Here is a 72,089-nt window from a genome sequence, read left to right on the forward strand (position 1 = left end):
TTTTCCAAAAAAGAAAATACTATTAGATTGAATTAGATCACAATGATTGGAATTGGAATTGGAATTTTTGTTAGGCCTAAGATTCGAACTAGATTAAATGATGATTGACAAAACTAGAGTCAATAATTTGGGCTAAGCCTGATAAGCCAACCCAAACTCACTCGAAAATTTTAAAGCTGTGCCAAATAAAAAATATTTTTTAATGTTTAGGCTTATTCAGGAAGCCCAAATAAGCTTGAACAAGTTTAAGCTTAGCCTAAATACTCACATTATTATTAGTTTTTTTAGTTACTTCACTTACTTGCTTTGTCACTCAGGTGAGTACTCACATAGTCACATATAAGGGGAAACTAAAAAGCACGCATATTGTCATGCACTTGTCACTCGCATTGTCGCACACATGCAATAAGCGAAGATGAGAGACCACACCAGACTAGAGTAAAGCAATAAAGCTCAACCCACCACCACCAAGCCTCTCACTCTATGCCTCAAACACTCAGAGATGACGCAAACAAGAGACGACACAGATCCGTCGATTGTGAGTCTGTGACTGTCCTCCTCTCATCTTAGACAACTTATCTCAACCTCTAGTGAGTTTAGTGAGTATGATCTTCTCTTAGCCTATCCAGATTTCCTCCTCTTTGCCTCACATTATTGCAGTCTCGTAGACGAGAGACCATACTAGACCAAAGTAAAGCACTTAAGCTCAAGCTGCTATCGTCAAGCCTCTCACTCTGTGACTTAGACACTCAAAGATGACATAGACAAGATACATCATAGATCCATTAACCATGAGTTTGTGACTGTCCTCTTCTCATCTCAGACGAGAGACTACACTAGACCAGAGTAAAGCACTTAAGCTTAATCTACCACTACCAAGCCTCTTATTCTATAACTCAAATACTCGGAGATGACACAGACAAGAGACAATGCAAATCCATCAATTGTGAGTCTGTGATAGTCCTCCTCTCATCTCATACAACTCATCTCAACCTCCAATGAGTTTAGTGAGTCTGCTTTTCTCTTGGCCTATCCAGATCTCCTTCTCCTTGCCTCACACTATCGCAGTCTCACAGATCTCCTTGCCTTGCCATCGCCCTCTTTCCTTCTTATTCTAGCTTTATACTCTACAAACCTATTTGGCTTGCATCATCGCCAACTATCCCTAGGAGCATAAGTGAGCTTTCATTCTCTGATTTTCCAAGTTCTTTTTCAGTTTTCATCTCAACGGGTTGATTGGTCTGTGATTGTCAATAGTATTCAAACAACATCAAGTTTGATTTTGGGATGAAACTCGAACTTGTTATTTATTGTATGCCTATCATTTTGTTTCTTTCTTGAATAATTTTTTATGACTTTAATTAGATGGAAGTGTTACATTTAGTAGAATTTTTTTCCTATTTTTGTTCTTCTTATTTATGTCATGTTTGACTCATTTAAATGGGGAAGTGGGTGCTGTGGCTGTTTGGCTGAATGAGATATATCTAAGTGTGTGAATGATTTAGACTAAGTTTACTCTAACTCGTAAGGTGATTTAGACTAAGTAGCAAGTGGTTCTTTGTTCTCTTTTATTCATGCCCAGGCAACTAGAATTTGCAGGAAGTTATTTAGTGAAATAATCTTGTGATGAAAGGAAATATTCTCCTAAAAAAACTAAATTTAGAAGAGTAAATAAATAATATAAATGTGTTCAAAATTTCACTCTGTTGATTTACGCTATGCTTAGTAATTGGAAATTTGTAACTTTATTACTAATGTCAATCTTTACATCAAATAGTATAATGAAAGCTAAGAGTGTGGTAATAGCATCTTAGTACCAGCTTGTTATGCATTATTTGGTGATCATTACACCCACTTAACTAAGTAGTCACAGTTGAAAAGGGTATGGATTTCTTCTTTTCTTTTTGAATGAAATGTTTTCTTTTCATGCACTCTCTTTAACTTGTTTAGTAGACTAGTGATGGCTAATTGATTTTATTTAATTGCCTTGTATGTCCTATTATATGCAATAAACAATGTCTTATAGTCAAAAGAAACATATTGAAATTGGTGGTTCTGCTAGTAATGAAAATGTAGGTGCTAGTGGTAGTAAGGTGGGATGATAATTTGCATGCTAGTAAGGTGAGTAATGCTATGATTGTGTCTGCATCCTAGAATAAGAAGGAAAAATCTATTTGTTTTGGTAAAAGAGTCATTTTTGAATAGGGGGAAGCTTTCTGGAAGTAAAATAGTTAAAACTTGCACATATGATGTTTGGAATTCCTTTTCTAAAGTTATAATTAATGAAAAAATAAAGGCTAGTTATAATTGACAATGCCTCTATAAATCATAATATGTAAAAGAAATTGAAAGAGAGGCTAGCTTTACAAGACAGTGTAAGCTTGATTTGTGAAGGGAAATTTTTTTCATATAAGGTACTGTGCCTATAGCTTAAACATGATAGTTCAAGAGGGTTTTAAAGTGACAAGTATTACTTTAAACAAGACTAGGGACATCATTAAGTATGTGAGAGAATCAGTGTAATGTCCACTCTGATATTACTAGGACAACACTCTTACATACTATTATGATAACTTAGATTAGATAAAATCATAAGTAAAAGTTATCACAACCTAAGGGTTTAAAAGATACTGAGTTAAAATAATGGAATCCTAAGAAAAATCCTTTTTAAAATAGTGTTTGAGCTCACACCATAGTTGAAAATCAATTAAATACAAATATGGAAGCATGAAAAACAAATAGCACTTCAAAACAAGCTGAAACAAACCCTTTTTTCAAAATCTAGTTCATTCACCGTGGCGCAAGCCATATTTGTCACTGCGGATAGCACAAAGGGATGAATCCCTCAGAAGGCATTTGCTTTGAAATTCTAAAGCACGTTGTTTCGCCATCCAACATCCAATTTGAGCGGTTCAAGTGTCTACACGAAGCTCTTCGAGCCTTCTAGCTAATAGCACTGGTCTCACACTTAAATGGTCATCCATTAAAAGGATAGATATGAAAATCCAAAATGATTCATTTTCACCTTGAAACACATTCAAAGGTGTCAACTCATAATACCAAATGCCATTAGTCCTGAGAACACTTTGACCACCTCTAATGGACCACACACAATATGACAAAACAATCATATCACATAATTAAGCATTCATACTCAAAATGACTACCTAACCCCAAATTGATAACGACATAAAGGGTGGTTTAAACTTAACACACATATCAATATGGTCATTTTGATGCATAAATCACTTTAAATATATCACTTGTAATAGTATCTCAGCCAAGCACACTCATGTAATTACAATAGCATCAACCTTAGGTCAAGATACGCACACATATCTCAAATTCATACAAGTGATAACAAAACAATATCATGTTCCTAAGTTGGTATTATAACATAGCATATTCGTTAAAACCCAAAAAGGAAAGGAAAGAGCTATACAACTATTGCTCTTCAGTGTTTAGTTGTCCCTTCCTTCCCTTTGCCCCTATCGAAGCCCTCACCTGTAAAATATAACCACATGGTGAGATAAACATCTAAGTAGTAGAATAACTTACTACTAATATGCACAACCATAAGGAAGTAAAGCTATTAAGCACTAAAATATACTTTTAGTATATTAAAACATACTCTTTTCCATAAACACAAATCATTTACCTCTAGCATAATTAGTCTACCATTCAAACCTCCATATCACTCCAATTGAAACCATAGGCTCCCGACCTAAGTGCACATTCAAAATGGTTTGAGCTTAGCTTCATTGGTAGGATCACCCAGCCAAAGGTGTCTTATCCTACATTTGAACTATGGTCTTCCTCTATTACACATGAATCGGAGTGTCATTACTCTAACACTGCATCATTAATGCTAAGAAGCATCACTGTCTAACACCGTATCCCGCATGGATACTAAGGAGACTTTCTCCAATATCGTGCCTCACTAAAAACTAAGGAGATACAAGCCATATGGACTTCCACTACTCCTTCTTACGGGTGAACTCCTACCCTCTAACATGATTATGCTCATTCTTGCCACACATTTTACGCTTATGAAAAATCATTGCTTTTGACATAAGGATTAAAAATTCTTTACCATTTCAAAAGTAGCTTCTAATGCACAAGAAAATAATCTTTCGCAACATGCCAAGGTTTCAAAATACATATAAACAAATATATTTATTTATTCACAAATAGTTAAGCAATATAATCAATCAGTGTAAATTATTCTGTTACCTTAACCTTTTGTCACACAAAAGGGTTACCATAGCTTAACGTTAGCTCCAAACGTTCTATATGCACGATATAGCTTGAGCAACACTCAATCTATACAATCAAGTGACAATTGTCAATTATCACTCTAAATATACCCTGAATTCACTGGGTTCTAAGTACCTATAACACCTAAATTCCTTCTTTACCCACACCAATCATTTTTAAACATTCTAACCATCCTATCAAATATCCCAACATACCAAAATCATCATCTAATTCCTTGTATTGTCTCAAAACCTCCAGATTATGTCTAGGGTTTGTCTAAACCCTCAACTAAAATTTTAAATCACTATAGAACTCATAAACCTAGGGTTAGAGACTTGATTTAACTCCTAAGATGTTAAATAAGCCAATAGGTTCAGACTAAACCTAAGGAAACCGAGATCAAAGCCTCTAATGCCCTAAAAGTCAAAAATTTCATATAAAGAGGTAAGGAAAGGGAATATGGAACTTACCCAATGATTATTTAAGCTCCAAATGCTCCCAATATGGCCTAATGATCGTGCCCTAGCAGTATATAAGCTCTCTCTAACTCTCTCTCATTTTTCCTTCTTTCTTCCTTTTGTTTCTGGTTTGTTTTTCGTGACTGATAAGTGTTGATTTTGCACGTGCGCCACGATGTATTGACACGCCCACCATAGCGTATGGCATAAACAGTCCTATTAAAATTTAAACTTTCCTCCGTGCTATGGTATACTCAAACTTTGACCTAGCCTTCTTTTAATGTTGACTAAGGATTTGAAATTATATTAGTTTCCTATAAACATCCTTAATCAAAAATTTATCTAAATTGACCAAAATACTCTTGGAAACATTGCTAATTCCTAACTTGAAAATTTAAGATGTTACAATCAGAGGCAGGGATGATTGTTATCAAGCAATGTGTTGAAGAAGTGGTGGTATTGATAGTTTAATAGGTTTGCAGATGGATGTACCCATTAGATGGAATTCAACTTTCGCAATGCTTGAAAGTTTATTAAAATATCATCGTGCTTTTACCAGCTTATCTTGCCATGATATAGGTTTCACATTTTACCCAACACATGAAGAGTGGAGGAGAAGGGAGGAGATGTGCAATTTCTTGAGGCTATTTGATGTTATGACAAGGTTGATGTCTATGTCATCTTATCCTACTTCAAATTTATATTTCTCTCAAGTGTCAAAAATTCGACTCTTGTTAGATGAAAATATGTTCAATAGTGATCTTGTAATTTGTAAAATGGCTAAAAGAATGAAAGAAAAGTTTAATAAGTATTGGAATGATCATAGCACTATCCTTGCAATTGCAGTTGTGCTTGATCCACGAACGAAGCTTCAAATGATACAATATATATATGCCAAAATTGATCCTAGAAGTTACCATGTTAGGATTGGGAATATTCAAAGCAAATTAAAATATATTTTTAATCAGTATAAAGAGATGACTTTTATTTCTGATGCTGGGGTTGGATCAAGTTCAACAATGCCAACACATGGATATCAAGCTCAATCCTCTATTACTTCTAGTGTTTTAATAAAAACAAGCAATATTCAAGGAATTTTAGATGTAAGTTTTTTCTTCATATTTTTAATCTTATTTTAATTTTTTAAGAGATATATTACTTCAAATTTTTGCATAATGCAGGATTGGATTAGTTATACAAGTATGGATTTTATGTCTATTGGCAAGTCTGAGCTTGAACTTTAAATGAAGCAATATTTCAGTCTCATGTATATCAAGAGTTGGATATCCTTATTAATGGAATACTAATAAGGGTAGATTTCCAATTCTTTCAAAGATAGTAACTGATGTACTTAGCATTCTAATTACTATAATGGCAAGTGAATCTGCATTCAATATTGTTTCACATGTTTTTATAAAATACCGGAGTACTCTTATTCTTGATAACTTTTAGGCTCTTATTTGCATCGGTAATTGGTTACGTGGTTTTCAAGATAATGGTAATATGTGATTATATATATATATATATATATATTTCTTTCTTGATTAGAAGCAAATTTCATTAATTTATATTATAAAACTTGTTCATTCATTGCAGATAATGAAATAGTAATTGAAAATGAGAGGAAATCATTTGAAGAAATTTCACCCATTGATATGCCCACTGAGAGTTCAAATGTAGCTTTGGATGATAATGACAATGCCAATCAAGAGAGTTAAGAGAAATAGGGAATTAGATAAAATTGATAGTATGGTGTTATGAACTTTATTGTGAAATTTTCATGTTTCATGAAGGAATTATGCAATTATGTATTATTAAACTTTTACTTTCAAGTTGTTTGAACTTTAAACCCTTACAAGCTTTATTGATAGCATGCTTTTGTTGTTAAATTAAGCAATTCGCTTTCAAAATTTTGTTATTAATATTAATATTAATGTATTTTTTATGATTTATTTCATGTATTTTATCTAATTTAGAATGCATTGTCATGTTTATATTGTTTGAAAAAAATTAACTTTTAAATTACAAATTGAAATCAGTTCAAAGATGGAAATTTTTTTTTTCAAGTTTTAGGTATTCGAGCCAGCCCAAATAAGTCTGAAACTCGAAGACATTAGGATCGAGCTTGATATGGATTTTTTTTAAAGGATATGATACTTAAAACTCGATTCGAGTGAGTTCAACCCGAATTCAGCTTGACTTACCTGAATTACCAGCTGTAGATGAAACAAAGTGTCGGGTGAAGACATCTTGTGATCCGAGATGACAGTCTAGGTTTTTCTTTGTTCCGTTTGTCCTTTTTTTTTTCCCTGGGTTACTGTTGTCTTGAGCCAGTTTGTACTTTGTGTGCTCTGGGCTAACGTTTTCTTGGGCTGTTTGATTGCAAAGCCTTGGGCCTCTTACGTTGCGTAATAAACAAAAAAGCGTCGGCCCGATACGAAGCAAGGAAAACCTAGATTTTCAATTTCATCGGCACACGTGACCCTACTCTATAATTTTTGCCGTAAATAGTCAGGTTTTTCCATTCCCAACCTTCACCTGGCGCGAGAATGCTTATGGGAGTTAAATACATTTGAATTTGTATTACAAATGTCGAGGCTTCTCGCAAGAATTGCTGGGTTTTTCAGCAATCGAGCGCAAGTTGGAGTCGACAAAGCGGGGAACAGATACTTCACCAGAAAAGAAGAGATCGATGGTGTCAGTAAGTGGGTTTCTATTCTTTCTCTCGTACCATCCCTATCTTTTCTCCGGCTATGGCTATTATTGTGAATTTGTAGTGATGCATTCGCACTTGCGAATTGTATTGCCTAAAACTTACGGATTCTTGTCCAGCGATTGAGCTGTACTCTGTGGTTTACTTGAAAGCACGATTTTATTTATTTATTTATTTTTGAATTTTCGGATTTTGATTTCCAACATGTTTCTGGTATAAAAGCTATCAGTTCACAAGAAATAGATATTATAAGTTGTAATAGCATAAGTTGTGTCCCTTGTATGTCTCCAACTGGTAGAGCTTGCAGTTGCAGTTGGCATTGCCTCTTATAATGGTAAAAACTGACGTTTTATATTACAAGGTCACTCCTTTGAACTTTCAAAGAGGAGATATTTACGAAATCTCTTATGTGGGGATTATTTATCAAAATTAAAAAACAACAAAAAAAAAGTTTAAAATTAGCACATTTGTCTCTGGCATGGAAAACTGACCAAAAATTACTTATCTCTTCTATGTAGCATGTGTGCATGATGTTGGAATTTTAAAATTCTTGTCCTCTGCAAATTGTGTTGTTTTCATTGCGTCATAAATGAAGTATAGTTTACCGAAAATCTGTCTCATTCTGTTTTTCTTTTCCATCCTTTTGTTGTCTTGGTTTACTAGTTAAAGAGAAAAGATGGGTGGTGTTTAAGGGAGAGGTGGATTCTACTACTCTTCCAGGTGAATCTCTTGAAGTATATTTATTGGAATAACTATTGGATTAAATATGTAACTTATAAGACACGAAGTAGGTTGAATAATTTTTTCTTTTTCCAACTTATTTTCATAGTCTTTTGTTGCAAAGGCTGATTGCTTTACCCTCAAGGTCTCAGCATCAGATAGGCATGACATTCATGTAGAAATTATACATGACTTTGGCAGCCTTATGTTATTTCTATTGTGATGAATGGTTATTGCTCAATTTTTATAGTTGAATGGATATGTTGGTTGAATGGGCAGCGTAAACAGGCTCCAACCACAGAGGTAAATTAAAAAAAAAACAATTTGTTCTTCTACTACTTTTATTTTGTTCTCTTCCAGCACAGTAAAGTGTTCTACAGAAAATGCTGTCGATGTTTCTTTAACTTCCAATTTCATTCTTTGCTAATTGACACTATTGTATAAAGTAATTAACAATTATATTGATAATTGGATTATCTAAAATCAAAAATTCCATTGACATTACTTCACCGAAGCTACTTACAACCTCTTCAATGGATAATGGAGGAGGATAAAGTGATAGAGTAACTAACATAACTGTTACAAAGGAAAATAACTGATAATAAACACTGGAATAAGAGAATGAAACAGCAAGGAACCACTTCCCTGACATTTGGGAGGTCAGGGGCTCTCCCACTAGCCAACCATTGTCTGGATACCCTCTCCCTAGGGCGCACAACCCTAGATAATAGTCTTTGCCTTGTCCTTCTTGGATCTTGGGGTCGCATTACGGTCTGCCCCCCCCATTCCTGCTCTCTTGCTGGTTCATTAGTGGACTAATGGCCTTCTTCCTTTTTCAAACATGGCCCATCTAAGTTCTGGGGGCCCATTAGGTACTTACATATGTGGCAGGATCAAGCCAGAACTTGTAGAACCAATTTGTCTCTTCAATCCAAGAACAATGCAAGAAGCTAGAAGTCTTGCAATATTGCGAGAAATCATGCTAATGCGTTAAGCAGAAAAGAAGGTGAATTTTTTTTTTGGAATAATTCATATGTATTTCATGGACTAAAAGGCCGATACATATGTAGATGAAATTAGGAGAGAAAGAATCTAATTAGATCCCTAAACTCTACTGAAATCTCTAATATATAAAAGCTAATTAAAACCCTGAAAATAGTAACGTTACAATGCAATAAGAAAAAAGGAAAATAGGTCTAGAAGTCATAGTGGTCCTGAAGCCCAAAGACTGAAGGGCCTCATCTATCACTCCCCCTTAAGTTGGTGAGTAGTGTTGATCATTTTTAACTTGCTTCAAACTTTTCTCGGGTTAATGGTTTGGTCATTGCATCTGCAATTTGCTCCCTTGAAGGAATATATGATAGATCGATGGCTTTCATATCTAATTTCTCTTTGATAAAATGCCGATCAATCTCCATATGTTAGGTACGATCATGGTGCATTGGGTTGTTGGCAATCTTGATTGCAGACATGTTATTGCACCATGCTTCAATAGGTCCAATCATATCAACCTTAAGTTCCTTTAGAAGTCTAACAATCCACATTCCCTCACAAGTTCCTAGAGCAAGTGCCCTATATTCATACTCAACAGAGCTTCTTGAAACCACTGGTTACTTCTTACTTCTCTGGGTCACTGGGTTACCTCACACATAAGAGCGATAGCTAGTAGTAAATTGTCTATCAACCTTTGAACAAGCCCAATCAGCATCTATGAACAATTCTATACCCCAAGTGTCACGTTATGCAAAGAACAAACCTAGTCCTTTAGTCTTCTTTAGATGCCAAAGTATCATAAAAATAGTAGCCATGTGTTCCTTTTGAGGACAACTTGAAAATTGACTAACTACACTCACATGAAAACAAATGTCAGGTTTGGTATGAGATAAATAAATTAGCTTGGTCACCAATCTCTGATATCTTTCTTTATTTACTACAGTCTCATCAAATTTGATGGTTAGTTTTTGATTCAATTCCATTGAAGTATTTGTAGGCTTTGCTCCCAACATCCCTGTTTTAGTCAATAGATCTAGGGTGTATATTCGGTGTGACACACTAATTCCCTTGTGTGTTTGCATCACTTCCATACCCAAGAAATATCTCAAGGGTCCAAGATCCTTTGACCTCAAATTGCATTGCTAGGTTGATCTTTAGTTTGGGAATTTCTACACCATCATTTATTATCAATACTATATCATTGACATACACAATGAGTCTTGTTATCTTATCACCACAATGTTTAACAAATAAAGTATCATCAGCCTGGTAGTGTTGTATCCCCAGCACTTGATAGAGCATGTAAAATTTACGAACCACACCCTTGGTGATTGTTTCAGGCCATATAGAGAGTTGATCAACCTACAAATTTTGTGAGAATTGCTAGAATTTTGTAGTCCCAATGGAATCTTCATATAAACTTCTTCCTCAAGGTTGCCATTTAGGAATGCAGTTTTTAACATCAAGTTGATATAGAGTCCAATCTACATTTGCAGCATGAGACAACAAAACTTTTATAGAGTTAAGTTTAGCAACTAGGGTGAAAGATTCTTGGTAATCAATACCATAGGTTTGAGTAAACATTCAAGCAACTAATCATGCCTCATATTTGTTCACACTTCTATTGGGATTGTACTTTACTGTAAAGACCTACTTAGTACTCATAATTGACTTCCCTTCAGGCAATTCTGTAATTTCCTATGTCTTGTTTTTATAAAGGGCCCTTAGTTCTTCATCTACCCCATTCTCTCTTTTGTTAGAATTATATACTTATGACAATGTGTTTACATTGGAATAATCTGGGCAAAAGCTATTATTCTATTTGGACATAAATTATTTTAAGTGAATCTAAATTAATCAATTTATTATAGGAGTCGGGCATTCTCCTCGAAAGAACAAAGGCATAACATTTTTCTACCCTCTAGGTTGGTCATGCTTTCTTGGTGGATGGGTTGTTTTGTTCGACTAGGTGATTAACTGTGCGACTTTGGCTACTTCTTTTGACTTTAGACTTTAGAGCTGCAGCTTTGGGATTAGTTCTTTTCAAAGGTTCTTGTTATTTAAGAAGTGAATATTTTATAAAAGCTTGTTAATAGAGTAATTGTTGTTATTACTTGACAATGTTCCTTTTCAATTCCTCCTAGGAAATGATGGAGTTGGAAGCTAGGCGTGAACGTCTTAGACAGAATGTTGCTCGTATGTGGCATACTTCTTCCCTTAGCTGATATTTTTTCCCCCAATGCTGTGCTTTGTTTTATTGTTGTCATTTTTTTTTTTGCATGATAATTCTATTGTGATGAAATTTGTCAATATATATTATGATGTGGCCATATATTCTTCATATGTGATTGCAGGAAAGAGGTGTCAAAAAAGAAAAAAAGAAAAAGAAAAGCAGAGAGAGAAGAGAGACAATTAGAAATTGAGATTTATCATGAACTTTGTTATGTAATTATTATTTAGTTAAGATTTAATTAGGCTTAGATTATTTATGATCTATGATAGGGTTTAGATAGGATTTGATATTTAATTATATTAATATATTAGTAGTGTGAATAAGATTAGGGTAGATCCAATGCGTATAAATAAGAGGCAATATGGTAATTAATTTCCAGACTTGATTTATAGAATTCATATTCAGCTAAACTTTTTCTCTATTTCCTTTCTCTCTTTTCTCTGTCTACCACTGCACATCAGTGGTATAAGAGCTGAACTATTCTTGGCCTACTTCATGCTTGAAACTCATTCTCAAACCAGTCAATGAAACATGGCAGAACAATCTGTTGATCGATTTTGTGCTGGGGGATAGTTTTTATGTTGCTTATGTTAGAAGGTGTTGAAAGACTACAAAGCATGGTTTTAAAACCTGGATACGGTTGGATCAGTTTGGCTGTACCTTCAACATTGCTGTTCAGCTTGCAGATTTAGACTGCTTGGATGTTGACCTGGATTGAAATGCCTGAAATTGGATGTTGAGCCAGAACCCAGTGTGTTAAACCAGAACAGGGAGCTGGTTTATGTGAACTGGACGGGTCAAATTTTCTTCCTTTATTGAGAATAAGGACAAGAAAAAGAAGAAAGGAGGGAAGAGCAAGAGAAAGGCAATAACTGGCTTAGAAAAAGACAATAAATCAAGATGAAACAAGTGAAAAAATTTGAGAAAGAGCTGACCTACTTTTTCTTCCTTGGCAACGGCAAAAAGGTAGAGGAGAGATCTACAAGAATACAACACATGAAAAAAGGGTGGAGGAGGACAAACAGTAGGAGATAGATTGATTAGAAATAATGGAGGATTTGTAATCTTTAAGAGCTATTGTTGATTATAAACTAGCGTTGTAGAGCTATTCAAAACATGCAAAATCAGTGTTGCCTTGCGGAACTATCAGAAATATGTGAAGAGAGGGAAATGTTGCTGTGGATAGTGTAGATCATCAATGCTAAAATTGTGGGAATTGTGATTACATTAGTTAAGATTTATTTATTTTATCAAAATATATGTTAAGATTTAATAGAAAATAAAAATCTACCTTTCCATTAGGTGAAATTGCCCAAATCAAATCACAAGCCTGAGGTTTGAGACCATTTAGATATCTAGCAGCTAAAAAAAAAAATCTTTTAAGGGTATCGTGAAGGAATTGTTTCAATCAAAAGTTACACAAGAAAGCTTTTCACCATTTGCATCAGCAATTGTATTGTTGAAGAAAGATGGGTCATGTTGCATGTGCATCGATTACTGTGAACTTGACAGGAGGACAGTGAAGAACATGTATCCTATTCCTCTTGTGGAAGAACTTTTCAATGAATTAAGAGAGGCAAGATGGTTCACCAAGCTTGATTTGCATGACGGTTATCATCAAGTTAGAATGGAGCCTAGTGACATCTATAAAATAACTTTTAGAACTCATTTGACAAGCACAACATGACGAGTACAAGTTCAAAGAGAGAGCCCATCTAAAATGACTAGCTTGGTAGGAGTGCCCCCTAAACTTATAACCTTGGTGACTCCCTCTCCACGACACTTTACTTGGTTGCGGTCGGTTAGAACCTTCTGTAGGAAGTCCTTTTTGAGACCACAGGCTCAAAGGATGTGGTATCACTACCCAACAAACTAGCTTATTAGGTGAGAGAGCCCTTCACACTTATAAATCCCATATCATTTGTGAGGCTCCTCGATGTGGGACTCGTGACAATGTCACCTCGTTGAGAGCCAATGTCCCCGGCGGCTCCCTTTCATGGCACTTCACTCGGCCTCATGCTTATCAGAACCTTCTGTGGGTAGCCCTTTCTGTGACACCGGTGCTATGAACAGCATTTTCAGAGAGCAATTGAGGAAGTTTGTTTTTTTTTTTTTAAATGATATCTTGGTATACAGCCCTTGTATGGAGTCTCATGTGCAACACTTGCTTTTAGTTCTAAAAATTTTGAGGAAAAATAGCTATATCATGGAGAGTAAGTGTACTTTTGCTGCAACTCAAGTGGCATTGATAGAAAATATGGCAAATATTACTTTAGGAGGAAATAATTTATTATTTCTTATTGCCTTTCATTAGTTTATTGGTTTTGTTGTTTTTCATTTAACTTTTGTAAGTTTCCTTATTGTGAAGGAAACCAAGCAGCAAGTGGATTCTTATTTTATTAACTTTTGTAAGTTTCCTTCTTGTGAAGGAAACTAGGCAGCAAGTGGATGTTTCCTTGTTAGGAAGGAAACCTCATATGCTTATAAATAGCATGACTTGTATTGAGGAAGGGGAATGAATGTTTGAAGCATTATGATTTTCTAAAAGCTCCCTCTCTCTTCAGTTCTGCATCACTCTTTTGTTCTTCCTCTCATATTTCAATCACTTTTCTCTCTTTTCACCTTCTCTGTTTTCACTTCCCCTCCACCTCCCACTCTCTGTTTCTGTTTCTTCTCCCTTATCCTATTCTGTTCAAATCAGTGTGAGCGTGAGTGTTTGTGTTTTACATCAGGCATGCTTGGGTCATATTGGTAAAGGAGGGGTTTCAACTAATCCAAAGAAGATTAAAGCATTACTGGAATGGTTACGGTGATGCAATTGAGGTCATTTTTGGGGTGTGCAGGATACTACAGAAGGTTTATTAGAGGCTATGGGTCATTGACAAGGCCTTTGATGGATTTATTGAAGAAAAATAATTTCCATTGGTAAGTGAATGCTGTTGTCACGTTCAAAAAATTGAAAGGAACTTTGGTTGCAGCCCCGGTTCTCGCACTTCCAGGATTTTCTAATCTGAAATTGAAGACTTCATTCCAGATGTATTAGGTGGTGAAACCCATGAGTTATGATTATCAAAATTTTCTGTAAGAAAGGCAATGAAACTAGTTTAGTGGATGCTCTCTCTAGCGTGCCTAGATATGAGATTTTTCATATGGCTCTTCAAACATGTTCTTCTTCTTGTTTTTTTTTATGGCTCTTCAAACATGTTCTGATGCTCTCTTTCTAGAAAGTTAGAAGAGTTGGGAAGATGATGTGGATTTGAGAGCTCAGAGAAGTGATTTGCCACAAGGAAGTGTGGATGGTAAATGTTCATTAGATTGGTAGTATTTGAGAAAAAGTGGCATATTAGTGGTGGGACATGTCTGTGGTGCATGGCACAAAATTCTGAAATGGCTTCATGCTCGCTCTCAAGGCAGGCATTCAGGTGTGCAAGCAACATATTGACAGGTTAAAATGCTGATTTGGTGGCAGAAATTATTTGAAGATGTGAAAGAGTTTGTCAAGCCTTGTGATACTTGTGGAAGGTGCAAGTTTGATTCAGTGGCATATCCCAGGCTGTTACAACCACTTCCTATTCCTTGTAGTATTTGGGAGAGTGCGACCATGAATTTCATTAAAGGGCTACCCAAGTCCAATGGTAAGGATGCAATATAGAGCCCTGCTAGAAATCATAAGTTATAGGGATTCTATTTTTATAAGCAAATTTTGGAAGGAGTTTTTGAAGGTTTTTGTGGTTGAACAAAAACTAACTTCTTCATACCATCCTCAAATGGATGATCAATCTGAAGTACTTAATAGATGTTTTGAGACTTATTTGCGCTGTATGTGTTGGGAAAAGCCAAAAGAATGGAGTAAGTGGTTGTCTTGGGCTGAATGGTGGTACAATATTTCTTTCCATACTTTTCAACTAAGGGTACTCCCTATGAATTGTTGCATGGGCAACCACCACCAATGCATGTGCCTTATTTACCTTGAAATGTGGTGGTGGAGGCTATTGACAGGACATCATCTCAATAGGGCTGTGTAGATAATCAAGCAGAAGGCAGGTTTGCTGTGGATGAGCAATTTGAAGTGGGCCAATGGGTGTTTCTCAAGCTGCAACCTTATAGGCAAATTTCTGCAGCCTCTAGAAGTTCTCAAAAGCTAGCTTTGAGGTATTTTGGTCCCTATAGAATCTGCCAAAAGGTGGGACCAATTGCTTACAGATTGGGATTACCCTAAGCATAAAGGGTTAATCCTACTTTTCATGTTTTCTTGTTGAAGTTATGTCCTGATCCTTTAGTCAAATATAGGCATCCTCCTTTAGATTGGCCTGTTTTCCAACTAGTCTCAGACTCTCAAGTATCTTTCTGGGCTTACAAGCGGCTCCTTTTATGTTAGGAGCTTGACATTTGGATCCATATGAGTATTAACCAGTGGGCAATCTAGCATCCTTGTCTCTTTTAGAATATCAAGAGCATACTTCTGTTGTGATAAAGCAACTCTAGTTGATGATCGAGCTACCTCAATATCTAAGAAGTACTTGCTTGAGCTGGCCCAAATCTTTTTTGTTTGAAAGGATGTCATCAAATGGTGTTGAGTTTAAAGATCTCATCCTCATTATTGCCTGTGATAACAATGTTGTCCAAATAAACAACCAAATAAATGCATTGACCAAACAATGAGTGATTGATATGACCCTATGTAGCAACCCTTTTGGCAATCAAAGTGACATGCAAGATGGCATCTTATTTGACAGTCAACTCCCACATTGTAGCATGTGTAATAACCAAGTTTTAGGTGGCATTGCATGTCATCAAATCACCCATAGCCTAGTCATCCAAGTGGAGGAAAACCTGAGTGAAGATATTTATACTCAGGCTATAATATGTATTGGGAGTTCAAATCACTATATTAAAGGCTTAATACATAAGTATAAACTTGGAGGAGACAAATTGGGCCATGGTCTTACCTTAAGCCCTAATGCATATTCTACGTTTTATTCTCCTTTGGAGGTGAAGGTTTCAATTGAAGGGGGAGAAATGAGCAGCATGATAACCAAGCTAACAAAGGGTGCAGGAAAGTTGTCTTCGAACTTGGAGATTGGGTTTAGGTACATCTCAAGCCTGGAGAAATGAGTAGTATGATAAGTAAGCTAACAATGGGCCTTTTCAAGTGCTGGAACAAATTAATGAAAATGCCTACAAGATAGACCTTCCTAGCTCCTATGGGAATGTATTTGGCTACATTTAATGTTGTATACCTTTCTTTATTTAATACATGTGATTTCAGGATGAATCCTCTTTAGGAGGGAGGGAATGATGGGAATCAATGGATGAGTTAGAATCCAATATTTAGTACTTTTGATTTGTTGCAGGGCATTGGATGACCAATGACTAGATCTAGAATCAAGAGGATGAAAGAATCCTTGAATTCATTAATTAATGATGTTCTAAATGATTAAGGAGTCCTGAAGGCAAATAGAGTTCTAGAAGCCCTGAATTCATTAAGACATGGGCAGCCCAGCTTGTATTTTATTTGGGGCTGTATAGGGGATAAGTGTTAATGTTTAGATGCATGGTGGTTTTCTTTCTTTCTTTTTTCTTTGCTTTTTTTTTTTTTTTCCGGGTTGGGGGGGGGAGAATGTTAATATTGAGGGGTAGAGTTCATGGTCTCCTGAACACCAGATTTGGCTATGGAGAAAGGTCATCCTGCGTCATTTTCTTCTGTTCTCTGTGTTCTGTTGTTAGTGGGTCTTGTGCGTTAGAGTGGGTATCCCTTTGTATTTCCAGGAGCCTATTGTTGTTAGTGAGATTTGGTGTTTGTGGATTCTGTTGTAATTGTCTCTTCTTAGTGAAGTAGAGCGGGTGCATAAACACGTTGTGTACATTATTCCATAATCCTTTTGGAATACTTGCACACACACACTGACTGTAAGTCTTGCAATCCTCGCATAAAGCCAGAATTACTCTATTCCACTCTTTGGCATTTGTGCTTTGATTTTGAATTATAGTTTCTATTGGTAGTATGTGTTAATGTATTTTTTTTGTTTTGTTATACAATCCTTTGTGTCTTAATTATATTCAGAGACCTTGACAAACATTTTCTTTTTTAAATTTCACATAGTACTTAAAAAGGAAGAGGAGGAAAGGAAAGCCAAAGAAGGAAGTCCAGGGAAAGGCTTAACCACCGGTAGATGCTTAAAGTATTATTGGTTTGCAATCTTCTTCATTGCTTACATTTGGCATTTATTGACAGATTTGTATTTCATACAGGAAAAGTTGGTGGTCCAGACTTAAAAAGTTTTATTCGCCAATTTCCTTCTGAAGGTTATCTTCCTTTTCCTTTATTTTTTCCAAAATACTGAAATAATACGGGGTTCCATCATGCATTCTTTTTAAAGCAACCTATATCAAGCATACAGTTGGAAAAGCTTCATTCTATTCTCAATGAGAATGTTGCTCTCCCCCTTCTTGAAAACAAATGAAGATGTCTGTTCTATGTACATGTGTTATGGTATATTTGCTTGTTCATTGCTCAAAGTATTTAACACGTTCTCTGCGTTAGGTGATGGGGTTGAAGAATCATCTGCCACGATTAGTGACTTGAGGTGAGACTTTGGAGGATGCATGTATATTCATGCCATTTGGTGTCTGTATAACTAAGAATTTTATAATGCGCAAATTACAGAATTTAGGTATAAAATTTTTCCTTTTTCCCTCTTTGCCTTTTTCTAGAACCTATTAGAAAGATTATGTCTCTAAATTGAGAAAGTTTACATCTCCAAATTGATTCAGGGAACCGTGTTTAATCCACAAAACTCCTGAATTAGGTGAGAGACTGCATGATCTTGAGCATAAACCTGAGGACAGAACAAAATTAAATAGTTTGAAGTGATTAATGAATGACTTTGTCATCTATATTAATTCCAAGATTTATCCTACAAATCATCACTTGATTAATTATCCTTTGTTTGTAAATCTTATTTCAGGTCATCAGAACCAAGAGGATCTGGTGCAACATTTAAACCAGGAACCTGGCAGCCTCCAACTTGAATTTTTTCTTTTAAATAAACCTGGCAACACCAGCATTCGTTTCTGCTCAGTTTTAAAGTGAAAATGTATGGTACTTTAATCTAAAAAGTAACTTATTACTTGGTTAAGAAATCTTGCGTGGGGGATTCTAGTGAGCGCACTATAGCATTGTTTTTTTTTTTTTTTTTTTGTTTTGCCATTTTATTTACATTCAAAATATGTGCAGCACCATTATACTGCTTACAGAAACTTATATTTTAGCATGGTGGGGTAAAAATGTACGCCATTGTCTTGCCAATTCTATGAAATGAGTCTGGTGAAAATTATATTATTTTATTTAGGGTGTATTTGATTTAATGTCTAGTATTTATTTTTATTTGAGTATTATATCAAATAAACCTTGAATCGAGTCGTATATAATTTTCATCATCCATTTCACGTCAATTTGATACTATGGCCTGGTTCTCGTTTCTCTTCCATGCGTATTGATTATCGCTTTCCTAAATGAGATCCATCTTCACCCTAGGCTTTCACGGTTTTATATGGGTTGTTACCGAGAATGCTCATGCAAGAAATGTTGAAATCATATGTCACTCCACCCGAGTATGTTCAGCATCCACGAGATTACGGTGGCCATGGACGGAAGGCGTTTAAAGAAAGTTGCCAAAATGAAGCCAGAAGTTGAAATGGAGTGTCATTCAAGAAAGGGCTTAAAAAGTCTTAAAAAGATGAATTAATGACGGTTGAATTTTTGACAAAATTTTTTATAAAATAAATTGTAAATATTAATTCTAATAGTTATAAATAGGAATTTAAATTATAAACTAATTATTATATTTTGAATTTAAATATTGTATTTATAATTGAAGCTTTTAAATTTATAACTGTTTAAATTAATATTTATAATTGATTTTTTTAAAAAAATTTATCAGTGATCTAATTATCATTATTTTTTTTTTTTCGGGACTTGACTTTCATTCTCCCAAGAATCATTGAAGCAACAAAATCAAGCAATGGAGCAGAAAGAAGTTGAAATATGAAAAAGCTAAAGCGTACACAGCTGTTTCTCTCTCTTGGCAGCAAAATGTCATGTGCAGGGGGCAATTGTTTGGACTAAATTTGGTGCATTAGGTAGCCTGAGAAGTAAATGGAATCAACGAACAGAGATAACCCATCTTTGTAGAGTTAAATGGAATGCTGCATTTAGGAAGGAAGTGATGCAGTTTTTCCCACATCCCCCACTTCTCAAGTATTTCGACGCACTCACTCTCCCCACTTCGCACAACGTGGATCGCTCTCAGCCACAAAATGGCACGAATAATTACTTGCAGGTGGTGGTGCTAAACTTGAATTCAAAAGAAGTGCGTTTTTGTTATTTTTTTTATTTTATAAATAAGCAATAAGTACATGATTGAAGGACTCTCTCGACATTGCCAAATTTATACAAGACCTGCCAAGTGCAAAACAGCAATCCTAACCCTATATCACCCAATCTCGCCCAGTACAAGCCACTTTTTCTATGCAAACTTCATCTTCCTAAGCTAGTTTTGCATATATTTTTTTCTCTATCTTCATGGAGCACCCAGTTGTACTTATTTTGTCAATGATACCATCGAGCTTTACAGTCAACGCAACACATTTTTTATTGTTCTTGCACATACTTGACTCTTCAAGAAAATTGGGGTAAAGGATCTTAAAAACCTACTTGATCGTCTGATTTAACTCACATTTTTTAAAACCTACTCCTTTAACATGCTTGGCACACACCCTAAAAATTGCAACATTGCAATCTCTTTCCCAAAAATCGAACCAACACTTTTCAATGGTTGTGATTTAATTTTTAATAAATTATTATTATTTTACATAAAAATATACAAGTAAAATATTATAGTCTTGAATTGTTTAGGTCAAATTTTAATAGTTCAAATTTATTTATATATTTTTATGTAAAATTATGATAACAATTTTATCAAATATTAAATTAAATTCATTTAAAGTTTGATCTAACGATAATGAAGAGAAAATGAAGGGAAAGGAGAGTAAAGGAAAAGGCGAGGCCCTCTCCTATCATTAATCGATCTTCATATTAATTTTCTAGCTTTTTGAATTGGAAAATCATATATTAAAATTTTGTAATCAAGTAAAATTCTTATATTTTACTTTCAATAGATAATATAGCTAATATATTTAATTTATTTTATAACATAATTGTTCTTAAATAAGGTTTAAGTAATTTTAAATTCAAAAAATAAATCAAGACCATCAATGTCAGAATGATCATTAAAATTTAGGAATTTTTCAAGATTAATACAAACAATTTTCAATTCATCCTCATTTTAAGCTTTGAATTTGTTTGCCAACATATAGCGATTGATGATTGAGGTATCTCCTCTTTGTTTTTCTTTGTCTTATGTACTATTCCAGTGTAGTTAATGATAGTTTCCAGGTTATATTGAAAAAAACTTTAAATTGTTAGTGAAAATATGTAATTAACATTATTAATGCTCAATGAGAAAAATAATGACCAATAATATAAGACATAAGCAAACATATTTTGAGGCATAAAGCGGTAGCCTTAATGGCCTACCACTCTACATGGCCTCGGCAGTTGTAAATTCAGTTAGTAAGTTTATACTTTGTTACACATCCGTTGTATTTGTTAGAGACTTACGGCTTATATATACATATATATTTAAATAATTATAATTCTTTTTATTAATCTGTATAGACCAATTTTAACAAAGTTACCTCCTCTTTAAACAATAAGGACTCCATTAATAACTGATGCATACTTAAATGATCAAATCATTAAAAAAATAAATAAATTAGAAGATAAAATCGATAACTAATATAAATTTGAGGAATTAATAAAATTTCATTATATTCCAGATATAAACTATTGAATCAAATTTAAATAGCTAAAACATCACAATAAAACTATAGCAAGTGTATATAACTCGAGAGTTCATTGAATGCCAAACAGATCAAAAACTCACAAGCAATTCCGACAACAATATAATTGCTATTGTTCATGAAGTCATACATACATACATACATATATAGTGGCACGGACCCAGTCGTATGGCTGAGGCACCATGGCCCCCAACACCTAGGTCCCCCTGGGTCCTTTTAATATATACTCCATATATTTTTTTGACCATGATATATACTCTATGTATGAGAAGTTTTTTTTTTGGTCCTTGGGAATAAATATGAAAAACTCTAATCACCCATGTCATCATACTACTTTTTTCTAGCAACTCTACATTTTTCACATATAATTTAATATTAGACTATTAGCATATTAGTTGATATTTTATTTATTCACTATTAACATATTAAATAAAATAAATAGATATTGTTAGTTTATTGAAAAATTATATATCCTTTCTTTAAATGATGTAATGCATTTTTAATGGAATCTTAGCTCCCAATAAATTAGTTATTTGTCGTTAAGCTTACACCATCCCAACGCTAGATGACATGTTGTGAACTTGTGCTTTAGAGTTGAGAGCTAGTTGGGACACTCTTCTACCATTGGCAGAGTTCGCCCATAATGATAGCTACCACTCTAACATTGAGGTGACTCCATATAAGGATTTGCACGGGAGAAAATGTCAATCGCTTCTATGTTGGATGGAGTTGAGTGAGAGAAGTTTGTTGGGTTTGGATTTAATTGACTAAACTACTCAGAAGATACAAAAGATTAAGCAAAAGTTATTCACAGCCCAAATTTGACAGAAGAGCTATGTGGATAGGCGTAGAAGACCATTGAAATTCCTTGTGAGCGATCATGTGTTCTTGAGAGCCACACCAATGAATGGTATTGAGAGATCAATAAAAGCCAATAATTTGACTTCTAGGTTTATTGATCCTTTTGATATTTTGGAGAAATTAGGACTTGCAGCCTATGGGATTGCATTATTGCCGTGTTTGTGAGTCAACTTAAGAAGTATCAATTGGATCCTTCTCATGTCATTGAGTTGGAAGATGTAGAACTTCAAGAGAAGTTGACTTATAAAGAAGAACTAGAGCAGATTGTTAATGTGAAAGACCGGTAATTGAGAAATAAGACCATTTGTTTAGTTAACTTATTTTGGAAGGACATGACTCTCGATGATACAACATGGGAGACTGAGGATAAGATGAGACAATTATACTCTCACTTGTTCTCATAGGTACGCGATTGTATGAGATTTCAAATTTTGAGGGTAAAATTCCTAAAAGAAGGAGAGAATTGTAATATCCTCAATTTTTAACTTTGGAATTTTAAGTGTTTAATAGGGGTAAATTAGCAAAATTGAGTGATTAATGAGTTAATAATGTTTTCGGGCTACTAATGAAGTTTTTAAACCTTCAGATAGTTTTATAATTAGACTAGTGTAAACAATTATGGAATTGGATGTCATTTGAAAAGTTAGAAAAGTGTTATGTGATTAATCATTCATAATGAAAGATATGTGTATGAAAGATTGGCATAAGCATGATCACTATGAGAGGGTGAGAGTTTATCCTATAGTTGTCAAGGGATATTTTTATAAAATCTATATGGTACACTGGCATAATAGAAGTCCCGGTGCACAATCTATTCTTATTCAAAAGTCCCAGTACTATTTGAGATAAATTAGGTAAATGAAACCCTAAATATTTGAGAAAAGGGTGAGTCTATGGTCTATAATGGGTGAAGGTTCCTTTGGTCGATGATGCCTACCATGATTGGTGAGCTTGGGCTGGTCAAGTCACATGAACTTGGTCCTATTGTATTGTTATCCCATAAATTTAGTTGGAGGAAATTAGGTGGAAATTAATGATCAACATTGTATAAATGCTATAAGATAATCATGTATTTGTGTGTATCAGATAAATGTTTTATTTTCTACTTCACACACTCATATGCTATTCTTGTATGCATGTGAATATATTAGATTGTTTAGTTACTGAGTCCTCGACTCACCCCCATGATTATATTTTACAAGTGAAGGCTCTGATAGGGGCAAAGGGAAGGAAGACTTGTTTAGGGTTTAATGAGCTTAAGTTTGTATAGTTCTTCCCCTCTCTTTTGGTATTGTAATGAATAATTTATGAAATTTATGCCAACTTAGAATCATATATTATTTTGATGCACTTGCATAAGGAATTGTGTCATTTTAGTTTATTTCAGCTTAGGATGATGTATTCAATTGGAAATTATTGTTAGAGATTAAAATACTAGTGCAAGTGTAGCTATTGTGTTCATTGTACATGTATGATGGCCAAGAGATTGTTATCTGTAGTTTATTGCCACCCCCTTCAATTATTGTGAAATTGCAATTTTAATGGCCAAAGTATGTTTGAAGTGTATGTGATGATATATGACTATTTAATTATGTGTGTTGTGGTCCAATTGAGTAGATTCAAGTGGTCATGTTATTGGCACTTGGTTGGTGGGTTTGAACATCCTTATGATTGTTTTGAAAGGAAAAGGGATAATTTTGTGTCTGGGTGTTTAACTTTTAAATGGTAAAGTTTTGATTGTGAGACTAGTGCCAATAGCTAAGTGGCCTCAAGAGCTACTCGTAGATACTTGAATCACTTAAATTGGATATTGAATGGCAAAACAACACACTCTAATAGTTAGCCAGCGGTGCTATCATGATAGCAGCAATACACGATGGTGTAAGGCTTGTGCACTGTGGTGCACTTTATAGTGAGAAGGTTTCCCTCTCTGTAACATTCACCATGGCAGATGACACTTACATCGTGGTAGACGGTATAATTTGGAAGGTATCTAAATTGTCCTCTCTCGACCTTCTTATGTATTGAACTTTATGCCTATGCGTTACCTCTTTAGACTTGTTTTAAACCTTGGATTAAGCTCAAACATCTTTTTAAAATGATTTCTTGGGATTCCAAATCTTTCAAACTAGCAGAAAAATTTAGAAAGTAATTAAGAATGGTAAGCCTTATAAAGATTATAAGAAACTTTTGACTTGCTCCCATTTCATTGATGGTCTAAATCAATCTTAGAGTACAATTTGGTGAAATATTGCCTGGATGAGCTGTTAGTTCCAAGTGATCATAATCAAAGCTTTGGTTTGGTCACCATTTTCAAAATGTTGTCATTGGTATGATTTATTTTCTGTAAAGTAGTAGAAATTTTAGTGGTCGAGATCTCCTTTTTTGGTGGAAGCATGATAAAATAAATCCATTCCTTAAAAAGATATAGGAATATGTCTTCCAAGAACTGAAAAAGAAATCTAGTGATATTGAAGATCTAGATATCCTTAAAAGCATATGTTCAATCAAAGGTGAGTTGCCCCTTTATAAAATGAATTTGATATGAAAAGATGAGAAAAACTGAAGCATTTTTTAGACCCAATGAAGTTGCTTTTCATGAGAGCCTTCTACTATGGCACATTGCTATTACCATTTGCTATTTTATAGATGGCAACAAACATAAAAGGGATTAAAAAGAAATCATCAATAAGCTTCTCTCAGATTGCATGCCATACTTTTTAATTATGCAACTTACGATGATATCTACAGTGGCAGGAATTAGACAAATAAGGTTTCGAGATATGTGTGAAGAAGCTAGGAAGTTCTTCAATAAAAAGATGCTGTTAGAGAAGAATATTGTTGAGGCTTGCCAACATCTTATCTAAGTACTAACAAAACATAGAACCATTGATGTATATAGAACCATGTGAAAGGCGATATTATAGAGGCATGTATGTTCGCCAAGGAGTTAATAAACAAGCCAAAAAAGTAGAAAATTATCTGTCTTGTGTGGGTGGAATTCCTGTCATTTGTTGTGAGCCATTGGAGACCTATGGGACTTCCAATTATTGAGTAAAGGTGGAGAACTTGTTTCTTTTTGTTTGGCTTTTTATGGTTCATCTAGGTCTAGGGACTCAGTTATAGTTCAAATAAGGCTATGCGAGGGCAAAACTACTTGTAAGTGGTGGTAGTTAAAAGATGTGTGTACTTCATCATCAGTTTACTTAGTGTGTGTATGTGTGTTTTGAACCACATTTTATTGCTTCAATCCAATAAAAAAATATTGTTCTCGTACTTTAGTCCTCGTATTAGTGTGCGTTGAAACCTTTGAAAAATGCATGGAGCAACTTTTGGGTAAAATGTTGTTTGGCACATATATAAAGTTTTTGACTCTTGATTAGTCCTCTTACAAATGCATTACAATTGATAATTGATAATTGATAATAAATAAAAAAATCATTCTCTATACTCCTCTCTTGGACTCTCAATTTTTTATCTATTGCATTACAATTGATACCTATTGGCACAAATGTAAAATTTTTAGGTGTGAGAAGTGAAGTAGACATCTCAAACCATAATAAGTAAGATTAAACTTTGCTAATTAAAAATAGGGCCCATCACTTCTACTTTTTTTTGCCTTCATCTTTCTTTAAATAATGCATTTGCACTATGCGTTAAAATTGATTAGTCTACATGTGTTACTCTATTAAATTAGGTATTATGGTTTCCAATATTTTTATTGTCATTTCTTAGATCCAATAAAAAAATCTCATTATATATATAAACCCAACAAAATTCTTTCATCCTTTTATTCTTGATGTCTCAAATTAGTTATTTTCTTTATTATATAAATATTATTTACTTTGGTCATCAGAGAAGAGTCTCCTCTTGCTTGCAAAAATTGTTTGAAAAATAGAGTTCCCTCCCCCAACTCCTCTAGTTTGATCAAACAATTTTTAATAGCAGGATTTCATCTTCTATAAAAGTAGGTTTTCCTTTAGAAGGGGGCTTTTAATTAAAATATTTTAGATATTATTAAATTTTTAAGTTAGCCTTAAAATCTCTGCCCTTCCTTCTTTTGAACCAAACATGTTGTAAAATCATCCTACTAGTGCATAGGATAGCAATTTAATTCATTAATGATATAGGTGAATGTTGTATTAGATCATATATTGCTAGTAGATGGTATCATAACATCAATATTATAGTAGCTCTTAACATTAATATAATATGTATGCAATATTGTGCAATTCTGAAGGAAACAATGTAAATTATATTCTTGTTGGAATATTAATTATGCAAATCCAATTTTACTATTATTCAAGGCATGTTTTGTGGAGCATTATAATGCAAAGCAATGCCATAAAATTGCCAGCTTTGCATCCTTTTTATCAGAATGAACAAAGGTGTCATGGTGAAGAAGTAGTCATTTTTTTGATTCCTTTGCAAGAGACACAAAAGAATAGGAGAATCTATTTTTACAAACTTCAAACAAGAAATTTTGAAAAGAGAATAACAGTTTGTGAATAGTTAGTCCTCTTTTTTCTTCTTAGTACCATGCATAAGATTTTCAAAAAATAAAAATGAGAAAAAATAGTATCATAGATGTAAATACTCAGTATTCACCAACAAGCAAGCACTTGGTTGAATAATTTTCAAGGGAGTTGTACTAATTTAACTTGATATTGTTTGAGCCTTGGGAATGCAACAACGCATTTGATGATAGAGCTTTTCAATTGAAAAGGTTTTGACCCATCTTGATTCGAATTAGTTGAAACTATTAGCTTTGGAATTGGAATGGTTTACTACCAAAAAATAGTCAAAACCTAGATTGGTCATTGAATTGGTCAAGGTAGTTTTTCTAAGGTCAACAATCTAAATCAAGGTTGAACTAGGATCAACCCAACCATGATTAATTTAAAATAATGATGTTGTTAGGCTCAGTAAGGGGAAAAACATACATGCATACATACATACATACAATCCAACAATTTGACTTGTCCACAATTTTAGACCAGACAAATTAGGGGACTAGTTTAATTATCATTCTCTAGTATGACTAGCTAACCTAAGCTGGATTTTAATTCCATGCTTCCTAATTCCAACAATAGGTTTTGAAAAGAAAAGAATGAATAGAGATTCCATAAATAGGCATAAGAACAAGAGGGGGAGAATCTATCTTTTGCCTTGAGAGATTCTTGGAAAATAGAAAAGGAAAGAACAATGGTGCCTATCTTTTTAGTTCCTTTTTTTTCCATTAAACTGATATTTTTTTCAAAAAATGTCATAAATAGCCTGTCCTCTTTTTGATTCCTCCTCTTATGAAGAGCCTAAAGAGAATACGGGAGGGGCTCTATTGATTATGGGCAAAATAAATTAAGAATAGTATTGCAAATAGACAATATGATCTTCCTTTCAATTCCTTCTTATTAGCCACAAGTGATGAAAATCCTCTTTATTTTAAACATCTAACAAGAAATTCTTGGGAAGAAAAGAAAAGAAAAGGAAAGAAAGACAACGATACTCTTGTCTCCTCCTTTTGATTCCTTCTTTATTATGCTACACCCATGCATGGGATTTCTTCTGTACTTATGCATTATTCAAAGAAGAGAATTTCACAATATAATATGGTATGATAGTATATATGAAATTCAAACTTATTAATTATACTTATTTTCTTGTTTTTTCCCTTATTTTTATCCAAATACATCCTTTAATATTAGTATATATATGAAATGGAGACACAAAAGAGTAAATGCCACCCTATCTTGAAGTCTAGAGATCTCTTTAATAGATGATAAGCACACACAACTAAAAAATGTCTGTTGCTTCTTAGTCATTCTTTCATATATAATCATCATCTTCATGTAGAAAAGTGAAGACCGATAGATGTTATAGGAAAGTATTCTGCATATTTTTGCATAGAAACAAAGAAAATGTATGATTCCTTATGCCTTACTGCATCTCAAAAGCATAATAAACTTAAGCATGTTTGTGTGTATTTCATGGCAATCCCAACCTTAGAAATTTTATGTACAATGTTGCATGTTAGAGATGTCAATCTAATGAAAGTTGTGCTTGCATTGCTTAAGAGCCTAAAAAAGATTATCAATAATAATAAAATTTTTTTACTAGACTGAGAGATCGGCTTGTAGATTAATTGATGCATCGACCAATTAATATGCCAACACACAAGAGTCAATCAATGGCAAGAGAATGTGCTCAAGCTTTCCTCAAACTTGGATCACCATCATCACAAGGTTCTTGGCCCTAACTCACCTCGAATTATTGAATCCATCTATTCCCTAATCCAATCTCTCACTCACAAGCTCACTCAAATAAATGAGTCACTCAACTTGTTATTTATAAAGTAGTAGCATAACACAAAACATACCAATCCAAGTATAGGCCACTACTTCCTAAAATTATCTCCACTAGGGAAAGATTACGATAATCTAGTCATAAAAAGTCTTTGAGTTAGTTATGACTTTCTTGGCCACCAATTTGACCTAAAAACTTGCTTACTGCTTCTTTCAACTTTCTCTTAAAATGTTGTCCTCAAGAAAAGGCTTCTCATTTATTGGTGGATTGGGGAAGGGCTAGTTTGGCATGAGAAAGATGGAGAAGAGATATTTAATGAAGGCTCCTCAAAACCAATTCTAGTTGCTGATAGTGTTGCTATTCGTGGCTGGATTAACTAAGTACACTGGGAGAACTCACATTCTGCATAAGCATTCCATCAATAACTTTAGGTAATCCCTATTTCTAACAGCTGAGGCTAGTCCTAATTATGCAAAGCTCATTGAGGAAAATGCTTCTTGAAAGGATGTAGGACTTTCTACTCAGATCATCAAAATGCTAGAACTTGTAGAGGGATACGATGATGTTGTCAGTAAGGAGAACCAAAAGGTGCATGTTGATGATGTTGATTGGGGGGCACAACAAAAAATTAAAATCAAAATCTAGAAACCCTAATTACAATCACAGAAAATTAAAATCAAAATCAAGGTAGACAAAAGAAGTACCTTTTAAATGTCAAACTTCTCAAGCTTCCCTCAAGTGTTTGGATCTCAAGAGCTAACAACACAGATCGAGTCCCTTTACCAGTATCCATACAAAATGCTTTCCAACATAAACAATGTGCTAGTGCTCCTAATAACTAACGTTCGTCTGTTTGTCTATGCAAAAGTCTTGGAAGATTTGATATTGTGGCCTCAGTCAGTCATTCCTTTGTATTTCTCTAAGGTATATTTGTGGCTCTCAAAATATTTTCTCATCAAGAGTTTGTCTCTCTTAAGAAGCTCGTCCCTCTTTATAATATATAGATCAGAGTTTTTGTCTTCCCTTATGAATTTTTGAAAATAATCACAATTATTTCAAAAATCATATCTTATAAATTAATTCTTAATTAATTCGTATTAAAATAAATTTAGTTTAATATTAAATATGTCTAACAGTTCAATTCAAACTATTTATTTTAATATAAAAGAAGAGCCAACAAAATAAAATTTAATTTATCTCATAAATTAAATCTATGATATCATATCTTATTTGAATTTATCTCATAAATTCAAATTATAGAATTGATATAATATCCTCTCATATTATATTAGTCATTAAATTTAATTTATCATATAAAATTAAATTTAAAAGAAACACAATAATATAATATAATATAATATATATATCATATATATGCACACACAAATATAAATTTTTAAAAATATATATAAAATATTATATTTTGAATTTTATATTTCATATATATATATATATATTTATTAGATAAATATTTAAATATATACATACATACATATATATATATATATATATATAATTCATTCACCTTAGACAAATCATTACATTCATTGAATTTAGACACATTCTAGATTTAATGAACTTGGATATCACAGCTTGAGTTGGGCTGTTCTTGTGTATGGCCTTGTAGGCCCATATGAAGTTGGCAGTAGGATAATAATGCTACTAGCCCACAAGTCACAAGTGGTCTCTAGCAAAACATTGCGACTACCCAATTCATAGAGGGATTGATAATCTAATGTAACCTATCATATAATTGTCTCACATCCTTTTTGTCACGTGATAATTTAGTCAACTGTGAGACATGAAATTATCATTCTCCTTTACTTGACCATTACTTTCTCGATCTTTGAGTGGATTGATTATAGAAATGGAAAAATCCTTTCTATTGTAGTATGGCCATACATTTTTTCAGTCTTACTCATAGAGGAGCCTAGTAGTATCTCTCAATTAATGTAAAGGATAAATTCCATCTTAACTACTCATATTTCTTTGCATAAATATCACTAAACATAATTATAGTCTTTATGATCACCCAGTTAAAGGTGACTTTTAACTAGGTCAAAGTTCAATGGTCATCATGTAAGAATCTATAGTGATCTCGATGTTGGAAATTATGCCCCAAGGCCAATCATTGTACTATGCACATTGTTATTTAATGAATTTATCTTTTATTATCATATCAATTGCATGTTTACTATGATAATTGTATCCTTGAACAAACTATAGTAATTATCTTAAATGTCCCTAGTCAGTTATCTATGAGGGATCATAGATGAAACAAGACTAGTATGACTTTAATTAATTATAGAGATATAAATTAAAGTCATAGGCACTTGAAAGAGTATGAGTTGCTGGACCGACCCGCAATGAAAAAGTTGCATGGTACAAGTCATAAGCTTATCTCATATGTAATAATATCACTAGGCCTTTTAACCTGAGATCATCATAGATTCCTACATGATGACCACTAAACTTTGACCTAGTCAAAAGTCACTTTTGATCGGGTGATCATAAAGGTTATGATTGAATTTAGTGATATTCATGCTGAGGAATATGAGTGGTCAAGATAGAATTTATCTCTTATATTAAGTAAGAGATATTATTGGGCCTCTCAATGAGTAAGACTGAGAAAATGTATGGCCATATTATAATGAAAAGAGTTTTTTCCATTGCTACAGTTAGTCTACTCAAAGATCAAGAAAGTAACGGTCAGGTAAAGGAGAATGACAATTCCATGTCTCACAATTGACTAAAATATTGTGTGACAAAAGGGATGTGATACAGTTGCATGATAGGTTACATCGGATCATCGATTCTCATGTGAATTAGGTAGTTGTAATGTCTTACTAGAGGCTACTTGTGACTTATGGGATAATAGCATAATTAGTCTACTACCAACTTCATATGGGCCTACAGGGTCATATACAAGAACAGCCCAACTTGAGTTATAATGTTCAAGTTCATTGAATATGGAATGTGTCTAGATTCATTGAATATATATAGGGTGAATGGATTATATATATATATATTTCAATATTTATTTAAATATTTATATATATATATATATATTTGAAATATATATATATATATATATATATTCATATGTGTATGTGTGTGTGTATATCTGATATATATATATATATGATAAACAAAATTAAATATATATAATATAATATATATTTGAAATATATATATATATATATATTTATGTATATATATACAAAATATAATTTGTATACGTGATATATATTATATTATATTATATTAGCTTTAAATTTAATTTTATATGATAGATTAAATTTAATAACTAATATGATATGAGAGAATATCATGTCAGTTTTATAACTTGAATTTGTAAGATAAATTTGAATTAGATATAATATTGTGGATAAAATTTATGAGATAAATTTAATTAAATTTTTGTGAGCTTTTAAATGGAAGATAAAAAATGCTAATCTATATAATATAAATAGATGGGGATATGCTTTAGTAAGAAAAAGATAGTTAGAAAAGTTCTGACAACAAAAACATTTTGAGAGCTACAAAACACCCTATAGAGAGGAAAACTAACATTCAAAGAAGAACGGACGTTGAAAGCGCTAGCACGCTATTTGAGTTAGAGAACTATTCGTGTGGATATCGGTAGAAGGAGCAGATCTACGTTGTTAGCTCCTAAGATCCAAACTCTTGAAGAGAACATGTGCTAAGTTCAAAGAATTAAAAGGTAACTCTTCTATCCATCTTGACTTAAATGAGTTCGTTCGGTTCATATCAGGATAGGGATTTTAAAATTTTAATTTTTCACTGTGCCTCCTTATCCAACACTCAAGTCAATATGAGATAAGCTTAGTGACATGGTTACATGTGAGATAAGTTTATAATTTATACTATGAAGCTTCTTATAGCGGGTCAGTCTAGCACCATTTACCCTTTCAAGTGCCTACAACTTTGATTTATATATCTATAATTAATTAAAATCATACTAGTCTTGTTTTATTTATGATCTCTCATAGATGATCAACTAGGGATATTTAGGACAATCACTATAGTTTATCTAAGGATACAGTTCTTATAATGAACATGTAATTAATATGATAACAAAGGAGAAATTCATTAAATAACATTGTTCATAATACAATGTTTAGCCCTAGGGCACATTTCCAATAGATGATTAGATAAACGATCTTATACCAATGTAGAAAGCTAACTACTTCTTCAAAAAGTTCAAAGGTCTTATTGTAGACATATGATCTAGAGCTTTAATAATCGCCATGAGACTTGCCCATATTTCAAAACCAAAGACTCAAATGCTGCTCTCCACATGATAGAGATTGAATTCAATTTCATGCATGAAGCATTCTGTACCAAGGGCTTCATCATTTGACATTGGCTTATTTTTTGTGTAAATCTTTATCCCTCATGTCCATTGTGCCTACCCTTGTATTCTTCAATTTAATAGAGAAGAAACTGTATGACAAGTTTAATGTTAAGGTCACTTAGGCATTACTGTTTGTCACTCTAGTCTTGGACACCCTATGCTTCTTCATGCTCATTTTTATTGATTACATAGCTACTTTTTTTTATCAATGCCAACATGATCCCTACAAAGCTTCTTGGAGCCAAATGTTTAAAGTTTGTTTTTTTTATGTGTTAATGATAATATTTTGGTGCAATTCCTAGAAAGGAGGAAACTAGTAGAAAATTAGAAAGTAATTGAGAATGGTCAGCCTTATAATGACTACCATAAACTTTCCACCCCATCCTATTTTGTCAATAGTCTAAATCAATCTCAGAGTACAATTTGGTGAAATATTGCCTAGACAAGCTATCAATTCCAAGTGATCTTAATAGAAGCTTTGGTCAAGTCATCATTTTCATAATAGGGTCATTTGTATGACCTATTTCTTATAAAGCAGTGAAGATTTTAAGTGGTAGAGATCTCTTTCTTCAGCAAAAGCATGAGAAAATAACTCCATTCCTTAGACCTATAGGAATATATCTTCTAAGAGCTGAAAAAGAAATTCGATGATGTTGAGGATCAAGATAGCCTTAGAAACATATGTTCTATAGAGGTGAGCTGGTTCTCTATCAAATCTTAGACTTGGATTTGGAAGGTCGAGAAAAATTGAAGCATTTTCTAGATCCTAGTGAGGTTGCTTTTGATAAGAGCCTCCTACTATGGCATATTGCCACCACATTTGCTACTTTATAGATGCCAATGTTGATGATGGTGAAAGGGATCAAAAAATAATCTTCAGTAAGTTTCTCTTAGATTACATGCTTACCTTTTAATTATGTAACCTACAATGATGTCTATAATGGCAAGAATTATACAAATAAGGTTTTGAGATAGATATCACAAGAAGGAATTAGAATTTCAAGTGTACAAGATACATCATTGCCACCATCAACATCAATTTCATTTTCTTTACTCAAGCTAAGTGAAGAGTCAACACTTTCAATGATATTTGAATTTAAATCAAGAGAATTATCATGTGAACTCAAAGTGTTTTTCTCTCAAGGATATACATTTTTGCAATATAGTTCATGCTCAAACATCTAAGGTGATTAAACTATAATTTCTTCATCGATGTCATCATCATTCAAATCATTATGCTTATCATTAGGTAAAGTCAAATGTGAAGAAGAATCAACCTCGATAAAAGTATGAGAATTGTTACCTAAACAAGATGACTCTTGAATCTGTGAAGCTTGAAATGAATTGTTGATTTGAGTAAGTCTATCATATCATCTAAGGCTTTTAAAAGGTCTCGAGATTTTTTCATTTCTTGAAACATTTGATCTTTTCTTTGGCGGTAATCCATGGATTGCTTCATGGATTTAAGATCATCTTGAAGTTTTCTCATCAATTCTTTGGTCATTGGAACTTGATCTTGAATTGAATCCTCTTGATAGAATAAAGTTCCTTGTTGTTCTTGCATAGGACACATGTAATTGTCTCAAAAATCATATAGACTTCTTTCACTTTTGTCTTGAGTAAATGTAAGTTCTCCAATTGTTTGGTAGCAATTTCCCACTTGGTATTCATGATGTGGTGATGAATATCCTACAAGGAAAGGACACTTAAAATAAAAATGGTAAGGAAACTCACAATGCACATAATATTTATTTCTTTGTTGGTAAGGTGGGTTAAAATTGTATTATGCTTGAACTTGGTTATGATAAGGAGGTGTAAAATTATAGCTATAAGGGAACATGATTAATCAAGGTACACAAACAAGCTCTAGAATGTAAAAAAGTGATTTTTTTTATCTTAAAACACAAAAGCAAAGGAAAATATTTCTTCTGCTTTTTTTTTAAACTCAACAAACAAACATATAACCAAACACAAACAAAAATCACTGAAAAGTAAAGAGGAAAGGGTTAGAAATGCTCATTTAAAAAAACTTGGCTTGTTTTGGAAACTCTATAGATGGCTCTCTAGAGACAGTGAACTTGTAGATGTTGCAGAAGTAAATCCACATGAGAAATTCCCCTAAAAATTTTATGAGAGACATGAGCTATACAATAAAATTATGTACAAATTTCAAATCAAAACTCATTCCCAATCATTCCTAGAATTTTTCACAACTTGGTCCACAGGTCTGGAGAAATAGGATTTCATCCAGAAGACCTTTGAAGTTTCTAACAAATTTTCAAATTGGAAAATGGAAAAATTGAAGAAAATGATAAACACAAGAAACAAAGTTAATACAATAAAAAGAAAAATGAGACTAAAATAAATCAATTTGGACACACAGAAAGGGAGATATGATAATTCAAAGTTATACCAAGGTTTTGAGAATCTTCTGCAAAGGCTCCCTGAACCTTGTTAGCTTGTAAAGTTTCTACAAGACACTTCCCATGTCCAAAATTGACCAAACCTATTTTAAAATAAAAATAAGATATAGAGCTTTCAAATAGAACAAATTCAAGTCAAAATTCCATCAGGCTAGTTCCCAGTTGATTTTTCAATTTTGAATAAGGACACTAAAAATAGAGTATTTTTAGCTCTATACTAAACCAATAAAAATTGCATTAATTTTTTTTATTTTTCCAAAATGAATAGAAAACACACAAAACTTACAAGCACACTACAAAAAACACAAGAAAATTTTTTTTATAATTTTCCTCAAAATTTTTCAGAAACACTATAAATGTAAATTAAGCACTAAACAACCTAAAAATTAAACCTAAACACATGCCCCAACAACGGTGTCAAAATTTTGATAGGGATTTAGTCGCTTTCCTTCAAAAATAAACTAAAGCTAACCCTAATGTAATATAGGGCCAATCCTAAGTCATCTCTCAAGGAATGGTCTTAGTCTAATTAAAAGTTATCTAGTAAAATAAATCACCCAAAGTTGCAGAAATTTAGTTACCTAATTATCTACACTAATTACCTAATGTGCAAGTAATTAAAATGCTAATTAAAGTGAATGAAATGAAATTTCCTTTTTACAAGAGTAGAACGCTAGAGATTAGTTGATTTTCGACTTATTATCTTCTCATGATTAAGATAAGTTTAGCTTCTCTTTCCTTTTGACTAAAGCTGTCATGACTTAAAGAAAAATATCCTAAGCCAATTAACCTAATTAGCTAACCATCCTAGGTCTTAGATTAAAGTTCTTAGTTTAATTAACCAATTGGTGAAGAAATTAACTAAGTGATTTACTCAAAATCTCCTCTTAACAACCACTACCAAAACAACAATGTGAGTAACCACAAGATTATGTCAAGCTACCCAACAATACAAGCATTAACACTACAAGATTATGCAACATCAACGTAAGTAATTCACTTGAAAAACATAAGATTATATGCTCAACATGAAGTGGCCGAATTAGTCATGGTAGCCTAAAGAAGAAATTAAATGAAAAAATCATCTTCTCTTTACATCAACATCAAATTTAAATTAGAATTTACAAGCCAAGATGATCAAACCCTAGATTAAGGAATCTAATCATTTAGTAAAAAGAGAAGAGGATAGAAAACAAAAGAACTTAGCCATATTGAAGCTCAACACTCATCCTCCATCTTCATCTTTTAAGGATTCCACTAAGAAACATAGCCAATCTTTATCATCTTCAAGAACCCTAGGTTGGAAGCTTGTTGGTTGAAATTTATAGAGCTTGGGATAAAGAAAATGAGCTTAGAACCTTATGAAATAAAAAAGGATAGGATGAGCTAAGTGAAAGAAGAAGAATGATATGTGTTTTGTGGAGGTTTGGTGGCTAAAAATGGAGGTTAGAGTGCTGGAAAATGAAGAATAAAAGATAAAAAATGAAGAACACTATGAATAAGAGAGAGAGAATGTAGAAGATGAATGAGATGAGTGTTGGATCTCATTTAGGACTCAACATGGCGTGCATATCTTGTTTCCCATCAACTGAATGCTAATTAGAAAAAAGGAAAAGAAATTAAAATAGAAATGGGAGCCTTGTCACACTTGTAAGATGACACTCTCCTACTAATTGGTAGATAATTCCAATGTGTGCCTAATTTCTCATGTGTTATCCATATCATTTTAGCTGGATTAATCTCCTAAAAATATCATAAATGTGTTCTATCAATAGGCCAAAGACTAGTAAGGAAGATTAGGAGATTCCCATGGACTGAGTCTGGAGGACTTTTTCGTAATTGAATCCACTGACATTTAATAGCAATATGAGAGAGGGAGACGTAGAGAACTGGATAGAGAGGATGGAGACCATTTTTGAGGTTACTATGTTTTCCTCTGAGTAGAAAGTGGCATTGGCTATGATGTAGTTGATTGAGGATGCCAAACATTAGTGGCATTCAGTGAGACCCTCTGGTGGTAGTCGACTTAGTTAGGAACAATTTAAAGAGAGATTCTTTGATTACCACTTCCCTGCAGCATTCAAAGATGAGAAAAAGGTTGAGTTTTATACTTTTTAGCAGGGAGACATGGATAAGAAGTCATTCATAACGAAGTTCAACTAACTTTCCAAATTCATGACTTATCTATATGAGAAAGATAATAGTAAATAGAGAACTAAGAGGTTGATTGAGAAGAAGCGCCTAGAGTATAGAAGGTAGATAGCCTTACTGGGAGATGCTACTTACGAGGAAACTTGTAACAAACTTTGTATAGATGTGAGATGAGGTCGAGAGGAAGATGTTGAGAAGAGAAGATGCAGCTATACGCAATTTTCTACTTTATTAGGCCTGACTGGAATAACATTAAAGAGAGGCAATTCTATTGCTAATGGTTCTGGATCATTGAGTGGGAGGATCTTTGGTAAAGGATCACAATCTCGAGGAGTGATTGGCTAGGGTAGAAGGTTTAGTGGGGCTAGAAAATCTAGAGCTCCATAGCAGTCAAGTCAAACTATTACTGTCCCTACATCTCTTACAAGCACTGCACGCTTACCTATACATGCGATTTGTTGGCAAAACCATCTTAAAAGATGTTGGGCACTCTACATTTATGGTGGCATGGGCTATTTTGTGAAGGATTATCACAAAAATTGAGGGGTAGATTTTGAGAAGCTGCCAGTAGTGCCAGGTTGAGTCTATATTATTTCTCAAGAAGGGGCTTAGACAGTGCCAAATTTGATCAGAGGCACAATTTCTATCTACAAGCAAAGAGTTAAGGCTCTATTTAACTTGAGAGCTACTTATTTGTTTGTGTTGCATGATTGTGTGGAGAAGTTAAATTTGCCTGTGCATGAGTTATCTTATGTTGTTAATGTAACATCTTAAAACTTCAAATCTAGAAAAATGCATTAATTAAGGGATAAATTAGTTAAAAATATGATTAATTTATTTAATTATGTTTTTGGGTGGCTAATTGGATTTTTGGGTCATATTTGGCTCTAAATAGAGATAGGATGAAAGTCGGATCAAGTCAGGAAGCATCGGGGGAAGCAAAATCAAGTTGTTGCTCGCTGTGTCGTGAGCCACAGCTTGCATGGTGTGCGTTGTGGCGCACGGCACAGCAGACAACTTAAATTTTTGGGAATCATCAAAAATTGATAGATTTTGGGGTGAAAATCCTAGAGCACGAAGGGGGCAACTTTGGGCACTGCTAGGGCATCAATTTGAAAGGATTTTGAAGATCATTTGAGAGTCCAAACTCTTGGGTAAGTTTCCTACCTTTCTCATCTACCTTTTCATCTCATTTTCCATGAGATTTGAAAGAGTGAGAATTTGGTCTGATTGGATTAAGCCATAAGTCAACATTTTGAAGGTTTCTATTGACTCTAAAAGTTTAATTGAGGTTTATTAATCTTGGATATGTGGTAATAGGAAGCTACTTTTTTGTTTGGTGATATATGTGTAATGTGGCTTTAAAAGGCCAAAATGGGCTATTGATATGATATATGTGTATTGTGATATTAATAAGGTGTATGTAGTCTTTTTGGATTTAGTTCAAGGCCTGAAGTGATCTAATGGGGCAAGGAATAAAATTGAGCACTTAGGATATGTGTTTTTGAAAGAAAAAGTGACTTTTTATACTCAAATGTCTAATTTTAGATCAGGCGAGTCCAAAATTATTCCATTACTGGTATATGTCGTAGGCTTCATATGGGCGCTTGAATCACTCCAATCAAACGTCGGATGTGAAAATGGTACACGCTGGAAGTTTGTTATTTTTGCTATCAAATTGATAGCTTGGACAGGCACGCCACGACACATGATGTGCCTGCTGTAATGCATGACGCAGTCAATAATAGAGCATGTAGTTTTGTGTCACATGTCACAGTGCATGTGTTGCATGCCACAGTGTATGGCCCATTTTCAAGGCTGAGGATTTGTGATGTTTTAAGTTATTTGATTATGTTTGCACTTCCTTAGCCCTCTTATCTGAATATATGTTTTAAGAAGTTGGGATCTTGTGATTTGAAAATCAATAAAGGGCTATTACTCTGATATTATTATGATTTGATTTGTTGATTGTGTAGTGTAGAATGGTAAAGTCAGTTGTGAGATTTGAACTTTACATATGTTATGGTGATCAATCAATAATAGTATGAAAGATAAAGAGATACAACTTTTGAAGAACTCATAGAGGATCTTTAAAGATCATTTTAGCTAGCAAAGTAAAAGCTTCACCCTTATGAGGCTTCTTGCACAAATGACCATTTGACTTGAATGTGTGGCCACTTTGAGGGTCTTTAAGAGTAAGATTGCCATAGTCATAAACCTCCTCCATAATGTAAGGGCCTTCCTATTTGGATTGAAGTTATCTAGAAATGAGCTTTAGCCTTGTCTTGTACTTTAATACTTTGTCTCCTCTCTGAAAATTCTTCCTTGAACTACATTTATCATGAATCAATTTAGCTCTTTCTTTATACATCTTAGAACTCTCATATGCCTTTAATCTCAACTTCTCTAATTCTTAAAGTTGGAGCTTCCTAGTTGCAACAACACCCTCCTCTCCAAAAGCACAAGCTTTCACAGCTCAATAAGCTTTGTGTTCAATTTTCAACTAGAAGATGGCATTGCTTGCCATACACCAACCGAAATAGGGACATTCTAATTGGTGTTTTATATGTTGTCCTGTATGCCTAAAGAGCCTCCTCAAGTCTTGTGTAACATCCTAAAACCTCAAATTTGGAAAAATAAATTAATTAAGGGATAAATTAGTTAAAAATATGATTAGTTTATTTAATTATGTTTTTGGGTGGCTAATTGGATTTTTGGGTCATAATTGGTTCTAAATTGAGATAGGATGAAAGTCAGATCAAGTCGAGAGGCATCGGGGGAAGCAAAATCAAGTTGTTGCTCACTACGTCGTGAGCCGCAGCTTGCATGGCGTGCGCTATAGCTCATGGCACAGCAAGCAACTTAAATTTTCAGGAATCATCAAAAATTGATAAATTTTAGGGTGGAAAACCTAGAGCACGAAGGGGAAAACTTTGGGCACTGCTAGGGTATCAATTTGGAAGGATTTTGAAGATCATTTGAGTGTCCAAACTCTTGGGTAAGTTTCCTACCCTTCTCCTCTACCTTTTCATCTCATTTTCTATGGATTTGGAAGAGTGAGAATTTGGTCTGATTGGATTAAGCCATGAGTCAACATTTTGAAGGTTTCTATTGACTCTAAAGGTTTAATTTAGGTTTATTGATCTTGGATATGTGGTAATACGAAGCTACTTTCTTGTTTGGTGAATTTTGGATTAAGCCCCAACTTGATCATAGGGTGTTGAAGAGTGATAAGTTGAGATATTAAGTTTTATGTTGTGATAGAGTAGAAGGAGACTTAAAGGGATGAAGTGAACAAATTCTAATCTTGACAAGTCTATTTATTGAGAATTTGAGTAAGAAGTGGGAGAATTGGGAGGTTATTATTAGTTAATGGTGCTTGTGTTAATCAAAAATTAACATATAGTACTTGTTATTGTAAATTTTGGTATGGGAAAACTTACCTTGACACAAGAAGAGAATTAGTACCACGGGTAACCTTTTTAGTAATAAAAGGGTTGAGGTAACTAGATAATTTGCATTGTTTATTACCTTGTATAAGTTATTCTCAAGTTGCTTTTCTATGATTTGTTGAGTATATATGCATAAATTCTTTAAAGGTTAACTATTTTAGAAAAAGTGGAGTATTAGTTTGTAAAATTTTATATTTTTGAAGTAAATGAAAAGATTTTGTTATACTTGTTTGAAAAGTTGTTTATGAATGGTCAAGTGGAGATATGTAGTGAAATGTGGCATATTAGAGGGTGGGAGGTCACCCTAGTGGAGATAGTGAAGATTACGTCCATATGGCATTGTTGGCACCTCGGGACGCCAGGTGCAGCACTTACTCTCCTTAGTACCCAGAAGGGTGCGGAATTGGAAACTATGCTCCTTAGCATCTGTAAGATGCGGTGTTGGAGTAACGACACCCCAGTCACTTATAATAGTAGGAACCAGTAGTCCAGAAGTGGTTTAGGACACCTTGGCTGGGTAGTCCTACCATGGATGGTGAGCTTGGGAGCCATACATATGGTTTGGTTCTGTGAAATAGCCTACTAGTTCGGTCGGGAGTATTGGAGGACCGGATGGTTAGGGATCATGCATGCAAATTTGTGGTCATATTATATGATGTGATTATGTTACTTATTTTAATGCTTGTTTATAACTTAGCTTGTTAATCAATAATGTAGATTATCTTAGTTACTGAGATTTTTATCTTACCCTGTGGATTATCATTTTACAGGTGCTACCAGTGAGACTAAGCCAGGGAGGGAATCGGGCAGGGGCTAGCATATCTGCTACACTCTTTGTAAAGCTTTATTTTAGTTTGAGTGGTGTACATAAACTTGTTATATGATATTATATGTTGCCAACTAGGAATGCATATCATTTTGATTGGTTGCACTTGTTTCATATTATGTTGTTGTGTATTTTAGCCCAATATTGTATATGAGGTGAATATGTGATAATTTTTGTGGTGATGGGCTAAAATGCTAATACAAGTGCAAGGAATGTTTTATCTATGTGGTGACAATGTATTTGTAGTGTATTATGTGGCAATAGAGGCCAAATGGCATATAGGATGTTGATTTGGTATTTTGGCCATATTAGGCAAAATGGCCATTGAGTGGCTAAATTTTGTGTCTGGTATGTTTTTATGTGTTTGATTGGTCACTCAAGTGTATTTTGGTCCATTGAACTTGGTTCAAGCCTCACAATGTATTAATGGTATTAGTTATGAGTTTTGGGTACTTGGATGGTTGAAAATTTCTTTGAAAAACTGACTTTTACATTCGAGTATCTAAAATTCTCATACAGTGTCGGATCGAAACAAAACTTATACCATTAGTTAGCTTATTGAATAAGCTTCGTGTGGGCACTTGAATAACTCCAATCTGACATCAGATATAAAAATGGCGTTTGAAGTTCATCCAGAAAAGCTGTCATGACAGCAATGCTGTCATGGACAGGTGCGCCGTGGTGCATTTCACGCAAGCTGTGGTGCACGGTATAGCAAGAAAACATGGCATTCTGTGCCACATGCCGTGACGCACGGACTATGAGCCTTGGCGCACGAACCAAAAGACTCAAAAATGACATTTTTGGCCCTGTTTTGAAGTGGTTTGCTTCTCAAAACTTTCCCATGCTTTCAATGCCTATTTAAAAAATTAAGTTTGAGCTCAAATTATCAATTTAAAGGGTTTTTATGGGATCCCAAATATTCCTCAATTATTTTTAAAAGATTATTAGTTTTAACCCTTATATATATATAATGTGAGATTAGGAGCAAATCCTTACTCCTAATTATAATTGTTTGTTGTAATTGTATGGTGAATTTTGGTAATGTCAAGGTAGATATTACATCTTGTGCTCCAATCCTTCCTACTTGGTATCACAATCTTTTGAAAGATTGTCTTGATCTCTTCGTTTGAATATTTAGCCAACCGTTAGTCTGAGGGTGATATGGAGTTGCAACCTTGTGTAACACACCAAATTTTTAAAGCAATGATGAGATGATCTTGTTGCAAAAATGTGTCCCTTGATAGGTTATGATTGCACTTGGAATGCCACATTTTTAAAAACACATGAGATAATAAGAATTTGGAGACTATTTTGGCATCATTTGTTCTAGTGGGGATGGCCTCAACCTACCTAAAAATAAAGTTAACACAAAGCAATATATATTCAAAGCCAATAGAGTTAGGAAAAGGTCTCATAAAATCTATACCCCAAACATAAAAGATTTCACAAAAAATAATAGGAATTTGGTGTTGGATCATATATTTTAATGATTACAAAAACAAGAGAAGAGGCATTTATTAGGCGTGTAAATATATAAAGAATCTTGGATGAAAATAAATGTTGCTCATCGCAAGTGCATGTATCATAACAAGTAATATAAAATGAGTAAAGTATCATTCCCTCAAGAATTTGTTTAAAAATGATGATCATCAAAAAAAAGACTAAGTGAGTTTAACTAAGTTGAGCCAAACATAATTAGAAAAATGTTGATTTTACAAACTAAACAAAAACTAAAAAATAAAGAAAAGTAATTAATTCACACACTTCAAATGCAAATTGGGACCTAGGATTATTTACCCCCTTGCATTTCATAACACCAAAATTATCTCCTCTCATAAATGCTTTTAATGGAGATAAATACGAACCTAAGGTTTTAAAAATACTTGAACAAGCTCTGTCAAGTCATGAACAAGTGTTTGGTTAAATTAATTGACTAATCTCTTGTTACAATTAATAAAAATCAATTTTGAACATCAACCCTAATGTGACTATGCAAGGCTAGCAAGTATATATCTATCTTACTAGCAAAACTATTTATTTAATATGTAAATATCAAGTTCTTGCACTATTTTATCCAAGTTTTATGCTCAACCTAGCCTTATTTTATTTTGTTACTGAGATGTTTATCTCACCCTATAGCTATATTTTACAGCTGAAGACTCCAATAAGGGCAATGGAAAGGAAGGGGCAATTGAAGAGTGAAGAGTATAATTGTATAGCTCTTTCCTTTTCTCTTTTTAGGTATTGTAATGAATATTGTCAATATATAATGCCAATTTAAGAACATGACATTATTTTAGGATATCACTTGTATAAATTTGTGATAAGTATGCGTATCTTGGTCTAAGGTTGATGTTGTGTATGCTCCATCAAGTTACAATTACAAATGATATAATTGAAGTGATTTATATGTTGAAATGACCAAGTTGATATGTGTGTTAAATTTAATCTACCCCATTTTGTCATTGTCAAGTGAGGGTTTAGTGGTCATTTTGAGTGTGATTGCTTATTTATGTTATATGAATGAATTGATATGTTGTGTGTGGTCCATTTGAGGTAGTCAAAGTGTCTCTAGGGCTAATGGCATTTGGCATTGTGAGTTGGACACCTTTGTGTGTGTTTTGAGGTGAAAACAAATTATTTTAGATTTTGGTGTCTATCTTTTTAACGGATGATTATTTAAGTGTGAGACTAGTGCCATTAGTTAGAGGGCTATAAGAGCTTAGTGTGGACACTTGAATTGCTCAAATTGCACATTGGATGGTGAAATGGCAAGCTCTAGAAGTTTGGAAAGCTGTCATGATAGCAATCTGCTGTCATGACAGTAGGTGCGCGCCACAACGCATGGTAGTTACACCGTGGCGGATGTGGCTTGCACTGTGATAAACGATCTAGATATTTGCAAAATGGCTTATTCTAGCTTGATTTAAAGTGGATTGATTTCATGCTTCCGTATTTTATTCTTAATTGATTTTGAACTATAATTTGAGCTCAAATAATATTTAAAAAAAATGAGTTTTTTTGGGATCCCATTTTTTTAACTAATTATATTTTAAACCCTTGGGTTGTGATAACCTTTACTTGAGATTTTATCTAATCTTGATTATCACAATAGTGTATAAGAGTGTTGTCTTGATAATGTCAAGGCAAACATTACACTAAACTTTACCATTCCTAATCATACAATCAACAAACAATAATAACATATTATCAGAGTAATATCCTTTGAATTGTTTTCAAAATGCGAGATCCTGACTTTTTAAAATATATAATCAAATAAGAGAGCTAGCGAAAGCACAAACACACAAATCAAGACTTAATAAGGCACAATTGTTTTTTTGGAAATGTGCCATGCACTGAGGGTTATCAAATAACACTGCAGCCATAGCCTACATTAAAGATTCTAAGTTCCACAGCAAAACCAAACACATAAACATCAAGTACAATTTTGTAAGGGATTATATAGCGTAAAAGGTTATCACTATTCAATACATTTTCATAAAGTGTATGATAGCGTATCCCTTAACAAAACCATAGCTAAGGGAGATATTTGAGAAACATATAAGGGCTCTTGGCATGGCTAGATTGTGAAAAGATAGATTTGATGTAATATTTTGGTTGTATTAATAAGAATTTTCATTACATCCATATCTGTACGCTCGAGAATATATAATGTCTAGTATGTCATACAGGTTGACAAGGTTAACTCTCTCATATAAGCAACTACCTTGGATATTCAAATCAAAGATGAGACATTTGTGTTCACTAACAAGGCAATAGAAATGTTGATATAGTAAAGAAGAAACACAAATCATATGTTGCCTCGATCAAAGAGCAAGTTGAGATGAGATCTATAAGTATACTTGGATCAAGTCATAGATCATATCCATGATACCTATAGCCAAACAATAAATTCTTCTAAATTGATGTCATACGAGATCAATAGAGAAGAAGAATTTGAATTTAGGTACAGTGAGTATCTAAACTTAAGTTTGTATGATGTTAATAATACACGAAAATGACGTATGCTTTTACGAGCAAGAGTGATACCATAACATGTGTTTCATACCACATGTGCATAAGAATTGCAATGGGAAGCAAGTGAATAAATCCCTACTTCTTTGCTGTGTGAGTCCCAAAAAGGAAAAATCTTTTGAATTATGTCCTTTGACGTTGACATTATCATGGAGATATGTCAAAGTGTTTACTACTTTAGCATACATCCTATGGTCATGATAGATGCGACCTAAAGGTATCATGTTAGGAAAATGACTATCTTCTATTAAAGTGGTATATGAACGAAAGAAAGATTATCTTAAATATCCACGTCTATGCTCGTATTTGAGACATGTCCCTTATGAAATAATTTGTTGATTCATAAGTGTGGATAATATGCATATAAAAGAGACTATCTATGTCTTAGACTGACTCAAGAGGAATCAGATTAGTCATAATGAGAAAAGTGTATATTGATAAATCTAGGACATTAAGGTAAAAATTTAATTAAGAATAAATTCAATTTTAGGGTTATTTATGCCGGTTCTTAATAGGATTCCTAGTGCGAACACCCAAAATGAAGACGTCAAGCCAATGCAGTCGTGATAAAGCACATAATATGAAAGAAGAGAGAGAAAGGAACAAAACTGATATTAAATTCTCCACCAAGTGTGAGTAGGAGATGTTGAATAATCCATTCTTAGTGGATTAGGCCCAATATAACTCCATAGATCAGGCCCATAGAGTTTTATCAGAATATAGTAAAGACTTGGGCCTGAAAGCATAATATGCTTTGGGGTCAAATGTGTGATTTTTCTTCAATTGTTTAAATTAGAGAGGGAACAATTATAGAGCACAACGCATGCACGCAGAACGCTGAATAACTCCCACCAATGTGGGTAGTTTTAAGAAGAGAGCCACAAAAGATAATGATGATTAATCAAAAACTGACGACTCTCACTCAATTGTTCACTCGTTTCCTCTTTCTTTCCCTTAAGTGCATTTGTTGTGAATCAATAACAAAGTCTCGTTCTTGCATTTTATATATGTGCGACTACTTTTAGATATGTCTTCCTCCTCTAAATTCTTATATTAAAATTTTTTAACAATTAGAGATTAACATATGTAATCGATTAAACTATAAAGACTTGGTTAAAACAAAATAAATTATAAAAACCTAATTCAAAATTAAGTACAATTATAAGGACTTGCAAATTAATTTTTCCTCTTAAAAATAGGAAAGATATTGACAACATTCACGTTGTTCACACATACGCACGCACACAATATTGTGCCTTTTAGATTCCAACTATTATTCATGAGTCTAAATGAAATTGTTCAAAATTGGAAAGAAGTCAATAAAACAACATGGATTGATGCATGTACGAGTACAGTGCAAGCCTTGACATTATAATGAATGTATACACACACGCATTCCTCATAAATTATCTACACTTAAAAAAAACCTAAATAATATGATATTATGTTGTCCAAGTGTAAGTAAACTTAAACTGATTTAGAAAATATCATATTAGATAAAGTTAAACTTAATAACTAATATAAAATAGAATGTGTGTGTGTGTGTGTGTGTGTGTGTCCTAATATTTTTCTCAATTTTGAGTTAGGTCCTTGTAGTTTGCTTTGTTTCAATTGAATCCTTATGGCTTGATGAATTATACTTTTTAACTAAGAAAAATAAAATCCTTGAATTTTTTCTTTAAAAAACAAAATTAAGAACCTCTATATTTTTATTAAATGATTATATAAATTTAGAATTAATTACATAATTTTATAACTCAAAATTTATATAATTAGGTTGTCTTTTTAATATGTTTTTATACTTATATAATTTTCATAAAAAATTAATAAAAATTTAAAAAGTTTATTAAATCAATTTTTTTATTTTGGCTAAGATTATTAAATTAAATTTTCTATAAACTCTAAAAGTATTTTTTTTGGAAAATTTAATAATTTATTATTAATTTTAACATTAAATAATTAACATATTTGATAGATCAAACTTTAAGACAAGATTAAAACAAAATAAGCTATAATAACCTATTTTAAAATTGAGGAAAACTATAAGGACTTATAGGTTAATTCTCCTTATAAAATAGAGAGAAGAAATAAACTTGAGTTTCAAAATTTTGAGTTAAGACATGGTTTCTACTACTCTTATTCATTTCTTTTTTTTCCTATTTTCATATATATGGTTGCTCCCCCTTCCTAAGACATTTAATTAACAACTTGAATATATTGTTCAAAGCCTCGAGCTTTAATTTTTCACTGAAATATATGGGCGTGAATAAATTAAGGAACATTCTAATACATGGGTGAGAGCATATATGTCCACAATGATGCAATATTTAAGGTCAAGAATTTCGTGGCGTGCGCACGTGTGCAGGCCAGTTCAACTATATGGAGAGAGGAATTTTGCTTGTGTCTCGTAAAAAGGAATCAACAGGAGGACTACCCATTCACGGTAGCGCTATTCTTTTTTTGAGTTAAAAGGAATTTACGAGATCTTTGTGTTTCTCTTCATGATTAGCATCAGTAAAAATAGAGAGAATGAAAGACATAGAGATGCTTTGGTGTATAGGTAGATTGATTCTTTGGGTCTCATAAGAAGAAAACAGAAGATAAGATACCTTCTTTTTGGCAAAATATATATAAGAGCTTTCTTCTTGTTTCTAAAATAAATGAAATACTTTCCTTTTAGCCTTCCTCAGACAATATTTCGAGCTTCGTCTTCCTCCAAGAAGTGTTGGAAACTGCCCAGTTCTGTAACTGATTTTCTATCACGGCATCTGACATTGCCAAAGTTTTGAGGGAACAATACTTAGATTCATTGAGTGCTGCTGAAAAGAAGTCCTACTCATCATCAGATACTAAGTTCATCGAAAAATTTTGAGACATCGGAAACAAGTTGAAGACCAACGATGCATGCCTAACCATGCCCGAATCAATCTCATTACTTTATGAACTTCATGACGCCCTTGACGAATGGAAAATCCTCAGGGAGCAAAAGAAGTCCATCAAGAGAATTCCAATTTACTTCTCTGATATGGCTCAGAGGAAGGAAGAGTCCAGTATATATAGTAAAGTTGATAAGATGAAAACGGTGTTGGAGAAATTGGAGAAAGAGGCCGAAGGTTTGCATCCCCCTGAATTCTTGCTAGACCGGTTTACATTCTACAAGTATGGTCGTCCACCATCATCTGATATTGCGAAATTCGATGAACATGAACAAAAGATGGTTGATTGGCTATCGGCGTCAAGTGATGGTAAATACAAGGCCGTTGGAATTTATGGGATGGGTGGTTCAGGGAAGACAACATTCGTTAAACAGGTTTTTGCACGTCCAGAATTTTATAAGAAATTCAAGGGCAATATCATATGGGCATACTTATCGGACTTAACTCGCAAAGATGAGGTAGACATCAAGATCGTAAAACATTTGCTAAATTATTTGCATTATGATCTTGATAGCTTGACAGGTAATCAGGATAAAGAAACTACCAATACGCTTGTGGAAGAACTCAGGAGTCGATTACAAAAGCTAGGGAATTACGCGATAGTGTTTGATGATGTGTGGCACTGTGACGAGTGGTTCGCTGAGTTGTGCCATGGAATAGCAGTATGGGAGGAAGATAGAGGCGGTGTCGTGGTGGTAACGAGTAGGATAAAGAAGGTGGTGAAGCAGATAGTTGGTGAAAGGAATACTCTGATACAGCTTAGCCCTTGGAGCTGGCAACATTATCATAAGGATTCGAATCACACTTTTGTGCAACACATAGTTCATCAAACGAGAAATGAGCTACTAGATGAACAGAAGAACGTAGTTCAACGAGCAGGGCACGAGCTACCGGACGACGAGAAGTATATCATTAGTCATTGTCACGGTCTTGCTCTTGCTTCCAAGGAGCTACCACGAACATGGAAGCCAACATCCAATTAAATTATCCAGGTGGCAACCAAAAGGTTAAAGAGCTGCTAGGCCATCAAGCTCCTTTAATTATATATGACAAAATTTAAAATTTCTTGGCTTCCAAATTTTCAAGTTTCCAAATCATATATTTATTTAAGTAAGTATTCATTCATTAATTAATAAATACTCATTCATATTTAATTAAAAGTTATTCCCTAATTGACATAGTTAAAAACTTGAAGAAGCTTGGTTATAAAAAAAGACAAGTATATATCATATTTTAACAAATAGTTATTTGATAATTAATAAATACCCATATGCATTTAATAATTAAGAAGTCATTCAAACAATATCAGTGAGGGACAAATCTCTCACTAAAATGATCAGTATTTGAATGGGTTTATTGAGAGATATGGTCCTTGCTAATGCCAAATTCCTTGCCAATTGGTGAAGGACTATGAGTACCTTACTATAGTTGTCAAGCTCCCCCCCCCCCACCCCAGTTTTTTTTTATTTTGCTATAAATTTAATGAGGGTAGTTATCTCTAGTTAAAATGTAATTTAACGAGAAAAAATGATATTTAATAGTGATTAGTTCTAAAAGATATATAAAGATCATATCTTAAAATTTTTTTACCATATATTTCAGAGACTCTCATTCTATAATGTATATTTGTAGTTGTCATTGATGTTGTGTTAATTACTTTCTGCATCAAAGTATATTATATTATAATTGTAAAAATAAGAGCTAGATGGATGGAACCAATTTTGAAAACTGAAATATCACAATAAAATAAATTGTTTTATTATGCACTGAAGGGTATATTGGGATTTTAACACTGCATTCTTCGATCGGGAAAGATCCCAGTGAATTCAGGTAAATGCTCAAGAATTATATCTGTAACCTTAGGGAACTCAACGCTAGAAATTCTATTCATCTTGAACCTTTCATAGAGATCTGCGGGGAGCAGAACCAGAGGTATTGCAATTCATCAGCTCCGCGAGTCAGTAAGGTTCATAGTAGTCAGAATAAAATAAAGGAAGCTGAAGTTCATGTTTTCTTCTGATCCATTTAAGTTGCAAGCAACCAGGAATTACAATAAAGTCCATTATGTACGTTCTACCAAAAAAAAAAAAGTGCATTACGTATATGTTCAAAGATTTTTAGTTATGTGAAATTTAATTATGACTTATAAACCTTAAAATTCAAGTTATACCAAATTAACCTTCAATTAAAGGACATCATGCTTTAAGGCCTGCTTGAGATTTAAAAATAAGTAATTTTTAGATAAAAATAATTTAAAGATTTTATAAAAATATATTTATTTCATAAGTATATATTATTTTTGTGTTTGACCACAATAATAAAAAAAATTTCAATTAGTTACTTTTAAATTTTAGGATATCTTCTTTAATTTCTGTTTTATAAAAATAATTTACTATTCTATTATTTTTAAATTTTATGATATTTTTGTGTATTCCACCTCTTTAAAAATATTCTCTTTAAAACTTTATGATATTTGCAGAAGCTACTTTTCTTCAAATTTTGATTATTTTTAAAAGTTACAAATATCAGAAAAATTCATAAAATATATTTTTAAAAAAATAGATGATTTTTTTATAAAATAAGCTAAAACAAATGAACCTTTAATGATAATAAATATCCCAAAATATTGAATTAATGCCATTTAGGTCTAGATAAGATTTTCTAAAAACTGAATTATAAATATTGATTTAGATATTTACCAACAAAAATCCTTGATGCAAACTAAGAATTATATTTAGAATTAAAATGTTATATTTGTAATTGAAATTTCTGAATATGTAATTATGCCAATTAATATTTATAACTTATTTTCAAAAATTTTTATCCGACATTCATTAACTATATGTAATTCATTATTTTAGGATTTAATTATCATTCTTCTTTTATTTAATAAACAGAAATACTTTTTAAATTTTTTCTTTTAAAATGGTACATGTGTTTTTTAAGTTATAAAAGAGTTTTAGAATTACTGCTATATGAGTTTAGATTTCTTAATATCTCCCCTTTACAATCTTATAAAGCCTATATGCACTTCTTCTTCTATGTGCATGTCATTCGAGGGTTTGATCCTTGGAATGATGCTTAAAAAGCCTAAACATCCATTATTTATACCACATTCACTTGACTTATAAAGAAATATTATTTTAAAAATTAGATCAAATAAAGGAAAAGAGTAAGTTAATCAAATGAAAATCATATTTGGGCTAGTCCAAGTTTGCTTGATAGGCCATTGACCCAAAACTCTCACCGTTGCATGGGCCAACCTACTTCAACATATTAACCTAACTTGGCTCAATATGGTCTTAGTAACAGAGGGTTGAACCTCATTCATTCTTTCATTCATATGTGCCCAATCATATTTTATCTCCCAACACTTACATTTTTACAATTTTTGTAAATTAAATTTCTTATTCATTAAGCATGCTACAGATACCTTTATTTATTGTGGGTCCCTTTCACACTCTTTACTGTATATATTTTTTTAAAAAAAATAATCATTTGATTCTTACAATTTTAATTTTGTTAAAACTCTATTAATGAATTTTGATTAAGTACAACACACTTTTGACTTGATCGAAAGTTAGTCAATGAGCTTTGACTCAGTACAATTTAATTTTTATAATTCAAATCATTTAAAATGTTGGTTATTATATTTTGAAAAATAAAATTATGACAACTAAAATTATTTCTTAAAATTAAGAGATTAAAGTTTTAAATTATTTAAACTATAAGGGTTGGATTGTAGGGAGTTAAATTTCAAGATCTAAGAGTTTTGATGAAGGCAAACTTATAGGAAATGGGTTTTCCCAAGTTAAAGTTTATGAAATTTATGGATTGAATTACAATTGAGTAAAAATTACATGAATCAAATAATTAATTTTTTCTTTTAAAAAAGAACAATTTATAAATTTTTAACATTAAAAATAAAATTAAAATAACTATTCATCTGCAATTATTTTACATATAGTGTACTGTATATATTGATTGATATTGATGATTACATTGATATTTCTTAATTGACATTGATGATGCATTCCAAACTATTTTTAAGATTAACCTTATCTTATTAACACGCACGCACGCACTATAAATTTGTGAACTTTTCGTAAGTTGCAACTTAGTTAAAATATGTTGGTAAAAAGAAACTCAGTTAAAATTTTAAAAGCAGTTGAAAGAATTCAAAGAAAACAAATTAAAATATATTCAAAGGCTTGTGCCCATTCCTATTTTTCTTCCCAAATCTTTAGAAGGAATCTTCCCAAGACCAAAAAAAAAATCCCTCGGAACAATTCAAAAGATGAAAGTAATCTATAAGAGAAACTTTTTTAAAAATAAAATAGAAACACTTACAAAATATAATATCACTATTCAATCATGGTGTGATGACCATTAACACAAACAGATTGGTGGACAAGCCCCCAAAAATTCTAGGAGAAAGAAAGGAGGTCATAAAATAAAAGGAAAAAAAAAAGAAATTTAAATTTAAAACAAATAAACAAAAGCAACTTGCATTATAGTTTGATGGACATGTCAAAATGAAACATCTATAATAATTCAAATAAAAGAATCAACTCCTGAAATTAACTAAAACTATACACATGAAATTTGAATCTAAAGCTCGAGTGATCATCAAGATCTCATTTATAATATAATATCTAAAGAGTTCACATTATTAATAGAATGGTAATTCACATATAAATATACGTGCGTGCATTGATGCAATCCAGTTTCTGCTTCATTAAAACTCAAACTTATCTTTTCCATTCCCTGATCAATATCAACAATATGCTCTTGAAAGCTCTACAAATCATATTAATAGAGTTAATTAGAAGAAGAGCGTATGAAGTCACTTAAACACACGCACGCACGCACAAAAATTAACACCTTGCCTTCATTTAAAAATTTGAAGAACTTTCTTCAAGCTTATTTCTTTCATATAAATCAACGTCATAACTCAATCCCACAAATCATATTATTAATATTAATATTAAAATTTAATTCAATTTTTTTTTTGAAAAAATGCACTTAGAAATCAACAGTCTCAAATAAGAATAATTGAATTTAAGATTTTTTTTTCTTTTGCCATGAATTGAAATAATAAAGGAAACCATTAAAACTTATATGTGTGTAATTACACCTGCCTGCATGTGTGTTACTCTTTCTAGTCCAATTTATGGAATAAAAGACAGATTTTTTTAAATCTTATTTATAAGTCACATTATTAAATTTTAATTACAAATTTTTCTTTTATTGCATTAGATGCTAGTGAGAAAAGATAAGTTATTAAAATTATATATATTTAATAGGGATAAAATTAAAAATTTATTAAATTTTTACACAAAGTTTATGATCCATTTTTAAATATCAATCCTTGATTCCAGTAAAACATAATGGAAGCAAGTTAGTGATTTACTTGATGATAAAAGTCAGAGAGTAAAGCACCTATGAAAAACTTTCCAAATCTATATTTTTGATCCCCAAGCTATTCTGGTAGTCAAAGCCTTGCCGATTAGTTCTCCAAACCTCGTTAACAATGCCTATCAGGAAAATTAAAGGCAACAGAAACAAAGAAAAACAATATCCATGATAAGCAAAAGTAAATAAAATGAAGAGTACTAGAGTACGTACGTAGTTTGATGAATTAATTAGTGTACCAAGATTCTGATGCAAGTATCTTATTGTCCGGTTGAGGTCTCTTAGCCAGCACTTTGTAATATATGTCACGTAAACTTGCTTCAATGGGGTCATGAAAGGCTGCTTCACAAATGTGGTCATGCTTGGAACGTCCTCCACTCTAACCATCTTTAACTTGGGGAATTCACCAAAACTTGTGAGTCTTGGAAGCTATTTCAGTACGAGGCTCCCCAACTTCTGCAACACTACTACTTTTTCACTATTTCTAGCTCCTACATTGTCACCTTGAAGAACATGAACCATTTTTTCACAATCACATAGTTTTAGCAGTTTCAGACATGAGAGGTGTCTACCCTATGAAATTGTGAATAACTTTGACATGATGTTGCAATGCATGATTATAAGTGATGTCAGATTTTCAAACACTAGCAGCTTCCTCAGTTGCATGTTGGCAAGATCACTCAACACCAGTTCCTTTGATTGAGGAGCTATTTTCAGTTTACCATTATTAGAGAATGAGATTAATTACTAATTGTGTAATTAGTTAGGATTCTGTACTATACCAAATATTCTCTGTATATTCCCTTGTATAGAAATGGAAGGGGCCAGCCTTAAGCACCCTATTTTCTAAGCATTCCCTATTCTTGTGCCTGTTTTCCTTTCTTGGTATCAGAGCACAGGGATTATTCTCACTCAATCCTTTTCAATATGTTGTCTTCTTCTTTGTTTGCTAATAATAATAATATTTTTGATTCTCTTTCCTCTCTTACTGTTACTATTGTGTCAAAAACTAATCCCCTTTTTAGTAGCCAGGTCACCTCAGTCAAGCTGGAGCGAGGAAACTATTTGTTTTGGGAATCGATTTTTCTTCCCTTGATTGAAGGCAACAAGCTTGACTCTCATATCAATTGTATTGGTTTTGTTCTGAGCTCTACCCTTGTAACAGCAGAAGCTTCTGCTGTGCTTGTTGCAACTCGTGAGGATTGGTGTGTTATTAATCATCTTATGGTTGGCTAGCTCCGTAACACTATGAGCATGGATGTTGGTGCTCAGCTTCTTCACTGCTTCACCACCCAGGAGCTTTGGAATGGTTCTAAAGCTATGGCCTCTGCATCCACTAAAGCTCGTACTATGGTGTTCAAATTTGAACTTCAACGAACTCACAAAAATGGTCTCCGAATGGAAGAGTACCTGAGCAAGCTAAAAACTCTGTTTGATCAACTTGCAATGGCTGGTTCTCCAATTTCAACAAAAGATCTCATCATTCAGGCTTTGAATAGACTTAATGCTAAGTATAATGCTATAGTTGAAAAGCTTATTGACATGCCTAACCTTACTTGGATTGATCTCCAGGCTTTTTTGCTTGCTTTTGAGAGTCGGCTTGAGTAGCTTAATGCCTTCTCCAGCCTGTCATTTCAACCGTCTATGAATATGGCTCAATGTGATGGTGCTCACTCCTCTGATGCTTGGCGTGGAAATCGTATTATTCGAGGGTCTCATGGTTGTGGCCGTACCTTTTGTGGTGGTTGTGGTGGACGCTTTTGTTTTCTCTGTCAGTGTCCCTAGTCATGTGGTTGCTACATACTATCACTATTTTGATCGTTCTTTTCCACCAGCTTCAGATCATGGTTCACCTCAAGCATATGATCAACTTGACAAGACTTAAGAAGTTGGTAAGTCTTATCTATTCACTTATACTGGTGAGAAAACTCCTATCTCTGTTGTTGGTTCTACTATTCTGCCCTCAACATCACAAGATCTACATCTTAAAAATGTTTTGGTTATTCCTTCGACAACTAAAAATCTGATTAGTGTTCATAAATTAATTGATGATAAGATGGTTGATGTTTTGTTCACTGATCATGTTTTTCTTGTGAAGGACAAAGTGACAGGACAGGTGATAATTCAAGGGAAAGCATGATAGGGCATGTATCAAATAGGACCCCATCTACCTGAAATCACTACTACAAAAAAGACTTATTACAGCGATTAAAAAATGCTTTTTATATCGATTTACGTAACATTATTGTTTCAGGAAATGTAAAAAGTATGAGACTTTCTACATCGATTGTAGCCAAAACAGATATAGAAAGTCCATCTTCTACAGTAGTTCTGGCTACAACTGCTGTACAAGGTGAACTTTCTACATTGGTGCTGGTTACAACTGATGTAGAAAGTCCACCTTCTACATGGGTTGTAGCCAGAACTGCTGTATAAAGTAAACTTTCTACATTAGTTCTTACTACAACTGATGTAGAAAGTCCATTTTCTACATCGATTCTATCTACAATTGCTATAGATAGCAATGTTGTTTTGAAAAAAATAGAGTTGTTTTTCTAGGTTGTAAACCCTACAATCTAGAAAAACACCTCTAAAATAAATAAAAATAAAATTCAATAGCCATGAAAGAGTTATTTAATTTATTCAAATATATAACAATTTATATTCAACTTTCATTTATTTAAATCATAACAAAGAATTGAATTTATAATTAAACAATATAAACAGAATTTTTGTATGCTAAATTTAAAAAAAAAAACTAAAATTCCTTAACAAATACCAGTGCACAAAAGCAAGGGAAACAAGCTCTTGACAATAACTTTGCCTATATGAGAAAGTTGAATACACATGCACACACCAAATGTTGATACTCTTCATTGCCAAAATCTAGTAAGGCCTTAGCTTTTTTGTCCTATGGGTTTCATACCCTTATAAAAGAAAATGAAACTACTATTAACTACTAAAAACATTATAGGTACATACACCACTACAAAAAAGATCATATTGTAGATTTAATTTTAGCTTACATTAGATAGTTATCTTAGACTAGAAGGCCAAAGTTATATTACAAAAGGTTCTCAACACAACTAAAGAGACATTGGAAAGAAAAAAGTGGTTAATTATAACTAGAAAATTTAAAGCAAACTACCATGAACAGCCATTACTCAAGCAATTTGAATATGCAAACATAAAAGCTTATATTTATAAGTATTGGATATTTGACTATTTCTAATATTACAATCATACGATACCTTTCAGACAGGGCAAGACTAGCTTAAATGTACTGAAGAATGCCTTGTTTTCTTGCATTTGCAACCACTTCCTCCTATAGTGGATACCTTAAACATGAAGAAGAAGAAAAGTGGGGGGTTTTTTATGATGAAATTAAAAACTAAATTAGAAATAAATAAATAGAGAAAATTCAAGTAAAAAAATTATCAAGAATAAGTAGCAAAATCAATCACAACCCAATCACCTAAATTTAATATTCCTCGTCCATAAATTACATTAATTTTATTTAACTTTATTATTCTAGTTTCATTATATATTTCTCAAATTATTATTCAAGAATTAAATAAAAAATTAAGTTATAGATTAATTGAAATCTCTCTTAACCCACAACCTAACAACTGTTTTATGTTAGCCACACCAAAACAAAGCATGAGTAATCACTCAAGCCAAGCTAAATTACTCTTAAGTTACTATATCAATCGATTATAGTAAGTAAAACCTCAAATAAAATTTATAATCCAAAAATTATGTAGTAAAGCTACTCTAATCAGCAATAGCAATTAAAGCATAAAAATTAGAGGTAGAGAGAAGAAGAGAAAATTGAAATAAAGCTAGAATAAAATCTTTTCTGAATATCAAAAACTTTGATTAAAATTTAGGATCATAGTTTGTGATTGATTATACCAAAAAAAAATTAACTATCCATAGAACTAAAAATCAAACAACATGAGATGAGAACAGGAGGGGCTATTGCTTGTATTGAAGGAAAAAAAGAATAGCAATCGCTTTTATCCTTTCTTCTTCCTCCTACGCACGCCGCCACTGTTTCTATTCTCCTCTCCGTCCCAAAAATCATCCTCCTGTGCGGCGCGGCTTTCTTTATATATATATATAAATAGTGTTGCACGCATTTTCGTACGGTGAAAGAAAAGCTAATAAATAAAACTACTCTAAATAACCCAAAATAAATTTAAACAAAATTTAAAGATTTAATTCTTGATTTGATCTCCAAGCATGCCCATATTCTTCTTATCCAAAATAATCTTTATTGATATTTTTCAAATTTGGTCTAGAATATCTGCATAAATAAAATAAAATTAAATAACAACTGTGCAAAAATATTAAAGATATCATTTATATTTTAAAATCAAAGATTTAAATAGTTAAAATTTAAAAATTGAATATTGGCTAATAAAATCAAATAATATCTAATTAAACTCATTTAGCCTTAAATAAATATTTAAAAGTCTAAATTAAAAGGATAAAAATATATAAAATTGTTATTTATCAATTCCCCCACACTTAAACTTGTACACTCTTAGGCAAAACTTAAATCTCAAAATTCAAGAAAAGAAATGTCGAAGCAACAAAGAATAAGAAGCAATCATAGCTCTTCAATACTTTAACACTCTAATCAATCTCTCTTATATTCAAAATAACAAGTATCATGGCAATTTCATTTGATAAGAATAAATCAAGCAATAGCCCTTCACAAAGGTCAAGTGTTTAACTATCAACTCTCAAATGTATATAGGTAAGTGTTTCACTCAAGTTCCCCTATCAAAACCTCACTACCATAGGTTTGTTTATCATTTAGGTCTCCACTATCTATGTCATATGCAATGCAAGAATCAATAGGACTTTAGTTTAGGTTGTAATGGGGTTTAGGTAAAGGTATGGTATAGAAAAATGAAGGCTAATAAACTTTAGGAGAATGAAAAGCATATTTGAAATGAAACATATAGAATGAAAGTAACAAAATAGATTGATTTGAGTTTATTTTTTTCTCTTTGTTTTGTTTTCATTTCCTTTGTTTCATGCACCTTTTTTTTCTATTTTTTCTACCTTTTGGGGTCTTTCTTTTCTTTTCTTTTTGTTTTCTTCCTTCCTTTTTTCTTTCTTTCTTTGCCTTTTGGCTCCCTCTATTTTTTTTCAAAATAACCCAAATCTCCCTTCAAGTATATTTTTTTCATTTCAACAAATATTACGATTCACTTTTCATTACCTAAAGTGGAGTGAGAAAAATGAAGGGAAAAGATTTTTATAGGTTATGTTTTCAGTTGGCTAAAAATTTAAAAAAAAGGTCTAGGCTCAAAGGAGCTAACAAGGGATAAATTGTATGGGATGGCTATTTGGCTAAGTAAGCTAAAAACAAAAAAAAGAAGGCCTAAATCATTTTCATGCAAAGCATATGCAATTATATCTCAACTAAGAATCAAGACAATTTCTAGAGTAAGAGTAGTGATAGGAGAATACACACAAGAAAAGAATATATTAGGCCTAAATCCTCACAAGTTAAAAAAAACTATCACATTAATCCATTGAAACCAATTCATTGCCACTTAACTTGAATTTCAAATATAAGATCAATTACTTATCATGCTCAAATGCGTCCAAATTAAAATTGCTTTAAACTCAACGTCACACAAAAAGACACTAAAAGTATAAAAAGATGCAAGAAAACACCTATTTTGTTTAAAAAAAAATTTCAAAATAAAAACAAGTTCCTTCCCCCACATTTAAATCTCGCATTGTCTTCAATGCAATTCAATTTAGAATAATCCAATTAATCCAAAAATAAAATATAAGATGCAAGGTAATAGTGAAAGGAGAAGAGTGAACTAGATAATTTAAATCTCTGTAAGCTCTTAAAGTTAAAATTCTCATATTTGATGGAGAATAGATGCTTGTTCAAAATATTTTTCTCTCTAAGCTCATCAAAAGCTCCTTTAGGTAATGGGTTTCCTTTATTTGGTTGAAGATTGCATGACAATATCTCCATTGAAGATGGCCTCATTGTAATAGAAAGAATTTTCCTAATCACAGGTACTTGCTCATAAAACTCAACAAAAACAACAAAATCGTCCACACAAGGTCCATTAAAGTCAATACCATCACAAAAGGCCATAGGGATCATAAAATCAATGCTATTTAAGCAACCCATCAACTGCATGGTCTCACAAGTATCATCATAATCAAGAGGCTCAACATAAATAGATGGGCTAATAGCCTTAATAGAATCAATACAGTCAAGTGGATCATCATGCTCAATAGAGTTAATGCAAACAAGAGGATCTAAAGAATCATCAAAGTATATGAATTTATCTATTTCAACACAAGTAGCACAATTATGTAAGCAATCAGATGTACAATGCATAATGTTTTCATAATTCACCACATTAGGCAACTCAGCAGTCAAATTATCCCAAGGCTCATCACATGTATCATCAACTAACATATTAAGCATGCTCACATTAATAACAAAATGATCCTCTATAGAATATTTCATATCCTCTAAGATATTGAACTAAACAGCACGTCCTGCAAATTTCATAGAAAAAGTACTATCTTTAACATTGATGATAATATTAGCTATCTTAAGAAATGGCCTGCCCAAAATTAGTGGTGGTGGCTCATGACTATCATCTTTACCCATATCCAAAATATAAAAATCAGCAGGAAAGACTAAATCCTTTATCTTTAATAGAATGTCTTCAAGCATACCATTAGGATAGGTAAGTCTCCTATCTGCTAATTGTACAATAATCTCAACTGGCTTTATCTCACAACCCTGTAAAGAAGAAAATAGAGACTTAGGCATAACATTTATCACTGCACCAAGATCAATCAACGCGTTAGAAAATTCTAAATTTCCTATAGTGCAAGGTATAGTGAAACTCCTCGGATCTTTGCATTTTAAGGGTATGGAGGGTTGACACTGCATTCCACCATGGAACAAAGCTGATACACTTCTTCTTAGATTGACCTTCTCATTAGCTTTAAATCTTCTCTTATTCGTGCATAGGTCTTTCAAAAACTTTGCATATTTAGAAATTTGCTTTACTGCCTCCAAAAAGGGAATATTGACTTCAACCTTTTTGAAAACATCAAACATTTCTTTTTCCAATTCAGCTTACTTTAACTTCTTAAATTTGAGTCTCCCTATTTGAAAATGGAAGGATCTTCCTTGGTTCCTTTTCTTCATTAGACTCCTCAGATGCGACTTGTATTTTTACTCCCTGATAGATGTTATAGTAGGCTCTGGAAGCTCCTTTTCACTTCTAAGAGTGATCATACTAACAATACTGCAATTAGAATTCACAACTGTTTGAGAAGGCAACTTTCCAGAACCTAGATTCTTCAATTAATTGATGGAAGTGGATAATTGCCCAATTTGATTCTCTAATTATTGAATGAATGTCTTAGTACGTTGTTGAAATTGGATGTTATTAGTTACCATTTGCTTCATTAATGGTTCTAGACTTGGTCCATCATTTGTAGACTCTTAAATAAGAGTAGATTGCCTTATTGGTTGCATAGGTTGTGAATTTTGACCTGTAGCATTATATTGTTGTTGTTGACTTCCTCCATATCTGAAATTAGGGTGATCTCTCCACCCTAGATTATAAGTGTTAGAGAAAGGATCATATTTCTGGCTTTGTTGCATAGGTCTAGTTGGAAAAATTCCAGCACAATTCTCAACTCTATTAGTCAACTATGGGCACTGATTAGTAATGTGTGTGGCCAAACAACAAATGCCACATAGAGGCCTAACTAAAGCAAAAGATGCAGTAGCTTGTTGAGGATTATAAAATTGAGGTTGTGCACACGTCTGTGAAGGATACGCTTGTGGAAAAATAGACATTGTTGGTGAATTTATTAATTTTTATTGTGTTAAGGCAATTTGCCTAACCATGCTAGAGAGCTCCTCTATCTTGTTCTCAAATTTATGATCATATTGTGGTGTCTAAATCTCATTCACCCCATTGACTGCTCAGTTAGCTCGCGTTTCAAATTATTGAGAATTCTATGCCATCTTAGAGATGAGATTCATGGCATTAGTTGGAGTAAGTTCTATTAAGGCACCACTAGCTGTGTCATCAACAAACCACCTATTTGTTGGTAAGAGACCTTCATAAAAATGTTGAACTAGCTGCTAATCAAGTATTTGATGGTGAGGGCAGCTTGCACATTAAGTCTCTCCCAATATTCATGAAATGTCTCCCCAGTCATTTGACAGATCTCACAAATATCTTTTTTTATTACTACTGTGCGAGAGGCAGGGAAGAATTTTTTCAAGAACAACTGTGTCATTTGATCCCAAGAGGTAATGGCACTTGGTTGCAAGTAATATAACCAATCTTTTGTAACTCCATCCAATGAAAAAGAAAAAGCCCTCAATTTGATTTGCTCTTTTGAAACTTCTTAAGGCTTTATGGTGGAGCACACAATATAAAATTCTTTCAAGTGCCTGTTTGGGTCCTCTCCTACAAAACTATGAAATTTAGGTAGCAAATGTACTAAACCAGATTTCAATTCAAAACTAGCATTTGCATCTAAATTAGAATATTGAATGCACAAATTTTGATAGTGCATATTAGGGGCAACCAACTCTTTAATTGTTCTATTATTATTTTCAGCCATGTTTTCCAACTTCATTGTAGAGTCAAAGTCAGATTCAAAATCACTAATAACACTATCAATCAATTCAAAAAAAATTTTAGAAATCACACTATCCCTAATTTTACAGTGTTTTTGATTCTTACGGTTACTACGACAAGTTCTTTCAATCTGACAAGTCCTCTCAATCTCAGAGTTTAAATCAATTAATTTATCTTACAAAGATCTTGTCATGCACTAATATATCAGAAAAACAATGAAAAACACCTAAAACAAATAAAGAAAAAAAATAATAAATCTGGAAAAAAAATTAAGAAAATCCTAAAAAATTAAAAAAATAAAAATAATGAGAAAGAAAAAAAATAAAACTAAACTCAAAAAGTTAACACCTTTGACTTCCCGTGCAACGGCGCCAAAATTTTGACACTATTGTCAAATAGCACCAAAATTAATAAAAATTAGATTTTGCAGTAAAGCGCAACCTAGGTCATCTCTCAAAAAGTCAATAAAGTAACTATTTGAATTATGATTGTGAAAAGCTAAAAAGTGGGAGGTTTTTATGATGAAATTAAAAACTAAATTAGAAATAAATAAATAGAGAAAATTTAACTAAGAAAATTACCAAGAACAAGCAGCGCAATCAATCACAACCCAATCACCTAAATTTAATCTTCCTCGTCCATAAATTAAATTAATTTATTTAACTTATTATTCTGATTTTATTATATATTTCTCAAATTATCATTCAAGAATTAAACAAGAAATTAAGTTATAGATTAATTGAAATCTCCCTTAACCCACAACCTAACAATTGTTTTATGTTAGCCACACCAAAAACAAAGCATGAGTAATCACTCAATCCAAGCCAAATTACTCTTAAGTTACTATATCAATGGATTATAGTAAGTAAAATCTCAAATAAAATTTATAACCCAAAAATTATGCAGTAAAGTTACTCTAATTAGCAATAGCAGTTAAAATATAAAATTTAGAGGTAGAGAAAAGATAAAAAAATTGAAATAAAGCTAGAATAAAATCTTTCCTGAATATTAAAGACTCTAATTAAAATTTAGGATCATAGTTTGTGATTGATTACACCAATAAAAAAAATAGATATCTATAGAATTGAAAATCAAACAACATGAAATGAGAATAGGAGGAGCCATCGCCTGTATTGAAGAAAAAAAGAATAGCGATCACTTTTGTCCTTTCTTCTTCCTCCTACGCATGCCGCCACTGTTTCTCTTCTCCTCTCCATCCCAAAAATCATCCTCCTGTGCGGCGCGGCTTTCTTTATATATATACAGTGTTGCGCGCACTTTTGTACGGTGAAAGAAAAGCTAATAATAAAATGATAACACTACTCTAAATAACCCTAATTGAAAACAACACTAAGTAACCCAAAATAAATTTAAACAAAATTTTAAAGATTTAATTCTTGATTTGATCTCCAAGCATGTCCATATTCTTCTTATCCAAAATAATCTGTATTGATATCTTCCAAATTCGGTCTAGAATATTTGCACAAATAAAATAAAATTAAATAGCAATTGTGCAAAAATATTAAAGATATCATTTATATTTTAAAATTAAATATTTAAATAGCTAAAATTTAAAAATTGAATATTGGTTAATAAAATTAAATAATATCTAATTAAATTCATTTAGCCTCAAATAAATATTTAAAAGTTTAAATTAAAAAGATAAAAACATATAAAATTATTATTTATTACTGTAGTGAAACGTTCTACTCTCTGCTTTTTGCATTTTTGTTTCTCTGCCCTTTTATGTGTGTGTCTACTCTGTGCAAAAGACCTTCATACGTGAGTGTTCTCTGCGTGTGTGCGTGCTCTAAGAAGACCTTCCTCTTTTTGCCTTTTTTTTTTGGGTGTTTTCGATTAGAGCAATTCAGGGCTGTGCCATATTATTATATTTTTTTAATGCTTAATGCCTCTCTTTTTTAATGCTTTTTTTTTGTTTTTCATATGTTAATCATAATTTTAAAAATCAGATTAAGAGAGAAAAATCTGATTTTGAATTAAGCAAGAATATCTTTTGTTTGTTAGATTATTATTATTATCATTATTAAAATATAATCTTAAAAAGGATTAAATTTTATTTTTATATTTTTTTATATTTTTTGGTCATTTTAATGAATTAAAAGAAATAAAATCTTAACCAACAAAAGATTATTTAGGTTAAAATAAAATTAAATCTTATTAATTAAAAATTTTTTTATTTTTAAACTATAATTCTAAAAAGGATTAAATTTCATTTTTGTATTTTTATATTTTTTTAGTTAAATTTATTATTATTTTTATTAAATGTAAAAAATGTCCAGACAAAAATACAGTGTTCACAGGTAGTCTGACAATATTTATTCTCATATATGTTGATGATATTCTTGTCACTAGTAATAATACTGCCTTTTTGAAATCCTTTATTCAAAAACTCAATAGCTTGTTTTTTTTGAAAGATTTGGGATCTATTCACTATTTCTTAGGAATTTAGGTTGTTAGAAATAGTTCAGGACTATATCTCAATCAAGCCAAATATATTCTTGATATTTTAAAATGTTTAGCATGCTTGACTCCGCCCCTGTTTCCACTCCAATGGTCACTAGAAAACAATTATCAATTTTTGATAGGAACTCTATCTGATGCCACAATGTATTGACAAGCTATGGGAGCCTTACAATATCTTGCAATAACTAGACCAGATATTGCTTTCTTAGTGAATAAATTAAGTCAATTCATGTCTAAGCCTACTGATGTTCATTTTCAAGCAGTAAAAAAGATCCTTAGATATCTCAAAGGCACCTTTTGTCTTGGGTTACATTTTAAACTCTTTCTTCAATTTCATCTTAACGCTTTTACTGATGCTGATTGGGCTACAAATGATGATGATCAAAAATCAATGGCTGGATTTTGTGTTTATCTAGGTGATACTTTGATCACTTGGGCATCAAGAAAACAAAGAGTAGTATCAAGATGTAATACTAAATCTGAATATAGAGCTCCGAGACAGATACATCAGCAGAAATTAATTGGCTGTGATCACTCTTGTATGAGTTAGGCTATGCTCTTAGACAGCCTCCTATAGTGTGGTGTGATAACATTAGTACTACTGCTCTTATTGCTAATCTAGTTCAACGTGCTGGAACAAAATATATTGAGATTGATTTACATTTTGTTAGAGATCAAGTGCCTACTAGAACTCTCAACGTTAAATATATACCCTCACATAGCAAGATTGTAGATTGTTTCACTAAGGCTCTTGCTCTTGGAAATTTTAATACTTGTAGAGACAAACTTGAATTGGTTATCACCCCATCTGGTTTGAGGGGAAGTGTTAGAGAATGAGATTAATTACTAATTGTGTAATTAGTTAGGATTCTGTACTATACCAGATATTCTCTGTATATTACTTTGTACACTAGTCCATCATATATTGGCTATGTTTGAATTTAATGTACTATATAGAAATGGAAGGGGCTAGCCCTGAGCACCCTATTTTCTGAGCATTTCCTATTCTTGTGTCTGTTTTCCTTTCTACAATCATCAGATGGAGAACCCTCCATTAATTATGTCAAGTATAACACCACGCTTCCAATTTCTGCAGCAGATTATAGAAATAATAATATCAAAGTTAGTCAATACTGGAACAAGTCGTAGAAAATATAAAATGATCACACTTACCTTAGCGGTTATCGGAAATGTTCCTGGGAAGTGATGGAAATTCAAATGACTCTAGGAAGAAGCTTGAAAGCAATGTGATAGATTTCAAAGCACCATTATTAGATTCCAAACAAGAGAAAATTCACTATCTAGCTTGTCCGTTTTTTCCCATTTTACGTTGATTATTTCCCCTGGAATTGAGCCAATCACCCCCGTTTTTTTTTTTAACATGGACATTGTGTCATAAATTTCACATGAATTTTCTTTTAAAATGTTACTCTCTCAGTTAAAAAATATAAGACATTTTTAATTGAATCTCATTCTCAATAAAGTAGTTGTCTACTTTCCAACTAACCTTATCTTTTTATATTTATCTTTATTAGATATCCTACAATAAATATAAAGTTATTATCAATAGGAGCACTTTTAGAAAAAAAAAAGACAATGATTGCACCTCAAAAGATTAAAAATACTTTACATTTTTTAACATCCAACTCTTTAAAAAATATCTTACATTTTTTAACGGATGAAATATAATTTTTTTGGGAGATAGAAAAGATTGACACTATACAACTCACATAATTTAATTTCTTACAAATAAGTTATATATTATTATCATCACAAATACCTTATAAACAACTATTGTTTAAAAATACTTTTAACTTAATTTAAACTTAAAAATTCAATTTATTCTGATTAGACTTAAAAAAAAATAGATTAACAAACAAGAGAGTGCCAGAATGTGTAGAACAAGAATTGAATAGCTTTTTTGCATAAAAAAGAACGGAATAGCTTTTTCCTGAGATACTTAGCTTAGCGTGTGGACATGTCAAAGAACAGATCCCTGAAGTTGATTTTGCAGTAAAAGTTATGAAGTGAGAAATAGTATATATTAGAGACCATTGATCTTTTAAAAAGAAAAAAGAAAATAAAAAACAAAAGCATGTAAGGTGCTTTACTTAACTTTGGAGGTGGATCTAATGGCGATATTTTATGAAGACAGGACAATAAAAGAACCCAATTCTTTTTTTTTTTAAATGATCTTTTTCTCTAACAATAAAAACAAATTTCGATCAAAAGCAACCTTAATATTTATTTTTAAAATTAATATCTATCATTTATCTCTATATCTAATGTAAAATTTCTTAATTTTGTTAAAACTAGGCTGTGCCATACATGTGATTGTTCCAAGAATTTTGTTAAAAAGATAGGTTTGATATATATTTAGAAAAATAGCATATGATTGGCTGAATAATAAATTAACATTTGAATGGATTGATAAATATCAGATTATTATAAGACAATCAAAATACATCTAAAATTTTTGTATTTATCAACTTATATATATATGACCATTAAATTAGGGTTAAAGACATAATTTACTCTTAAACTTTTTTTAGGAATACTAGACACCCTATAATAAAAGGTGGGACAATAATACCTTGAACAAATTTTTAAGTAGCAGTATTGCTCCTTTATTAAATCTTTGTTAATTTAATTGTTAGTTAATTTAGAAAATTATAAAGATATTTCTTACTCATATAAAAGACCAAAATATTATTTTAATGGGACAATGAAACTTTTTGTCCCTCAAATTTGCCTTAGTTATTGGTTTGGTCTTTTAAGTTTAATTTTTTATCTATTTTGCCTCTTAAGTTTGCTTTAGTTATTAAGTTGGTTTTTTTTTTTATTTAAAGGAGAGATAGTACGGTTAAAATTTATTCACATGAATACATGAATATTGATAGTAGCCATGTAGATTAATAAAAAAAATGCAATTATTTAGATAAAAAACATACTCAAGAATTTTTAAAGACAAAAGAGCAAAGCACAACATAATGGATTAAAAGTTAAATTGATTTGAGGGCTCATTTAGCTATATATATACATATATCAAGTTATCAATATACTTTAGATTAATTTGATATATAATTTGTGTTTTAAAACATAGAAGACTAATATAATAATTTAAGAAAATGTAAGGGAGAAAATTGATCAAAAATTATACTTGAGAGATCAAATCAGTAATTAAAGCAAACTTGAAAGACCAAAAATTTTATTATCCCTATTTAGTAAATCATTTTGATCAACTACTAAGTGATTATCAAATCACCTTTGCTAGCAACAATACAGATAAGTAATTAAAAATATTAATTTTTAAATAACATGCATCTAATTAAAATATTAATAATTTAATATTTGACTTAATTTAAATAATATTATTATTTACAAAAATCACACACAATTTATAAGTAAACTTTTAAAATATAAAAATTTGAACGAGGACTTATTAATTTTGGCAGAAGACTTATAATTTATCATATTATTTTAATTTATAAATCACTTATAAATTTTAGGAATACTAGTTGAGACGTTAATATATATTCAAGGGATTACATATAAATTTTGGATGAATATTTATAAATAATAATATTTAAATTATTAAATGTTTAACTATGTTAACAAAATTTTATTAAAACAAGTATAATATTTTTAAAATTACTTAATGATGTTTCTAGGATTAGTGATTTAGTAATCATTTGTAGTCGGTCAAAATGGAAGGTTGAAATAACATTTTCATATCTTACTTGTGTAATAAATAATGGTCATTTTATAATTAACATAAATTTTAAATATTGAATGTCAAAATGGACATTGGTAGTCAGTCAAAATGGTCATTTTAAACTATAATTTATGTTTTAAAAATAAAAGACTAATATAATAATTTAAGAAAATGTAAGGGAGGAAATCGATCAAAAATTATACTTGAGGAATCAAATTAATAATTGAAGCAAACTTGAAAGACCAAAAATTTCATTATCCCTATTTTAGTAAATCATTTTGATCGACTACTACTAAATGATTACCAAATCACCTTTGCTAGTAACAATACGGATAAGTAATTAAAAATATTAATTTTTAAATAAAATGCATCTAATTAAAATATTAATACTTTAATATTTGATATAATTTAAATAATATTATTATTTACATATATTCACACACAATTTATAAGTAAACTTTTAAGATATGAAAATTTGAAGGAGGACTTGTTAATTTTGGTAGAAGACTTATAATTTGTCATATTATTTTAATTTATAAATCACTTATAAATTTTAGGAATACTAGTTGAGATGTTAATATATACTCAAGGGATTACCTATAAATTTTGGATGAATATTTATAAATAATAATATTTAAATTATTAAATGTTTAACTATTTTAACAAAATTTTATTAAAACCAGTGTAACATTTTTTTAAAAAATTACTTAATGATGTTTCTAGCATTAGTGATTTAGTAATCATTGGTAGTCGGTCAAAATGGAAGATTGAAATGATATTTTCATATTTTATAAGTGTAATAAGTAATGGTCATTTTATAATTAACATAAATTTTAAATATTGTGTAAGTATATATTTTAAAAAAAATATGATTCAAAATAGAATCTAAAGAAAACCTTATAACAATCCAAAAGAACAAGGTTTTCTTTGATAAGAATAAGATGATGGGGTTAAATTTTGTGAATTAATTAAAAAAGCCACTATATTAAGATATATCTTTCTATTTAGAGTCCTTTTAAATGGCAATTTTGTAATTAGCTGGTTATGTATGAATCAATACATTCTTAATATTTAAAATATTAGTTTGAGTAAACCTGCTTAAAAGACAAAAGTCAAAAGTTAAGTTAATAACATGTTTTGGAAAAAATTTTAGTGAATAGTTTAGGCCCAACTACTATTAAGCTTCTAATTTAGGCAGCCATGAGCTGGGCCATACTGTGCATTGGCTTTGCTCACCTTGATAACTCCACAAGTCATTCTTGATTTTTGGGAATTTAGATTGAGGATGTCTGTCTTTTCTTTGAAAACTTTAAACAAGAAATGCATTGTATACCAATGTTATATATTGTAACTTATAATGTATGTATGATTCTTTCTATAATATGATTTGTAACTTATATTTGTGTATGTGTTTTTTCAGGGCACAGGGTCACAAACAGCCCATATTTTATTTGTCAAAACAAGATTTGAAAGTACAAAAGAACCCTAGTATGTAGGCTGAAGATATCCTACAAACATAAATGCCAATAAACTCTTGGCATAAAAATCAAATCTTATTTTTTGTTCTAGTTCATCAGTCTTGATCAACTTGAAAATGACTGCTTTACTAGAATCTCAAGAAGTAGATCATATTTACAAGGGAAAAAAAAGGGAAAGAAGATTAGGAAATTATCTCAAAAGAAATTTTTTTCCATAATAATGTTAGCTCCATTCTCAAACAAAGACATCGGCAGTATAGGGGTGTATTTAGATGTCCTCTTGTCACCATTGAAGAAGACACTCCAATCTTGTGATCAAATTTTAGAAGAGTACGAACCATTTGAGTCCAACTTAGATATTGTATAATATGAAAACTCCCATAGCCAAGAGAGGAAAAATCTACACCTAGAAGGATATTTATTATGGGTAATACAGTAACAACCTTGATGATTCAAGCCTCAAATATCCATCTTCAACTAACTATAACATGGCATAAATGAATAGTAGTATAGTCATTTTGAAGAAAACATTAGAGAGTAAACCATAAAAGTATATGTAGTGGATTAAAACGTAACTGCAACAAATAACTGTAACCCAGATCCATCGTTGATAAATTTATATAGAAATAATGTTAAAAATTCTTAATTAATATTCCATTAAAAGTTTTATAGTAAAGACTGCTATCCATTTTTATTAAAAAAAATACATTGTATAATAAGGATGACCAGGCCTGGTAGACCATAAGCTTGCTAGTTAGTGGGCTATTCTCTTACCAGCAAGGTACTTGTGAGGTCGAATAGGCATGGGACAAATAAGTATCAATAATAAAGGCAACAGGATGAGACTGCAGGAGGCAAGTTGTTTAAAGGGAGAATCACGATTGAGGACCCCCTAAGGACATTAATTCCAGTTAGGGATCCTGAAAAATAGAAATCCCAATTAAAGATCATGGTCTTTAAGTAGGATAAAAAACAAACTTGAGTTTACAAAACTGCCCCCTTACTAAACATTGAAAGGTAACAATAAAGAAGCTCATCTCGTGTGCTCTGTTTTCTTGTTTTTCGGCGGGAAAAATACTGATGGAGTGTGCTCTCGTGCGCTAAAAATGTTAGGGAAAAATTAGTGGAGCATAATCGTCTTCTAATAGGTAATTGTATACATTGCTTCTTTTACATTTCGTCCTCTACCATGCATGAAAGTGAAGTCTGCATCTTCTTCCATTTCTTTTCTATTGCTCTGTTTTCTTTTTTTACACATGTCCTCTGTCATGCACGCACAGAAAGAATGTTTTAATCTTTGCAAATGCTGTCTTGCATCATTTCTCTTTGTTTTATACCTAGAAAAAAAAAGTAGCCTTCTTAATGATTACTAGACTTTATATATAGACATGCGGAAGAAATGATTTCCGAGAACCACACAGTTGAAAAAGTTGAGGAGTGAAAAACAAGGAAAATGTAACATGGATGCTGAATTTTTATGATCTGTGTTGAAAAGTACGTGAATGTTAAAAAATGTAACATGGATGCTGAATTTATGAAGTCAAGGTTGGGATTATGGAATGGACAATTGTAAAGTACTAAATTTGTTTGTTGCTTGTAGTTGTTCCAGGTTTATTTCCCATATGGCAAGTACTTCAGCAAAAGAAGTATTTTGTTATT

The 72,089-nt window shown here is 32.1% G+C and overlaps 2 protein-coding genes across 6 annotated transcripts; both read left to right on the plus strand.

Annotated features, from left to right (window-relative positions):
• The first annotated feature begins 7,186 nt into the window (after positions 1-7,186).
• On the plus strand, positions 7,187-18,721 carry LOC129302986 (uncharacterized). 5 transcript variants are annotated; one of them, XR_008591370.1, is made up of 9 exons: positions 7,187-7,416; positions 8,092-8,148; positions 8,399-8,451; positions 11,286-11,337; positions 17,478-17,543; positions 17,627-17,680; positions 17,919-18,048; positions 18,149-18,183; positions 18,343-18,721. XR_008591370.1 is itself a non-coding variant. In XM_054941953.1 (8 exons), the coding sequence occupies exons 1-8, from the start codon at positions 7,305-7,307 to the stop codon at positions 18,404-18,406; spliced, it is 501 nt and encodes a 166-aa protein (XP_054797928.1). In that variant the 5' UTR covers positions 7,192-7,304; the 3' UTR covers positions 18,407-18,721. The 5 variants fall into 5 exon arrangements, 3 of the variants coding, with proteins under 3 accessions (XP_054797929.1, XP_054797928.1, XP_054797930.1); XR_008591371.1 differs by lacking the exon at positions 18,149-18,183; XM_054941953.1 differs by lacking the exon at positions 18,149-18,183 and having other exon boundaries at positions 7,192-7,416; positions 17,919-17,961.
• Positions 18,722-48,471: 29,750 nt separating this feature from the next.
• LOC129301781 (probable disease resistance protein RF45) lies at positions 48,472-49,695 on the plus strand. Its single transcript, XM_054940371.1, has 2 exons — positions 48,472-49,124; positions 49,197-49,695. The coding sequence occupies exons 1-2, from the start codon at positions 48,645-48,647 to the stop codon at positions 49,647-49,649; spliced, it is 933 nt and encodes a 310-aa protein (XP_054796346.1). The 5' UTR covers positions 48,472-48,644; the 3' UTR covers positions 49,650-49,695.
• The last annotated feature ends 22,394 nt before the right edge of the window (positions 49,696-72,089 follow it).

This window comes from Prosopis cineraria, unplaced genomic scaffold (assembly GCF_029017545.1).
Source record: "Prosopis cineraria cultivar Desert tree isolate PC_DT_omini unplaced genomic scaffold, ASM2901754v1 PC2, whole genome shotgun sequence".
NCBI classification, from domain to species: domain Eukaryota; kingdom Viridiplantae; phylum Streptophyta; class Magnoliopsida; order Fabales; family Fabaceae; genus Prosopis; species Prosopis cineraria.

Excerpts from the sequence above, each read along its gene's own strand:
- LOC129302986 (XM_054941953.1), top strand. The coding sequence starts at position 7,305 with ATGTCGAGGCTTCTCGCAAGAATTGCTGGGTTTTTCAGCAATCGAGCG. Across the intron at positions 7,417-8,091 it reads AGAAGAGATCGATGGTGTCA|TTAAAGAGAAAAGATGGGTG; the intron begins GTAAGTGGGTTT and ends TTGGTTTACTAG. Across the intron at positions 17,544-17,626 it reads AGGGAAAGGCTTAACCACCG|GAAAAGTTGGTGGTCCAGAC; the intron begins GTAGATGCTTAA and ends TATTTCATACAG.
- LOC129301781 (XM_054940371.1), top strand. The coding sequence starts at position 48,645 with ATGCCCGAATCAATCTCATTACTTTATGAACTTCATGACGCCCTTGAC. Across the intron at positions 49,125-49,196 it reads ACTTAACTCGCAAAGATGAG|GATAAAGAAACTACCAATAC; the intron begins GTAGACATCAAG and ends ACAGGTAATCAG.